This window comes from Glandiceps talaboti, chromosome 11, assembly GCF_964340395.1.
Source record: "Glandiceps talaboti chromosome 11, keGlaTala1.1, whole genome shotgun sequence".
In the NCBI taxonomy this organism is placed as follows: domain Eukaryota; kingdom Metazoa; phylum Hemichordata; class Enteropneusta; family Spengelidae; genus Glandiceps; species Glandiceps talaboti.
In genome coordinates, this window is record NC_135559.1 from 13,379,359 (window position 1) to 13,451,447 (window position 72,089).

General features: G+C 36.0%; 3 protein-coding genes and 1 non-coding gene across 9 annotated transcripts in view; 3 read left to right on the forward strand and 1 right to left on the reverse strand.

The window, feature by feature from the left end:
• The window catches only part of LOC144442190 (cilium assembly protein DZIP1L-like), a 47,218-nt gene extending 44,313 nt beyond the window's left edge, over window positions 1–2,905 (reverse strand). For all 6 annotated transcript variants that reach the window (XM_078131465.1, XM_078131464.1, XM_078131468.1 and 3 more), the window contains exon 1: window positions 2,777–2,905. The gene's annotated coding sequence lies outside the window, so the exon portion shown is untranslated. The remainder of the gene's footprint in view (window positions 1–2,776) is intronic.
• Window positions 2,906–4,298: 1,393 nt separating this feature from the next.
• Window positions 4,299–17,130, forward strand: LOC144442262 (dnaJ homolog subfamily C member 3-like). The gene is made up of 11 exons (XM_078131562.1): window positions 4,299–4,413; window positions 5,332–5,445; window positions 7,435–7,634; window positions 7,799–7,942; window positions 8,536–8,717; window positions 9,053–9,172; window positions 9,893–9,998; window positions 11,465–11,585; window positions 12,532–12,661; window positions 13,804–13,952; window positions 15,837–17,130. Exons 1-11 carry the CDS (start codon window positions 4,344–4,346, stop codon window positions 15,971–15,973), a joined length of 1,473 nt encoding a protein of 490 aa, XP_077987688.1. The 5' UTR covers window positions 4,299–4,343; the 3' UTR covers window positions 15,974–17,130.
• Window positions 17,131–44,946: 27,816 nt separating this feature from the next.
• Window positions 44,947–45,137, forward strand: LOC144442870 (U2 spliceosomal RNA). Its single transcript, XR_013481665.1, has one exon. It is a non-coding gene; the product is annotated as a U2 spliceosomal RNA (small nuclear RNA).
• Window positions 45,138–59,799: 14,662 nt separating this feature from the next.
• On the forward strand, window positions 59,800–71,999 carry LOC144442045 (cell division cycle protein 20 homolog). Its single transcript, XM_078131317.1, has 9 exons — window positions 59,800–59,979; window positions 61,748–61,841; window positions 67,516–67,641; window positions 68,222–68,424; window positions 69,068–69,165; window positions 69,864–70,104; window positions 70,488–70,637; window positions 71,067–71,241; window positions 71,851–71,999. The coding sequence occupies exons 1-9, from the start codon at window positions 59,800–59,802 to the stop codon at window positions 71,997–71,999; spliced, it is 1,416 nt and encodes a 471-aa protein (XP_077987443.1).
• Window positions 72,000–72,089: the final 90 nt, after the last annotated feature.

A 72,089-nucleotide genomic window follows, 5' to 3' on the forward strand; every position in this document is an offset into this window, starting at 1 on the left:
ATCTATTGTTTAAACTTTAAAAAAATGTCAATCCCTCTTATTTTCTCCTGCTAATGTTACGTTGTTTAACGTGACTTGTTTAAAAGCCACACAACTGCTTTTTTCTATTGGAGCGATTGCCTTTATTTGCCTACGGAACGACCGCACAATGTCACACAAGCTCAACAAACGAACATCACTCATTTCGGTCAACCCCCCTCCCCCTCCCCCTGCACGAATGTTCACAAGTGCGACATCAAACTTTTATATATGTAAACTTAGAAACTATGATGAAAACTATAGCAGTCACACCGATACGATCTATGTAATGTAAAATCATGATTGTACACACACATTAAAATACTACCAGAAACCCAGCACTGTATCTCACATTAGAAGTAACTTCTCATCAACTTATCAAAATCTCAGTAGTAAATACAAACGCTGTTATCTTTGAAGGAGTGAAAGTTTTCCGTCAAAATGTGGTTAGAAGTCCGAAAATGAAGTTCAGCACCAGACGATACGATCTATGTAATGTAAAATCATGATTGTACACACACATTAAAATACTACCAGAAACCCAGCACCGTATCCCACATTAGAAGTAACTTCTCATCAACTTATCAACATCTCAGTAGTAAATACAAAAGCTGTTATCTTTGAAGGAGTGAAAGTTTTCCGTCAAAATGTGGTTAGAAGTCCGAAAATGAAGTTCAGCACCAGACCCCCCCCCCCCCCCATGAACGAAGTTCGCTTTAATATTGACCTTGTGTGTAACATTGTGCGATTATCCCCAAGAGTGTCTGTTTAATATTGACTGAATACAAAAAATATCATATACAAAAGCATTCTATGAGTTCATTTGCACTACATAATGTTATAACAACAGGATAAATCTAACTGAATAGTACAGGGCAAAAGGGCAAAACCTGTCAAAGTTGTAACACAACATGGTCAAAGTCCTCAAGTTTCAGGGAGCTGTATAGTCTAATACTTAATATTCATACCACATAATAATCATTTAGTCATCCTAATATTAATACATGATTATCTAAATTGAAAAGGATAAAACCACTCCCTTCTCTTCATATTCTAGTTTATAGAAAGTTGTAGAGAATTGAGGGTGGTTCTTTACTTTACAAAAGATGGGTTTACACTATTAGGGTCAAGTAGGTTGCCTACCAACAGGTAAAACATGTCACCTGGACAACATATCGTACAGAAGTAGAGGAATCATTCCTCTATCGAATAAATCATGAATGTAGAGGCATGGTTGTAAAATGAATGTGTAGCCAGATCGAAAGATTTGTTGCTGTTTGCGCTCCTAACTACACAATGACATCTACCAGTCCCTACCAGTGCAGTGTGTCCTCTAATGATAGCCTGATTTTGTTGTTGTGAGTCAAAATGAGAAAAACTGGCATTTCTTGTGAGTCACCACATAGTAAGAGATAGAGGAACACCAAATTTTGGTGTCACTAGAAATTGTGCGTCAGTGGTGTGTCAAATTGGGCATATCGGCCCCTACACACACTGTAGGAATGTATGTCTGTCACTAGTGTCAGGCTAGGTGCAACAATGTATCAGCTTCTATATAAACTGTTGAAAACTGACTGTACATACATAATAAATGTCAGCTGTTTCAACACAGCCTGTCTTTAAAAACTTGCATCAAACATACAATGACTTGAAACCAAATGCAACTTTTGAAATATATATCAGTACCATATCCAATACTTAGCAGATCTCATTAAAAAAATTCTTCTTTTTTGAAATGATTGTTGAAATAGTAACATTTATTTTCATTGAAATCATCCTTCTTAGTTATATGAATATTTGCTTATCTAAGGTCTAACAGGGCAAAGTAAGGACATGCTTTATTAACCTAATTATTTCTCCTAGTAAAATTAATTGAAACTATTGAAGTCATTCTTTTCACGTTTTCATTAAAATAAACGAATTGATTGATTTCTTGTGTTGTCTGACCTTGTACTGTATTAATTATATTGGGCCTGTATTTGACACTGAAAGCTGAGACCAGACTAATATTGTGTGTGTTGCATTGATTTTTTTTGTACCTTACCACTTTAAAAGAGCCACACAGCTTTGTCCTGCTTGCAGACGGTGCACGGGTCTATATTACTGACACAACCCTCAATAAGGAGAAGGGAGCTGGACAATTGTCAGAATTGAGTCCTGAATTACTCCGTATGCAAGCAGGACTACATACAGCTATAATAATTTACAGTAAAAAAATCCTCATATTGTCAAACATCTCAAGTAACATGTAATTTGACCCACTCAAATCAAAAAGTCAAAAAGTAAGCTTTTCATAATAAAACTGACACAAGCATTCTCTTTATGAAATATATTTTCAAATACAAACATCCATTACTAGAATAATTTTACTTTGCAACAAATTTGTGATGTGTGTATTTTACTACTCAACTGCTGAATAGTCTAATAGAAGTCTACATCTATGGCATTACTAAATGAGAATAATTCAACATCAATTTTTTTTAGATATCAATGAATTAATTTTTGTACTTGGACTAAATTCAACATTCTATCTCAGCAATATAATTCTGGATTCTATGTACAATGTACATTGGTTCCCCTCCAAAATATATGTATGTGATCCAAACATTCAGCAAATGTTATATTTCCCTCCTCTCCCCCCCCCCCTGCCCACAGTGACTGTAGTAAGCTCGGACCCAGTACGTACATGTTGTAAAATACTGTTGAAAATATTGCATCCTTTGAAATTCACCACTCTACTATATATGTATATACTTACCTGTCACACTTAGTTGCCAGATTTTACATATAACTGTACTACTTTCAAGTTTCAAACCTGAACTGTTCAGATATGCTACATATTATACCACCATTCCACTCAACTAGATTGCGGACAACAGCCTTACAATGCCCTCTCTTGAGTTTTAAATAAAACTACAATGTACATGTGGCTATTTTTATTCTAAAATCTGCCTGCATATTTATTCAGACTAGGACATGTCAAAAAAAAAATTTGTTTCATGAACCAGTAATTAAGTTTTCATTTTCTTTTTTACATTTTTTTTTAATTTACAGTTACGATATGATATTGACTATGAGTCACTGTGATTCATGTACAAATTAAATATTCAATCATTAAATATTAACTTTGATATCAGCAAGAGAAAGTATTATTTACCTACTAACTAACCTACCTACTAACCCTCTATTTAGATGCAAAAATGCCATTATCAATTGCACAATTAAATACTTTTTACAGTTTCTGAAATTAATATTATCATTGAATAATTCATGTTTTGATATATTTGTATATATTACAAGTGTTATATATTGTAAGTGTTTTCTTTAGCTTTGTATGGAATTCCAACAGTCTTCTTCACTGCATATTTGTATTATAATATTGTGGTAAATTTTCAAAAAAAAATAAGTCCAGAGCAGAGAGGGTGATCGTGTGGGTCCTACATGTACTGATGTAGCTAGTGTCGTGACTTAGTTAGTGTCCAACCTTTTCTCTCGTGTTACTATGTAATCCAAACAACTCTGTCATTTCGAGACTTTATCATTTTCCACTAAAAAAATAAAAATTACCTTGAATGTAAGAAAAGGCATTCTGAACAACATACGATCTATACGTCTGCTGGCTAATCACTGAGTCATTTTCGAAACATCGCGCCCATAGTAATATTACTCACGTTATATGTCTGTACTGGTTTCTGATGTACGTTAGTCGTTACTAATGTAATTGATCCACCGAGTCTTCCCTTCAAATCCAATCGCGATTCCTCAAAACAAACTTATTTTTGGTGTGTTCTCAGCGGCTGCAAAACTGATTACAGTCAGAGTGACGATTGCGCAAAGTCGACACAAAACTATTATCCCACCATTGTCAAGAAAACAATGGTGTGTGAAAAACGTTAGATCGAGAGAGCCGTGTAAACTTTGTTTTGATCGCGAACATGTCCTTGCTTGTCAAAAAATGTCGAACCCCGCCCAGAAACATGAATAAAACTTTCTTACCTGTAGTAAAAAACGTCTAATGTCTTAATTCCTAAGATGGTATTGAAGATATAATAATTATCTTGTCGCAAAAAAATACTTTTCACGTGGAAATATTTTTAAAAGTTCAGTAGAGCGAACCGAAGTTCAAGAAGGTGAACTCAAATATGACGCCATGTTGGAATTCGTTTGCATAAATGAATCACGGGAAGTTGACACAGGAAGCAAAACTTCTATCTGTTACCCTTTCACCTTTGACATTAGTCGTTCATCCAATCACATTTCACCACGATTTATAACGGCAACCTCGATGAACCAGGAAGTGGCAGAGAGAAGTAGTAGACGCGAAAATGTTGAATTTGTACAGGTTTTTCTCGTCGGTGCCCCTTCTTTTTGTCATATTAGACATATACAATGATGGTAAGTGTCATTTAATCAACTTTAAGTATATATTGATAATTCTTGGTTCTATATTTGATTTAAATTGGGAGACGTACGTACTCGTGTAATTGCGACGACATTCCTCTGTCAGTGTCATGACAGCGTACGTAAACTTCGTAAAATGATCGCACCGCTACTCGTGGTGTACACGTTCATGTACATTCATGGAAATCAATGGATTACAAATATGAATTCAGCAAGGATTCTTATTTTACTAATCGGTTATGATCCCTGACCCATACTCCAAAAACATCTGATCATCAAGCTACAAGAAGGCGTGGTGTGGCCTATATCGTGTATTTTGTGTCCGATTGAATCTGGGCTCAATGTTATGACTTGTCGTACACCGTAATTTAAGCCCCGTTTCTACAAATTTCACAATATACTTTTATTGAGTTTGAATAAAAATGCAAAGTACCAATGTTGCTTGTAGATTGGTTTTCAGAAATACAATTAACTTAGTGTTCTATGGTATAGTTCTGCCCACATCAGCAGTCACTGGAAATGTACACGTGTACCTAAACAAATGTATCAGTATCATTGCATTGTAACACTACAAAAACAATGGCAAACACTTGTGCTTTCCATATGTTCATAGCTCACATGGGATAATGTACAACAGTACAGACACCATGTTTGAATTCGAATGCATGTTTTCGTCATATTAAAATATTTGATTTGTACATATTTTCTCAAAATATTAATATTCATAAATATTATTCATTCTTGATGTCATAGGAAGAGATTAGTGAAATGTGTTATGTTTAATAAGATGTAAAGATGTGATGATTTAATTAAAAAATTTCTTTCAGTTCAACAGGGTCCATGGGACATCATCTAAGAGCAATAAAAGATATTGTTGATTTAACAAAATATTCCTTGAATTGTTGTTAACAGGGGTCGATGGGACATCGTCTAAAAGTGACATAGAACAACATCTAGAGTTGGGTAAACAGTTACTAGCAGCAGGACAACTGGCAGATGCACTATCACATTATAATGCAGCAATAGGTGAGTATTGTCAACATTAGTTTGCCCTCCTCTATAAATGAAAGACAATATTTTGTTGTTATGCATCAAAATGATAAAGACTTCATAGATATAAACAGGTTCACATGTATGGTTGTTAGATATAAGTTAACATTTCTATTCACAAAATAAAAAAATTAAAAATTAATCCCATATTCTTGTGATTTTTCATGTGAATCCACCACCTAGTAATAAGTATATCAAATTGCCTTGACATTACAAATCCATTGCGATAGTGGTTACTATGATTCTATTTTTGTACAAGGCTGTGCTCTTTCAGTTTTTACTATTTTCTTGGAATAAACACAGGGTTGATGGACTTACTGGACATATCATAAGATTATTTCAAGTGGCAATCATCTTGAAAGAAACTTATTTGGTACATGACAAATTATATACTTCTTGGCTAAAGTTTTGAAAATTGAAATTGGAACAGTAAATATATCATTTTTGTCAATATCATTTTTATGACAGTAGTAAATAAATATAGAGTACAGTTCTAAATAGAATTATAATTCTATTTTCTATGAAGAGAAATACACACACACACACACACACACACACACACACTGAAATTTACATATAATACCACAAACACTTGACAGCAGCCGTACATGACGTTATATTTGGCACATAACCAAAAATTCTGATCCCAAACCATTCAAGAGGAAGCAATTATACAGTCAAAACCAGTCCCCTTGAAATAATTGGGTTTAGAAAGTTTGGTCTTAATTATGCATTGAAATTGAATGACAAGTTGCAAATAAAATTAATGAAGCATTCTTGATAGTTAACAACAGAACGTTACCATATGCTGTATTTTTATTTCCTTCCATATGGTTTATTCATATTTTTCTCCTTTCATACAACCCAGTAGTATGAATACCGAATAGTATTGCTATTTTTTAGACTCGAATCCAAGGCTATTAATTCACAGTATAATTAATTATGCAAATTCACTATAGTGTGGATATTTTGTAGACTCTGCATCCAAAGCTATTCATTATCACATTATGAAAGTGTAATTAGTTATGCCAGATTTACAGTTCTTAGATATTTCATATCATATTATATTTAATTCAACTAAGTTAAAAGGCTAAAATGAGTCAATGTCAACATACTGCATAACTTTCACCAACTTTAGTGATTTTAGAGAAATAATGAAACAAGGCCAATTGTTATATACTCATCACATCAACTGAAAAGCAGTTAGAGGAGAAGGACATCAACATAATCTCAGACCACCAAAGTGAGACCTAACTGCTATACCATAAAAGTGTTCAGATTAGCTGTATCTATGCATGTCAAAATAAACTAAGGTTTTCGGACAAAAATGTTTTTCCAGCTGTTTGGTTCTCCCTGTTATAACTGCATATACTACACAGAAATAACAATACACAGGAAAAATTGCAAAAAAAAATTGCTATTTTATCTTTCTAGAGCTTTAAAAAAAATCTATATTTTTATTTTTTATCCTTATAATAGGATGTACATATGGTGATCATTTTAAACAGGAAAAATTAAATTTAATGATTTAATAATTCAACCAGATCACAAATTCAGTGAAGTGAAATCTTGTCTTTATGTTTAGCAGCCATATCATTCAAAAATACATGGGACTAGTATTTCCAGACAAGGTAACTACTAAGCGTGTGCACCCTGGTGTTTACTGCTGATATTATCTCTAAATTTTAGTGGAACTTCAAAAAATGTCTGTCACAGTTGTAGTAAATGTAGAGACAAAGTTGGAAACGTGGAAACCAATAGTAATCTATCAACTATCTACAACTATGCAATGTTTATAAAGGGTGGGTGGGTGGGGTGGGGGGGGGGGACTAAATCAGCTGTAATTGCATGGCCGATTTATTCATTCTGTTTAGAAATGTTTCCAGACCACAATCAAAATTTTTGCTGTTCAACCTAACACTAATCTTGCTTATGTTTTGTTTTGTATTTTTTCATTGTTCACAGAGGGCGACAAAAAGAATTACCAGACTTACTTCAGGAGAGCCACAGTGTATTTAGCCATGGGAAAGTCTAAGTTTGCATTACCAGATTTAGATAAATGTATAGAATTGAAACCAGACTTCACATCAGCTAGGAATAACAGAGCCAGTGTTCTCTTAAAACAAGGCAAACTGAACGAAGCCAAGAAAGACTACGAAGCAATAGTAAGTCAGTTCTTGTATAGATACTTCCATACATCAGTGTTTTTGTAGTCTGTACTATCTACAATATCATCATGAGGCAGCCGGTCACAAATGAATCTTCCCTGTGTGCGCTTATGGGCTTTGCCTATATTATTTCGTAATGTATATGTATTTCTGTCATATAGCTCAAAGTCAACCCAAGTGATGCAGAGGCTAAAGCCAAGATGGAAATCTTGTCACCACTCCAACAAAGCATCCAAGCGGTTGATTATCATTTACAACATGAAGACTATGCACCTGCAATTCAACATCTTTCATATGCCATTGAGGCAAGTGCTTTTTGTTCATTTGAAATTTTCCTTTTCTGAGTGTAGGTAGATGGGTGGGTGGATGGGTGGGTAGGTGAGTAGATAGGGTGGGTGGCAGGTGTGATGGTAGGTAGGTGAGTGGATGGGTAGGTGGGTTGATAGGTGAGTGGGTTGGTAGTAGACACTAGTAGAGTTACGTTGCACACTACGATCATCTCCACCATCTAGTCAAATGGCTTTCTTTAGCACAGTATTCTGTTCTTACCACTGAACAGCAGTAGTTTAATGCTACTGGAGTGTTGATATAAATGTGATGATGTTATCATGTCCACAGTACAACATACATTCAAACTGGAGATTGAGTTTGTAGTAAACTGAATGAAGTAACCAATTACCAAGTCCCTGTCAGTGTGTGTGATGGATTACTATTGACATGCACTGTTCACCCTTTCCCCAGCAGCAGATTTAGCTAGAGTTTTGGTAAAATTTGTTCGTTCGACTAGTTGTGGAAAAAGATAGAGTGATTGCAGAAAATGAATACATGTACAGTAACTAAACTAGAATGACACCATTACTACATGTAAATCAAATCATTCCTACCATATTATCTATAGCACTGCCCGTGGAATGTTGAACTTAGAAACAAACGAGCCGATGCATACTTGAAGACTGGACAACCCAGGAAAGCCATCGATGACATCAAACCAGCTGCTAAAATGGTCCCAGATAACACAGAAGCGTATTTAAAACTCAGTACTTTACACTATGGCCTTGGTGATTTAGAAGAAGCACTAATGTAAGTAAACTTTGTGGGTGTGTGTGTGTGTGTGTGTGTTTGTGTGTGTATGTGTATGTGTATGTGTATGTGTATGTGTATGTGTATGTGTATGTGTATGTGAGTGTGTGAGTGTGTTTGTATGTGTGTATCCATGTAAACATTATCATTTAGGGCTAGATCAAAGCATTTAGAAGATATTTCAGCCAAAATATTGAAATTGGAGCAATTAGTAAATGCAATAGCAGAAACATTGAATTACTTACTGCAAATGATATTATGTATTTTAGTAACTGTCAAGATTGCATGAAATTCAGCAGTGTTTTAACACATTATATCTCTCTTTCCACATACAGAAGTGTTCGTGAATGCCTTAAACTAGACCCTGATCATAAGGAGTGTTTTCCACATTATAAAAAGGCTAAAAAACTTAACAAACAATTTGAATCAGCTCAGGAATACATGAATCAAGGAAGGTGAGAAAGTCACTATTTTCGTATCCTTACTTTTGTAACAGTTTTAAGCTTTTGTTTCCCCATTTGTCTCCTCAGTTGCTTCCTCAGTTGTCAACCCATGTTTCTTAATTAATATCCTATGTGATATCAATGTATGTGTTTCTGTCTGTCAATGTGTATCATCTAATTGGTTACCATGTCTGTCAGTGCATTTCACCCCATCTGTTATGTTACCCTGTCTGTCAGTGCATGTCACCCATCTGTTACCATATCTGTCAGTGCATGTTACCCATCTGTTATCATGTCTGTCAGTACATGTTACATGTTGTACATGTTGTCGGTGGGTGAGTGGTTAAACCACTTGCCTCTTACCACTGCGGTTGGGGTTTGAACAACAAGCAGTGTTTTGATTAAATTTGCCACACTGTAAGTAAGAAGAGTGTCGTTGAGTTTAACTCTTCTGAACAACGCAGGTTTTCCCCGAATACTCCAGTTTCCTCCTGCATTAACACTGAGCCCATGAGGGATAGCCCTAACTGGACTCCTTGGGAGACAAATGTTTATATACTTCAAGAACTATCCAGTATAACTAAAGATTATCATTATTATGTTGCCTATCTCTTTGCCCTGAACATAAAATAACCACGTACTTCAAAATTAAAAACATCATTACTACAACAGAACAGTTAGCTGTTATTTGTCATTTGCAGATTATTAATCCATCATTTTTTGCCTCCACAGCTATGATGATGCAATTGATAAACTTACAGCAACAATGAAAACAGAAGATAAAGTGCCAGAATTTATAGAAAGAGCAAAACAGAAGATTTGTACTTGTCATTCAAAAGTAAGTAAAACTGACAAAAGTTGATCGTTTCTGCACAGAATAGAACTCAAAAAATAATAAGTCATCTGTAGTTTTTGTGTTTTTTTGCAAATGTAATATTGTTGTTTTTTTGTTCTATTCAACATCCTTAGGGACGGTCGCACAATGTCATACAAGCTCAATAAATGAACTTTGTTTGCTTAGGGGGGAGGGGGTCTGGTGTCAATGCGATTGCTGAACTTCATTTTCACACTTCTAACCAAATTTCGAAAACTTTCCAGCTTCAATGATAAGAGTTTCTGTACGTAGTACTAATTTACTTCCAATGTGACATACAGTGCTGCACTCAGTCTGATAGAATTTTGATATGTTTACCATCATTTCAGTAAACAGGTTCGTAAGGTTGGAACTAATTCATGTTTACCATCATGTTTTTACATTGTAGTGGTGTGACCACTACAGTTTTCATTATGGTCGTTTACATCATATATAAACATGTGATGTCACACTTGGGAATGTTTGTTTATGGGGAGGGGGAGGGGATTTTGTCCTAATTGAACGATGTTTGTTTATTGAGATTGTGCGATATTATGCGGCCATCCCTTATGATTGTTGAGGAAAAAAATTAGAAGATAAAATGTTATTGACCTTTGATGCAGAGAATAGACAATAAATACTGAAATAGTACAGTCAAACCATGCTAACTGTACATATTTAATGATATTAGGTAGAAGTAGGAAATAAACTTATCAAGAGTCTTTCTTGGTAACTTTCAACAAAAATTTCCACTTTTTAAATTTTTGGTGTGTATTTAAAAATTTATCACTGTAGGTGAAAAGTTTCCCTTACATAAATGTTAGATTACTAAAGAGTTTTGCAGGTTGATTCTGTTTCTTTATTTATCCAACAGACATAGCTTCCTTGACAACAATATTTTTTGCTTAGAAAATAAGTTAAAATGAACTGTTTTCAATTTCTCTGCAGTACAATACAATACAATACAATACAATACAATACAATACAATACAATACAGCACAACACAATACATCACAATAAAATACAATACAATACTTACAATACAATACAATATTTACAATACAATACAATACAACACAATACAATACTTACAATACAACACAATACAATACAATACAATACAATGCAATACAATACAATACAATACAATACAATACAATACAATACAATACAATACAATACAATACAATACAATACAATACTTACAATACAGTACAGTGCAGTGCACTGCTGTGCTGGTCAGTGCAATACAATATATCTTCATTATCCCAACAGGGCAATTCTTTGTGCGATAGTATTTAGAGAATAAAACCATACATGTAAAAATATTTAAAGCAAAGGCAGACACATTAAAACATTGAAACAACAAGTTACTAATCATTTCTGACACAGTTCAGTAAAGAAATTGCTATCGGAATGAATATTTATATGATTTTATTTTTCTCTTCAGAATAAAAATGCAAAAGAAGCTATAGAAATATGCTCAGAAATTTTGGAATCAAATGAAGAGGATTTAGATGCACTTATAGACAGAGCAGAAGCATTTATAGCAAATGAACAATACGAAGAAGGTAGGATAGTTTGTTTTTTTTGTCTAATGATCCAAAAGAAACTCTTCATAGATTATTTCAAAGGAAAAAATCCAATCAGGTTTACTTCTCCCTGTATGATTACTGCTGTCAACGTAATGTAATCTCATGAGAGTGTCAAAACAAAGAGAATGTGGTATTATGATGTCATTGCTGGAGGTTTTCCCATAAACCCTTGCAGTAATGATGTCATCACCAGAGGTTTTCCCATAAAACCTTGCATGAATGATGACATCACCAGAGGTTTTCCCATAAAACCTTGTAGGAATGATGTCACCACCAGAGGTTTTCCCATAAACCCTTGTAGGAATGATGTGATCACTAGAGGTTTTCCCATAAACCCTTGCAGGAAAAACCCAAATTGGCTGAACCCATATCAAGTGTAGTAGAGCTTCTTTACAGGATTTCAATGTTGACTGAGTTACTGAGTTGCTATTTTATCACCCCAAATCATGTAGCAGTAATAAATACAATGTACTAATTCATAAATAACCCTTATTGGACCTTTCCTTTAAAGTAAGACAAGTCTGTACTGAAAAATTAACTTTCAAAACGACGCCATTTCTCAGAAATAGTTATACCATGATTTTTATACAACAGTGAGTTGGTAAATTCTGGTGGAGTTCTACAAGAATTTTACCAGAATTTCCCTCCAAAAGAAAAGCTGTAAATTTCAGGAGGTTTTTGTTAATTCTAGGTGTTGTCGACTGCAGACTATAGAAAAGTTAGGTCACAAGCATTTACAGTGTCTTTGCTAAGATTATATACCCTCAGTTGGCAAGTGAGAGGGGAACGCTGGTGAAACTTGTACATACATACCATAATTTTTGTTTTGGAAACCAAGTTTTAATTAAACCTAATTCAGCACTACATTTTAAGTCAAAGTTTTATTCATTTTATGTTTTTTTTCTTTCAATTTTCTACAAAGCTGTTAATGATTATCAAAAAGCTAAAAATATAGAAGACAACCAGAGGACGAAAGAAGGCTACGACAGGGCACAAAAACTTTTGAAGCAATCCAAAAAGAGAGATTATTACAAAATTTTAGGTGTCCCAAGGTAAGTACTTTACAAAACTCAACATTATCATGGATGCCCATGAGGTTGTGGGTTAGATAAACTTTACATACTTGGTGGTCTGTGATACTAATAGCATTGTACATAGCGTAGAGTCATGCGCCCTCAATGGTATCTTTTGGAAATGTGTGCCCACTTCAGCTCAGTAGTAATACATTGAATGCTTTACCATATGTTGGTAACCCAGCAACTCGGCTGTCTGGCGTCAATAACATAAGTAAAACTTCTCTAAGGTTTCTTATTCAGTCAAACTGGATACAGTGATTTGTTGACTCTAGAATGCTAAATATAAAGAATTAATTTCCAAGGTTTTATTGTGGTACATTTTGTAAGGCTCTCCTCTCTACAGCAGCACAGTAATTTCTAGTCTATCAGCTAGCCCTCTGATGTTCTTCCGATAAAATACGACACACAGCCGAACAACGCTATCGAGGATGGAACATCCGAGGTCTAGCGAATGTCATCAGGATATAAATAACTGCCAATCAGAGAACCGTATTAGCGACAAGCACAAACAGAGGACAATAGCTAAATTTTCATGCATATTCATCTTAAGGAGGGGCTTGTAAATATAACCACCAATGCCTTAACTAAAATGTGTAAATGACAACGTCTACACACTCATCAAACACAATTACCATAAACTGATAAGACATAGTAATGACATAAATGTGTTTGTCAACACATGCATGCAGAGATTGAATATATTAAAGTATATATATGCATATATGGCCCAACCCACACTTATCGTAATCTCAATGGAATGTCCGGCCTGAAAATGACATTCGCTAGACTGTTCGGGCAAGCCCTAACATGCGAACTTCGCTCGCTTATAGTTATAGCATCGAAAGAAAGCCCGAACGTCTAGCAGCAAGACTAAGTAATTTCCTGAAGTGACAAGAACCATACTTACAATAGCGCCCTCTTTCTTGAATGATATAAATCCTTTTGTTTTCTCTAAGCTCTGTCGTAATACTAATTTTCCCAGAGTGACGCTGTTAAAAAACGTTGACAAGAACCATACCTGCTATAGCACCCCCTTACTTGAATTATATAAATCCTTTTGTTTTCTGTATGCTCTGCTCAATACTAGTAAACTCAACTGGTGTTTGAATCTCTTTCAGAAATGCCAATAAACGACAAATAACAAAAGCATATCGTAAGTTAGCACAACAGTGGCATCCAGATGGTTATTCTGATTTAGAAGAGAAAAAGAAAGCTGAAGATATGTTTATAAATATTGCAGCAGCAAAAGAAGTTCTCACAGATCCAGGTAAGAATCTTGCAGTGTAGGCACTGATTGGATGAAAGTGTTTTTGTAATACAGTGCCCTCAAACATACTATTTAACAATTCTTTTGTTTTCATGAAACTCTCCTTCCATGCAAGCATCATAAAACACAAGTATGGTCTGTAACCATTGTATCACAGCATCAAATATGAATCAGATTGTACTTTCCTATGTTTTCTTCTGTATTGTGCTGTGCTGTACTGTAGTGTAATGTACTGCACGGCACTATAATGTTCTGTACAGTTGTAGATCATGATATAACAAATAATCCCTTTGATATTGCACTACAGTGTATCACACATTATTACCCTTTACTGTCAGTTATTGTGTTATGGGGAAATCACACTTTGTGAGTTCACTATGGTCAATAAAAACTTGAATGTTGGGCTTAAATAAGATTGATTTCATTCATGTTCACTTTATCAGAATGGAACAGGCATGGATTCAAAATTAGGTGAAAGATATCTTCAAGCCTTGCTAAGGGATGATCACACAAGCTCATCAAACAAACATTGTTCCTTTTGGTAATCCCCCCCTATATGGATGTTGACAAGGTGCGACATCAAACATTTATATATGATTTAATCTATGATGAAAACTGTAGTGGTCACACCACTGGCACTACGATAGATGTAATGTAAAAAACATGATTGTAAACAAATACTACCAGAAACCCAGCACCATATCTCACATTAGAAGTACATTTTTTTATCAACTTATCAACATCTCAGTAGTAAATACAAAAGCTGTTATCATTCTTCGAAGGGGTGAAAGTTTTCCATCAAATGTGGTTTAATAGAAGTGCAAAAATGAAGTTCAGCAATCGCATCAACACCAGACCCCCTCCCCTAAACGAATGAAGTTTGCTTCTTGACCTTGTGTGACATTGTGCAATCATACCTAACGAACTTCCATTAAACATATTGTCAACTGCTTGCATTGTTATACTGTTATTAAACATTACAATAGAAATAGTTGACAACACATTAAACATAAGTTTTCAAATCAAGATTTCTACAGTGAATTTCCCAACACCATTCAGCTTTTCTGTTTGATACAACCCCACACAGAAACCAGGAAGAAACTGCATATGCCACACTTCAATAGCAAGATCGCATTGTTTGCTACATTTAGTGTAAATGAAATAAACCATTTAAGTGTATTGCAACTCCATGCTGACATTCAAACACCAATCTTTTCCCTCATATTAAACATCCGATGAAGTTCGAATAAATGTCATTTGTGGTGTTCATCTGATGTCTGTATGGCGACACATGTAGTTCATTTCACTTTAGACAAAATGTAGCTAGAAACTGTACTCATTCAATCTTGCTATCTTAAAGTGTAGCATGTCCAGTTTCTTATTGGTTTCTGTGTGGTTGTATCAAACAGAAAAGATGTACAGTATTGTGAAATTCGCTGTAAGTCACTACTCTCTTTTAACTTCTCATTAACACCAACTCTCTTCTGATAAGTAAAAGTTAACATTTTACATCCAAGATTTCATCAAACATAGTGAACTCGCAAGGTATCCATTCCCCTTACAAGGTAGACAATATCCAAATTTTCAACAAATGCTACAGAAGCATGTCAAAATAGTATCATAGCAACCATTGTACGAAATTTGAAGATAACAGGTCATTCACTAAAACTGTATCGATATTGATATATATATATATATATATATATATATATATATATATATATATATATATATATATATATATATATATATATATATATATATATATATATATATATATATATATATATATATATATATATATATAAGAAATATAGACTATTAATTTTGTTTACTAAATTGTTGTTTACTGTATTCTGTTTACTTTTTATTTTTTGTTGACAGAATTGAGGAAACGTTTTGATGCCGGAGAGGACCCACTTGATCCAGAACAACAGAAAAACCAGGGTAATCCGTGGGGGCAGCAGCCTTTTAATCCCTTTGGTTCTGGTGGATTTAATTTTAAGTTTCATTTCAACTAAAGATCAGCATATCTTCCTTCGTTCCTTCAGAGGCCATAACACATCGCAATGTCATACAACTATACCAAAACAAGTCACATACCAAGAATTTGCCCTATTTGACAGTGATATTGCAATGTTTCATCTAAAACGTTGTCCAACTTGAACAGATGTTGGTTGAATTTTCCAGTTTTTAGAGATTTTCAACATCTAGATTCTACCACAAAGATTTGCTGTATGAAGGATACTCCCATGTGACTTATTACCATGCCCAATGGCTACACCTTGGTGTCTTGACGATGTTCCAAATGCTGGAAGTAATCCCTCCGGAATCTCTCCTCGGTACATGTTAATCCATATGGTTTCAGATTTTATAAATGGGAGATGTGTGTATGATGTGACAGCTATTGACAATGATAAATAGCATGGAGAATTGAATCAAGTATAGATTATTCATCAGTACAAAATAATTAGACCCCCTAGCTCTCTTTACTTGAACTCTAAGTTACCAGAATAATTTGAAATGATTTCCTGTTTTCCACCATGTTTTTCATCTGCTCAATATTTTAGACATTTTTTTCAAAAAGTACTAGCACTCAGTGGTTATTTGGTTTTCTTGTTCCTAGCAGCTGTACATGCTATTTGCTTTACATGATAAAATTGTAAATAAAAGTGAAACATTTAGTTTGACAAACTACAGTATGTGATCAAGTTCATTATTTATTGTCAATGAAATAAATTGTCTTAGTAGAAAAAAGCCATTGAAAACTTCACTGCATAATATTTTACCCACAACTCTCTCTGATTTCTGCTGTTCGACATTCTATTGTTGAAGTCAGATATATCTCACCTATACACAGAGTTTTGTGGAAATATTTTTGGACATTTTAGAAGTGCAGAATTACCACTCATGAGTTTCTGAATACCCATTTTCATTGGTTCAGATAGCAAAGATTCATTGTAGAAGGAGATCAAAATTTTATAAATTTGTCAACAGACTTTCTTGAAATGCATTTAGTATATTTGCAACAAAACTAAGGAAAATATATGCACCTGTTATGACTGCCAAAGATGTCGATTTTCCTGAATAAGTATAACAAAAGAAATTTACATATTAAAACTCTTTATACAAATACTACCCAAGTTGGTGATACTTTGCCATTTAAATGTATTTTATTAAGGCGTGTTTAATTTAGTTAATTATTGGTGCATTTTAATACCACATTTAGAACTTTCTTTTTGATTTTTAAACATATTTTTGGTACATATTACTTAAATATAATTATTATGCTTAAAATGTTATGAAATATGGCTTATTACGGAAATTATAAAATAAGAAACCTGCAAGCCTACCAGTCAGAGGGAATTTTGGGTTAGGTAAGGTAAGGTACAGTGAGCTCAGTGTTTGAATAAAAAATAACGCATATATTATAGCTTGTCTTCTCATTGGATTTATGACTCCACAACACTCATTCTCTTCCCACCTTGTGCTGGTAGTAATTTCAACCTTTTGCGTAGTGTTGAAAATGTCCACATAAGTTGATTGGTCGAAGTGGGAGTGGTTGTACTACATCAGACGGGTAGATTATTCTATTGAAGTCATTATGTAAATGAACACATTCTATTGAAGTCATTATGTAAATGAACACATTCTATTGAAGTCATTATGTAAATGAACACATTCTATTGAAATGGAAATTCATCTGTGTTGGTAAACCATAGTATTCAATTTGAACTTTTGCTCCTAATACAACTTGAAAATTTACCTGAAATTTTCGACTTCACACTTCAGTCTTTGTTAACAGATTGACCCGCTATTCAGTACACGTGTAGACATTTTCAACTGAGAGTGAAAGAAGCTATTTACATTCGGGTTCTTAAACCATCACTGAACAGAGACGGAGGGCGATATAAACTTCCAGGCACCTATGACCCCTTATTAGGCTCGAGTGGAACAAAAGTTCGAATTGAATACATTCTATTGAAGTCATTATGTAAATGAACACATTCTGTTGAAGTCATTATGTAAATGAACACAGAATTAGCATGAACAAGTGTGATAATTTACATGATAGTGATATTACGCAAATTCCTACATATGGGGCTTTCCAATAAGTCTTTAGGGGTGTAACTAAAGTAACAAGTCAGAGGGAAATACTGACCGTTTGTTTATTAAAGTTTTAAAATTTCAACAATAAATGATACTTTTCATTCAGATAGATGCTTGATGGGTCGCCATTGTACAATCAGTGGTGTGATTTTTCCAATCCTGCCGTAGAGGGCGTCATTTGATATAGGGTCAGTCGGGTCATGATCCATAGTCTCTGTTACCCAGACTTTCGCCGCTGCCTACGAGACCTCCCCAATCGAGGTCTCGACTGGGTGGTCTCGTAGAAGAGCCGTCATAGTGGTGAGAGTCTGGGTAACCGAGACTACATGACCCCCCCCCCAGTACACACAGTGTAGCTGTCGAGTTATACAAATATACATGTTACACAAAAAGGTGCTCGATGTTTTTACAACTCAGTTGATGTACATGTATTGTGTTTTTGGTAATGAAATAACAGAATGGAGAGAACGTATGTTATACTACACACCAATACTACGAACAATTGTCACGTTCACTAAACTTACTAACCTTTTTTTAACAAATGAAAATGGAACACAGTGAGTACAGGTCTATATACAAGGCTACATATTGACATATAACAGCAGGGCCATTGAATACACAAACCAAAAACGTGCCTGGGGATTTATCGGACAATTTCAATATGGTAAAGTATAACCACTTTATCTACAGAGACGGGCCTATGTTTGTCTTATTTGAAAGAATATTTGCCAAACAAACAAATGTAAATTAGTTGGGTTTTATCAATTATAGATTTAGTATCTAATAAAACATACTCTAATTGAATGTCAACCTATCAAAGTACTGTAACCTTTGACCTACATTTTTGATTGACAGGTGTCATGTTCATTTCATCCACTGTCAGAATGCAGTTTAGGGTCGCCGAATTTCCCGACCTTTATATTCTGTATTGTCGTATTAACATTAACATAGCATGGCCTCTACATTTTAACAAAAACACGTAAAGATTTCTCTGATAGAAATCAACCACATCATCATCATCCCAGTTTCTGGAAAATATGCGTGTGAAATGGCGAGTTGGGTCCGTACATGCATGCAGGAGGCTCCGACTAGAGTACGGAGTCAGATACATTTGGTCGGTATGACTCCGTTCTCAGTCAGAGATCCAAATGGTCTCAAACTTGCGAACAGCGCATCCGACTCGACTAAATAATGAGATAGTGGACCCTCGTTCGCTGACAAACCCCACACACTCATATGATAAACGTCTTGTACGTGTATAATAGACGGGTATTGTTCTAATTATTATATACTAATTAGTGAACGAGGACACAACATCTCATTATCATTCACAACCCGTCTTTCTAGAGCCGTGCAGTTCGCAAAATTAGAAATCATTTAGCAAGTTGCAATTGTGGGAGAGAAGTGTGATTATCTACTGACAACTAAATTTTACATCGAGAAAATCGGTGCCGAAATCAAAAGTTTCGGCATCGGTGTTTGATCGCAAGTTTGAGATCACTTGGATCTATGAGAACGGAGTCATACCAACCAAATATATAGTGTACAGTGAATTTCACAATACCGTGAAGAGCTTTTCTGTTCGATACAACCACGCAGAAAGCAACAAGAAACTGCGCATGCCACACTTCAATAGCAAGGTCGCATTTTTTGCTACATTAGTCTAAACGAAATAAACCATTTAAATGTATTGCAACTCCATGCAGACATTCGGACGCCAATGTTTTTCTTAGTATCAAACACCCGATGTATGAAGGGCTCGTAAAATGTCCTTTGCGGTGTTCATTTGATGTATGTACGGTGGCATGTGTAGTTCATTTCACTTAGACAAAATGTAGCAAGAAAATGTACTCATTCAATCTTGCTATCTTAAAGTGCAGCATGTCCAGTTTCTGTTTCTGCGTGGTTGTATCAAACATAAAATCCGCATGGTATTGTGAAATTCGCTGTACATGATAAATGACTCCTGCTGAAGTCAGAGCCTCCTCGGACTACCATGCATACTGATGTCCAAGCGATAATGTAGTCCCTTCATTCCCCAAAGGCTAGGTGTGCATGTATGATGGCATGGGCATAAATGAAAAGAAAAGATGAGGAAGATGGATAGCCACAGATCTACATTTATATATATATATATATATGATCGCACTATGCGTGAAACTCCGAGTTACAACCAAGAAAGAGTTCTAGAACTATCAATTTGAAAACTATTGCGCTCTGCCACTGCGGTATAGAGCACTGTCTTAGCAGATTGATACTCACCGAGTTATATATATATATATATATATATATATATATATATATATAATATTTATATAAAAACCTTTGGAGGCGACCTTTTGTGAGTGCTTTTTTATCAATAATCTCATTAGGTTGAACAATTATGTTTTAATTTGCCGATTTAAGCGACCGGACAAAATTATAACGAGAGGGACTGGTCTTTTCATTGGGGGGCACTATTTTTCAAGTAAGTGGTTGTGGGAAGATCGCGTGATCATATTTTTGACAACAGATATTCCAATGACATAGAGGAGAGTCAGTAATTGTTAAGCAAGGGCTTGGGGAAGGCTCGGTCTTTTTCATGTACTCAACTTCTGTAAAACACTGCTTCTCCCCTCCCCGCCCCCATAATTTGTGGCCGTCACCTAATTCCTATTACACAGTACAAGTACAACTGCCGACATCAGACCGTGAATGAACAGTGCAATCAGCATGAAGGGAAAGTAAGCAACTGAATTGGATTAATAACACTTGGCACAGCATGTTGTGTGTACAGAGACTTTCCATCATTTGATAAGAACTGTTTTATGGCCACTTTAAATGATACTTCAGGTTCACAAACAAATTTCCAGTTCCATGTATACATAAAGAGGCCATAAACTGTTCTTACTAAGTAACTGTATGTGTTTTGTATTCAGTGATCGACATCAAGCAGGTGTGTCAGTTAATCAACGATATTGATTTCTGAAGCAATGACAGTAAATTATTTGTCGAACCAGACGACGAACTGTAGCAATAACAGTAAGATAAAACGTCAGTAAGATTGGTGGCGACCAAGACAGCGATATTCAGAGATATGAGAGATTTTTGTCGAATCAGGTGATACACTTTTTAAGATGGTATGATTTAAGGGTACATACATACATACATACATACATACATACATACATACATACATACATACATACATACATCATACATACATACATACATACATACATACATACATACATACATACATACATACATACATACATACATACATACATACATACATACATACACACACACACACATACATACATACATACATACATACATACATACATACATACATGCACACATGCACACATGCACACATGCACACATACATACACACACATACACACATACACACATACATACACACATATACATACATACATACATACATACATACACACACACGCACGCACGCACGCACGCACGCACGCACACGCACACACACACACACACACACATACATACATACATACATACATACATACATACATACATACATACATACATACATACATACATACATACATACATACATACTTACATACTTACATACATACATACATATTCTTTAACAAAGGATGCAAGGCAAGGTGTAAGTAGGTCACCACCTGACATATCTATACGTACATAAACAAGGAGACATGTAAATCTTGCATTGCATCTTAACTATTTATTGGGTCAATTCTTTCCCGATAATGATAATGTTTTAAATGATAAAATGAAACGTATCCGTAAGGTCAGGTTAAGGCAGGTACCATTTCCAAGACTAGGCAGAAATTAACATATTCTGTTTTCAAATAATACTTTTTCATGTAATGTCGACATGTCTTTTTGCTTGTGGACATTTGTCCACTTTCATTCAGTGATGTATATCTCCATCATCAAGTAATTTAGCTGATAGCCAATTTGCTATGGTCGGGACCTTAGAACGGATAACCATGTTCGAAGATTATTGCCGATTCCAAGATGCATTGCGCGTCCCTCTATTCAATGCCACTGTGTACGCACTGAGGGGTTAATTTGCACGCACTACTCAAGCGAATCGTTGTCACTTGATCATACCTTGTGTTCAACCATAAAATCCCTCTCTGTCATTGCTGACGTTTAGTCCTTGTTCCATAAAATCATTCATAATCAAAGAGGTCAACATATCTTTCCATCATTTTCTGAATGTTATTTCAAACGTAAAAAGACAAAACAAGACTAAACGTAACAACATAAGCGACGTCATCTCGCGCAATGCATCTTGGAACGGGAAAATCAACTATTGACGTGTGGCTGAAGCCTCGTTCACATTGACATACGTCATATCCGGTTGAACTATGCAAACTGTAGTATAGGTGTATCGTTGTCATATTCAAAGTCAAAAACTTGAACCTTACGGGTACATAATATTAAACCAGGAGAAGAGTGTTTATAGATGACAGAAAAGATCTATCATACCATGTCATACCAGGAACCGGTACACAGTAAAGAAAAAGCTATAAAGAAGAATAGTTGCAACATTTTTGGATTAAGTTTTAAATTCCCAGCATTGAAATTTGATTATGAATAATTGCACATGCTCTATGCCCAAGAAACCCGAGTTATACATATATAAGAATATAATATAATGCAGTGCTCAAAGAGCTTTACATTTATAATGTTACGTGTTTGTAAATATTGCATTATTCTATTTGTTAGATTACGAATTATTTTGATACTCAAATTCATATAGAACAGGCAATGTTACAGATGTCATATCCGGTAAGTTACACACGTCATATCCGGTGTGGAAATTAAGGATCGACAACAGCATCACACCAACCAGATATCCAGGCAGTATTGCTATTTGCTTCTGGGTTACCAGCAGGCAGTAAATTATTAACGTCATAAATGAACGGACTACCAACACTATGTGTTCTTTCAGTACGTAACATCCGTTGCAGAATCAACTGGACAATTGTTAAGTTATCTATATCGCTCGACTCGCTTGTGTCAACTAGACAATACAAACAAAAAGAGAGGTAAACGTTATTTGCTTGAATTCTGTGAAATAAACTGTTTTGATTCCAAATTTATATAAAGAACGCTAGATTATTGTGAGTGGAATAAGGGGAGAACCATTTGATTTCTGGGGGTATGGAGGAAGTAGGTATGGGAGATATTATTTTTTGTATTTCGTTATATTTGTTGTTCCTCAATTTTCATTGTCAACTTGAGAAAGATTTATTTGTACATCTTTATAAGAGATTTATATTGAAAGAAAAATATATTGATTTTAACACTAGTTTATTGACTCCTGTCTTGTTTTTTTAAATTGTCTTAATTTACAGAAGCCAAATAGTCCCCTTCAGATATTGACTGTGTCATTGAGATATTGCAACAAAAATCCCGAAATATGTTTTCTTGGGTCAGAAAAGGAAAGGAAAACTTTGTGTGCACTTGGGTTTAAAGCAGAGCTATATAGTGCATGCTTTAATGATAAGTGCTGGAAAAAAACAGGAATTTATACTTGTATTAAAAACCATTTGCGCCGCCAAAGAATACATGAGAATAAGGTTTCCAAATTTGGTTATTTCTGGTGTATTGTGACAAATTTTTTTTTCACTTCTGTCTGTTATGACAATTTTTTTTTCTCAAGCCATTACAGGATCAATTTTTTTTTTCTGGTTCACCCGGAAATTTTTTTTCTTCTCAAAATCCTCCATACCCCCCCCCCCAGAAATCAAATGGTTCTCCCCTAAGTATCTATACGGTAATGTTAACAAGCCTCGTTTTCAAATCTTAAGGTCATGATATTTACCTTCAAGGTCAAACAAGAGAGAAAGTGGGACGCCATCACCGTCAGCTGGATTTGGTTGAGGTGTCGTTTCACCTGGTAAAGTGACATTATATGTGGTGATTAGAGGTGTAGTTCCAACTGGAAATATAGAATCTAGAAGACAGAAAAAGAAGGAAATGTTATTTACAATTATAATTTGTAATGGTTGTTCTTGAAAATCCTAAACTCTGTCTAACCAGAACTCTTTCTATTTGTATGTATGTATGTATGTATGTATGTATGTATGTATGTATGTATGTATGTACATGTATGTATGTATGTATGTATGTATGTATGTATGTATGTATGTATGTGTGTGTGTATGTATGTGTGTGTGTGTGTATGTATGTATGTATGTATGTATGTATGTATGTATGTATGTATGTGTGTATGTATGGGGGTGGATGGGTGCAGCATCATGTCCGTGCAAGCAAGCATGTGTGTGTGTGTGTGTGTGTGTGTGTGTGTGTGTGTGTGTGTGTGTGTGTGTGTGTGTGTGTGGATGTATGTATGCACGTACTAAGTATTTTAGGCAGATGTGTTTGCTTGTTTGTTTTGAATTAAGGTGGGGTTTATGCTGCTTTGCTTAATAGAGTGTGCCAAAATCATTATGCCAGGTATTCTATATAGTATTAATTAAATCACTGCATAATTACTGTGAAACAGTGAGTTATTCAACCAGCTGCTTGCTGAAAATGAGAAACTTACTTGTGTCGCTGTTTATTCTTACAGGATATAAGTAAGAAGGTTCACCATCAATAAACTTGAAATCACGCCCGTTTAATATTCCCAGACCACCACAGTCCGTGAATAAACAATTAGACCTGTAAACAAAAATTCAATACATTCATATAATGTAAACATTCCTAAGCAGTCTGCTATCGATAAAGGCTCAATGTAGTAATTTAAAAACAATTTTTGTATGTGTTATGGATCTCAGAACTAAATTAATTCAATTCAGTAATTTTCGTTATGAACTCTAAAATGATGTCAAAATGCGTTAAACTTTGTACAATACAGTGATATTCTGTTTAATGTAACAACAGAAATCTCCTTCATCTCCACATCGCGCATTTCGGAATTAGGTCTAAATTCTACTATTTTGGCAATCTTGACTAAAGGTCAAGAAATCCTACGTGCTGGTGCATGACACAGATGCTCAAGATTACGTTTATTGGGCAAACATGATGACAGATTCACGGTCATCATGGGTAACGGTTTTGTGCAAGGTACGATTGAAGCGTCATTAAGTTTAATATGACGTAATGTGTTAATTATAGAACTTCATCGTATGATTTCATTGTTCTGTGAAAGTATGAATATCATATTGCACAACTATTTTATGGTCTTTGAGATATGTACTTATATTACTAATCTAGATAAGGTGATTGGATATTGAACACCAGGTGATGTCTTTCATAAGTTAAGAATATGTCATACTCTAAGAATAGGGATTTGTGTAAACTTTAAAATGTATTTAAGTTGGGTTTTTCACCCATGGGTGGGGGGGGGGGGTGGAGAAAAAGATTGATCATGTAATAAAATCAACCAAGTCGCTAGCTTGGCGTTCGTTGAAACCAGATATGAACGTTTCCGATGGTTGTGAGTTCAGTTCTACACACAGTCCAAGACGGTACAGTACCTCATAGATTGAGAAGAAACTGGATGGCTGGCTGATCCAATAGTCTACAACGTTATAGTCTTAAATGGAACTGACTGACAATTGAAATAGCAGTGCGAGTGAGTACTTCCCCAGATATATCGATAACTGCACGGATAGCCAGTCAACAACGTTTCTTATGTTACTTTTGTATTCTTTAACATGTTTATTAATAATTTACTTGCAATAAAAAGATTGATTGATTGATCATTTATTTATTTAGTTATTTATTTATTTACATTGTATTATTTACAAGTACATGAATAATTTAGAAACAAACTGAAGGTAGCTTAAAGTGGCCGTAAGGATGACAAATTGATATTTATTTTTACTGTTTTCCTACGTGAAAAAAATGTGAAACAAAATACATACATATACATATACATACACATACACATACACATACACATACACATACATACATACATACATACATACATACATACATACATGCATACATGCATGCATGCATGCATTCATGCATGCATGCATACATACATACATACATACATACATACATACATACATACATACATACATACATACATACATACATACATACATACATACATATTATCCTAGTACACGGTTAACGTGGAACAATCTCACGAATGACATTGTCTGCTCTGCTCCATCTATTGGAATATTCAAAGAAGAAGTGTCCAAACAAATCAACGCGTACAGTCTTCATGCTTACTAGAACTGCCCACACACACATGCGCACATTCATGACTTGGTGTGATACTTATTAGTGTTACCAAGGCAACATGAACAGAAACCTACCTAACAGCAGCCTTAGATGCACCTATATCATCAAGAGCAAGAAACAACAGGTTGTGTTTAGAGTCTCCTCCATTAAACACCATATCCGATTGGTCTTTTCCATTACATTCAATGTCGGACACATCTACAATCAATCAAAACATGTTTGTACATCCCTTTCTATTCACCTACTCGTTCCCTTCTTAGGTAGGTACTAAGGAATGACTGACAGCACGGAGTTGAAATATCGACAATCTATATTTGTTTGGAATGAAATGGGCTGTGCTGGTACGTAATAAAACTTACGACTAAATAGTTCATTCCTTTCAAGAACGTTAGCATAGTAGGCATACTTTACATACATATGTACACTAATATATCTCATGGTTTGTTTCTGAAAACAAGTCTTCATAGAAGACATAGCACCCCCTCAACTACTTTACTGCTGTGACTGAATGGTGACATGATCTTAAAAGAAGGCAATGACTGAATAAGGGGTACACCATTTGATGGGGGGGGGCCCTCTGGAGGGTTTTTGAGAAAAAAACAACTGTTGCCAGTAAAGCAGGAAAAAAGATTTGCTGACCAGCTCAAGACAGAAAAAAAATTGTTTCCAGGGGGTAATGAACTTTAAAAAAATTGTTGTGCTGCAAGTGCAGAAACCAGCTACAAATGTCAAATTCCCAGGTACATGTGTTTCTGGCACCACCGCCTACGGCAGCAGCACCGAGGCTTTTTAAATTTCTTGTCAAAGGTTTATACTAAATGGTGGCAAATACTGAAACAAACTAAAACACTACCATCAAATCAAATTACTAAGACTGACCTGACTTAGTGCCTTGAATGAATCCTGTTATTTTTCATAATGATAAAATAATTTTAAATGGAATGGCATGCAACAACATACTTTGAGGATTTTTCTTGGTGTTAGTTTTCTGAATTCAAATTTCAATTGTGTTCAGGAAAGGGTATTGCTACCCCCTTGACATGTTAAAATGACACCAGATAGTACTCCTTTAGTTCTTCAATTTAATGTATGTATGCAAAATGTGGATTGACACACACTAGACTACGGTTGTTAGTAATATCCTACATGACACGAAAACAATTTACTGTCCAGTTCCTCTGGAAAAATAAATTACTGCCATGGTGGTTGAGAATAAATGCTGTTGGGTCAACACCCCCCCCCCAATCAAATGGTTTACCCCTAAACACTAACACGTGTCTGTGATATGCCACACATAAATGTTCCAGATGGTCTGCAATATGCAAGAAATGGCTTGATTCTGTGATAGGTCATCAAATGGCTAGAAATCTTGATAATTGATATAATTGAAAGTCAGAACTCTCGAATACTAGATAAAGGACACACTCCTGACCTTGTCAGAACCGATTTCAACATCTCCACGCCACAACATTATCCCAAATATCTTAATCAAGTATTCCAGTTTTACTCCTGTGATGTGAGACCCACTCCTCTCCTCACATGACAACTGACAATTGATTCACTGCATGGTTGTCAGCAGTGATGTGATTTATATGGTCTGATATTACGGTACCTAACCCTAACCCTAACCGAGGTGGCAGCAGTAAGATGTAGAACTGGTTGCAGAGATCGGATGCCAAAATCACAAAATAATGCAAAATTCGGCAATGCAATGAACCAAAGTAAAAGGTGACCCTCCCCTAATCCCGTTTTCTAAAATATGGCCTTCCCCAAGAACCCATTTATAAGTACACAAAGTGCCCCCCCCCCCTCTGCTTATTCTCCCAGCACTCCTTCCTGTAATTTACTAAATTAGTTTGATCAGACGGATGACAAGTTCGACTTCAATAGGATCAATGCTGAATCAGAAACAACCATATTACTATATGTGAACATTTCTTATCACAAAACCCAAAAAGTTACAAAAACCAAAGTATATCAAATACTTACTGTTGACCATCTTAAGGATGGTTGGAAACCAGTCGATAGCATGGATCATTCTAAAAGAATAACCAAAAAATGTAACTAGATGGTGTCATGCTAGTGGCCAACAGATATACTAGGATTTTTTGAAAACACCGAATGTACACTGAATGTGTTCATTTTTTAAATGTGTAAGTACACATATAGATAGAGTAAGTGCGGGGGGGGGGGGGACAACCCGTTTGGTGCAATTGCTGAATGTGTTCATTTTTTAAATGTGTAAGTACACATATAGATAGAGTAAGTGCGGGGGGGGGGGGGGGCAACCCGTTTGGTGCAATTGCTGAATGTGTTCATTTTTTAAATGTGTAAGTACACATATAGATAGAGTAAGTGCGGGGGGGGGACAACCCGTTTGGTGCAATTGCTCGTAGTAAACAGGAATGAGACATCTTTCATGTAAATACATTATTAAGCCTAACAAAAAGAAAATGTGTGGTTTCGATTACGCTCAATTTTAGGAATAGGTAGATTTTTTTTATACATTTTTTTTTAATTTTCATGTATGAATGTCTACTTCAGGTAGTTGTGTTTTCGTTGTTTTCCATATGGTCTCTGTGTTATTGGTTTCTTCTCATAAGATGTACAGTCACTACAGATGGAAAGAACCTTTTATATTGTCTTTTTAAGTTGATGTCAGTTTCCGCATCCACTATTTCTTGTGAGACTTCATAATTTTCGCGATTTTATTATTTTTTTCTCGTATACGTAAAAAAAATTTAGAGTCGGCAGTGGGGTTGGGTAACCGGAACCAAACAATTTTTTTCTTTATCCCTTACATGAAATCTTTCCTTAACTCACTACAAACAAACGCACTATTTTTAAATTTGTTCGCAGATTGTAACTATAAAGAAAACATACTGATATACAGGAAGTATATTGCACTGTGAATCTTTTTGGAAAAAAAAGTCATTCTATGATAGAATCAGGTATCAGATTTGACATGTCTAATAATGAGTAGATAATTAATATTTTTTATCCATTTATTTATTGACATATCTATTGATTAATTAGTTGATTAAATTACATTATAATATGTTCGTTTATTTTTATCTAGCCATTCGCCCATTGTTCATTTTATTCATCCATCCATCCATCCATCCATCCATCATATAACTCATTAATTTATTCATAAATTGTCGAAAAGATCTCGATCATTAGGAACTGTGTACTTACCCATCACTGACAGACCCTTTAACTTCAGTATTCAACATATTTCCCCAGACGAATGTTGGCACCCTCATACCGCCCTCATACACTGTACCCTTGTTACCACGGTAAGGAATGTTATTACCACCGTGGGCTACATCACCACCATTCTACGTTGAAGAAAGAAAAAAAGGTAAATGCTTCTTGGTCATTATGGTTTGACGTGAGCATCAAGCATGCCATGAATCACTTACGTGGTGACTAGTCCCCTCCCCCCCCCCCCGACATCATAACAACATCACATACACAGTGTTTTATCACACACAAACCCGGCAGAACCCTTTCAAACACTGTCTATATATATGTCATTGCTTATGTAGTGTTCATGGTCAAAATGTTCCAAATCGCCACTTAAGCCCCCCCCCCCCCCCAAAAAAAAAGTGTTGGTTCCGGTAACCCGACTCAACCTAGTATTTTACTTCGCACCATTTTTTAGGTAATTCGAAAACAATATCGGAAATTGAACAAATTTGCAAAGTCACGTGAGAAATAGTGAGATTTGAACATGTCATCGACTTGTGTGACCCATATCGAAAAGACCATATGGAAGGAATCTAGATAAACAAGGGAAAACATTACCTGGACCAGACCAAAGAAAAAGAGTTATAAAAAAATAATAAAATCCTACCTACCCACCCTATTTGGAAATTGGGCGTTATCAGAACCACACAATATTTTTTTATTTGGCCTTAAGCAAAAATAAAAAAAATTGTTTCCGATAACATGATTTCAAAAAATAGGGTGGGGGGGTGGGGTGGGTGGGGGGGTCAGAATTTTTATTTTTTTATTTTTTTTATTTATTTTTTTTTTTAGAGAAATTTATTTAACGCTAAGACCAGGTACTTGTTGGTCAGAATACTTCTGTGATAGTTTGATGATGTGGATAAGACCTAATAAAAAAAAAAAGTTATTTGGTTCCGGTTACCCGACCCCACCTAGTTTTTTCACGCCGACTATAAACCTTTTTTTACGTATTCGAGAAAAAAAAAGAAAATCGCGAAAATCATGAAGTTTCGCAAGAAATAGTGGATGCGGAAACTGAAATCAACTTAAAAAGACAATATAAAACTGTTCTTCCAATCTGTAATGGCTGTACATCTGATGAGAAGAAACTAATAACACAGAGACCATATGGAAAACAACGGAAAACATAATTACCTGAACTAGACACTCACATATGAAAAAAAAAATTAAGAAAATAAAATAAAAAATCTACCTACCCCACCTATTCTAAAATTGAATGTAATCGAAACCACACAATATTTTTTTACGCATAAGAAGTAAATGAAGACAATTGTATGTGAAGTAGACGAAAACAATATACAGGCTGAATATATATAATTGACTTACTGTCTGGAAAGACGTGGTTTCTCTAGTGATATTGAAGTGGCCATATGGATATGGATGAGGATTGGATATTTATTTTGGATTTTTTAATTTATAAACCAATTTTATCAAGGTTTCCTATTTGAGTCCTCCTTTGTAACTCAATACATTACCGTTGAAAGATCAAGAAATGTATAAAATTTTTGTTATTGTATATTAACAAACCTGTTACACATGTTTGAATTTGTTGCAGTGTAATGAGTTACAAATACAGACTTAGTCAATGTTGTTTGATATTGACTTTTCAAGCCATGATAAAATTGCACCATAAATTAAAAATCCAAAATAAATACCCAGTCCTTGGCCATTTTAAAATTTAAAGATAAACCAATTATACTTTTAAGAAGAAAAATTACACAAAAATTATCTTTTGAATGTAAAAATATAAAAAATAAATAGAAATGTGTTTTAATGTAAAAAAAAATGTTTACGTTCGGCGGTTTAAATTAGTGTCGGTCGGGTTATCGAAAACACAATTTTTTTTATTTGGCCCTATTAGTATCATGCGTATGCTTGTAAGAAGAACAAGTTAAACAATATGCAATTCTCGGTACCTGCAATAGCATTTTTTACCTCATACCAGAGTTTGTCAAATTAGAACAAGACAACCCCCTTATTTTCTTGCGCACCTATAGTATATAGGGTAGTGTATGGAGAGGAAGTTATGGGGTCAAACAAGAAATCAAATGGCCATTTTTGTAACAAACCTAGGTGGTAGAATTTTATTGCAGGCACAAAGAATTTCAACATGTCATATCGAGCATTTTCTGAAGTTCTTTATACCTCAGACCACTGTATTGTTACTATAGTGATATGGGTTGATAGACAAGAGTATGAAACGATATTCTTTTGTCAAATACTACAAAAAGCAATATCACGAACACGCTACATGCTTTTCTTATATGGAGAGTGCAACATTCCTTGATTATGTAAGTTAACATTGAAATGAAGGTATCGTAACAGATTTAACCCCACTACTACCCTACGTAATATAGCAATTGGCCAGGGTGCAATAACCTGAAGTTAAGTGTTCTGCTACGTTACCTGATAGAACTATAGTGATTCAAGTTGTATGACAGTATGTACTTACGCCACTGAGAAAAAGAATAAAGGTGTCGTCTAACATCTTTTTCTTCTTTAGTGCTTTCTTTACTTCTTTGACTGCTTCGTCCATCATGTTAGATAAGGCTTGTGGAAGGCAAAGTAGAATAGCAAAATCAATTATTGCATGGCGTTTGATAATATTACAAAACTGGATTTGTGAGATCTCATTCATTCATCAAATCGTGTATTGTCTTGTCGTTCATTTTGACTCTGGTTTGGTCGAGCACAGGTCCGGGGCACAGATATTGTTACGAAAACATTAATATAGGTCAAAGTTCATACACATGTTAATTATTCTAAGGGTAAACGTTGTACTGGTCTAACTGTAAGATGCGACACTCATGCCATGCTATCAGCCAGACTCATAGTCTGTGCTAAACTACCAGTCTGTGCCGGCTAGATCAAAAGACTTAGGCCGCGCCTTGAACTTGTCATTAGAAATTCAAACAGAGGTCATTATGTAGATGAAAAATCAAGTAGACAGAATAGTATCTGCTTCTGATGTTAAGAACGATTGTTGCTATGGTGATACTTGTTAATTGTCTGTACTTGATAAAATACCAAAATTTGGCCGGAAATTTATAAATATTCTATTGACGTAACATTAGGTGGCTGGTCTCATAAATCAACATTGAACGAAAGGCTCGCATTGTGGCCAGGTAGACACCTATTAGCATAGCGATATTTGATTGGCTGCAACCCAATCTGGTTGGCTTGTGCAGGATATTGGGTAGATTAGTACAGTCGTAGTTAAGAAGCCTGATATGGCTGATCAACACGACGTATATCTTATAGTCTAAAGTTGTACATGCCAGTTTTATAAAAGATGGGCAGTCAAAGGCTAACGATTTTGTGTCACTGAATGTAAACGTTGCAATGTTAGACAAAGCTTGTCTTGGAATGCTGCATGCTGAAACTAAGGAATTAATCATGGCAATAGTTATCCTGAGCTAGAACAATAAATATACATGCTTACCAAGGAATTTTCTTCTCTCTGGATTGGTTTCGGAGGCGAATCGATCTAAGTATTTTGTTGGCGCCTATAAATTACGAAAAAAGGAGACTATGACACATCGTCATCGGTTTCATTGATAGGCTTAGGTTGTGTCACATGGCATGGACTTGTGACCAATTGTGACCTCAATTTGCATATACGGGCACTATTCGTTTTCTTTTTTCCATGGGCACTTTTAATGTAGCACGGATCCTACCGGTGATTTGCTTTGATTAGTAAAAGCATATGAACCTGAGATGTGATGTGTTATTATAAAACACTTACTGTCTGGTTATATTCTGGCACTAGTAGACTCTATAACCCCATATGCTGCTATTCCCGGAAACAGTTAGAACATGACAGCCATTGGGATAATAGATATCAAATAATGCCTTCATATTATATTGGTAATAAGAAGGTGTTCATTATTATATTGGGCTGTTGAAATATAATACTTTATTGGTTTATTTTGGCTTCTAGATATTTATATGGCATTAACAATATTTCAGATTGAGAGTTCTGTCAGATGATCATAGTAATTAGGCGTTTCCATTTTGTAAAATTATCAAGTTCACAACAAGACCAATTATCAAGTTCACAACAAGACCCAATTATCAAGTTCACAACAAGACCCAATTATCAAGTTCACAACAAGACCCAATTATCAAGTTCACAACAAGACCCAAGCAAAACACTCATCAAAGATACAAACTGGAAAATATATTAATGCAATTAAAAATACGCTGACAACTCAGAGCGGTTGACAATTCAAAAGGTGTAACTATAACTCGCCTAACAGCCATTAATATTCTCACCTGTCCTTCCAAGTCTACAAACAGTCCTTAGAATTGCTGACAGAAATAATTGTGTATTTACTGGATTGAATATGACTCTCATACCAAACAAGTTTGATCAGGGAAACTGAACACAATTATAATTTCCTCTGTAATCCGAAGGTATTCTGGTAAGTGGCAAGATCAATAGTTCAATGTAGGATATAAAAAAATTTATTCTTTTACTTTAGGGGTGGGGTGGTTTGAGCCATTTTAGTTTTCATCCTACAAAATCGGTCTTACTTTTAATGGATGTTTTGTACCCCTAAATACAAATATTTCTTTTAAGAAATATCACATTGAGAAATGGAAGAATGTTTGATATAGTAAATGCATGGCACTAAAATAAAGTAAAGTATCAACAAAAAAGTATTATTTATGGTAGTTTTATATTCCTAGCACTACATTTGAAATTGATTGTGTGGTTTGAAGCAATTTTCAATTTTGGTCAATATAGTTAGAAAGGGGTCTGAGGCCTAAAGTATAAGAATTAGGTTTTTAACTATTGATCTCGCCCCATCAGACTGTAAATTGATTCTACGATTTAATCTCACCTGTAAAGGCGCGCCAGGTAACTGGAATGAATAATACATAAAAAGAGGATTCTCCTTGGGGTTGAAATCTTCTATAATATCAACAGCACGTTTCTTGATTTTGAGCTGCAAGATATAATTGGAGGAAAAAAATAACAGACACATGGAGACGGTTATGATAAAAAAAAAAGATTATTGAAATAATTAGATGTTATTCGTCAACATTTTCTTCGTTCAAGCAAATACGAGTGACCTAACGGGCTTTGTCATTACGAGTCGCTAGACGAGTAGTGACAAAACCTTGGGTCTCGAGTATTTCCAGCTGAGTGAAGAACAATTTTGGAGAATAACATAGTTATACCAGTGCCAGTAGTACGAATGAAAAATCGGAAAAAGTAATGACTCATATTTCGAACACAGCAGAATTAGTGACGTAGACACGCGTTGTCGTAACATAGACACGTGTTGTCGTGACATAGAACGACTCCGGTATAAATTCCATATTTGTTGTTCAGCTGGCTTGTGCATGGTATAATGTAAAGAATAGTCTTAAACAAAAATGGTGGGTACCGGTACTCATTAAGGGAAATGCCCCCCCCCCCCCCCCCCCATGATCGTTTCAGACAAGTTATCTATCGTTTACTTACTTTGTAAAACTTGACTGGCGAAAATCATGTTTATCGGTTATCTTTTTTTTTCTTAAAATTTCCGGGTTTTTTTTTAAGTTTGAGAATAACATTAAATTATTACGTGTCACTCTGTGAAATATCACGTGATCGTGGAACGGCTTGTTCCCAATAAAGCAAAGCTGAGGGTAATGTATACCTTCTCAGACTGCTAAATCAATATTATAGTCTTAGACACCGTGTAAAACGCACAAAACGAAACGAAATGAAACGAAATGAAATGAAACGACACGACACGAAACGAAACAAACAAAACAAAACAAAACGAAACGAAATGAAGAAAGTGAAACGAAACAAAACAAAACAAGCAGGGTAACTTAGACTTGTATAATTGTAAATATATACATACAGCAAGATGTTCACTATCACGTGGTGTTACCAATGCATCGTTGTCATAGAAATCATAGCCTTCATCCCCTGAAGAATAGTAAAGATGAATAATTAAAAGAGATGTATGAACAAATAAAAACAAAAGAAAACAAATAAATAAATAAATATGAGCATTATCAAACACGTCAGTCAACTTGAAATGACTATACAATGATCACCTTTGCACTTTTCTGTTATGGGATCACTCTACATTGTATCTTTTAGATGACATTGCCTTCAAGCTATCAATTTATGAGTCAAAATCATCATCAGTCAAAATCATCATCATCATCATCATCAACAACAACAACAACAACAACAACAACAATAACGACAACAACAACAACAACAACAACAACAACAACAACAAACTAACAAGATATAAAATGTCCAAATTCTGGTGGGCTTACCGGTTTGAGGATCTTCTGAAGTTTTTTCATAGTAGTCAACATTACCAGTGTAGGTACCGTAGAAGGTATCAAACCCACGATTTGTTGGGAGGTAGTCTTCGTGACAAAACCCAAGTTTCCACCTGTGGATAACGATACATATACAGTTATTAAAACTCCATTCACTATATTTCGTTATTATTTGTTGGTTTTACTCTCTGGCTTTTTTGTTTGTCCTGCACATTATTTTCCACATTTTTTTTATCACCACAGTACTATGTTTTTCCAGCAGTCTATTCTGTCATCTAAATGTATGCCGTTTCATCTTCCTGTTATACGTTCTTCAAAATGCTTTTCAAACTAGCCATCAGTTTTCATCTTTTAATGTTCTACACCATCACTTTGCCAGTTTTTTCTGGTATTCTACGTATTTTACTTGTTACCTGTCCTAGATTTTCTGTTCTTTTTAGTTTTCTGAAGAAGCTTTTCTGTGCAAAGCTGAAATAACGATTGTAACTGATATCCGTAGAAGCCATGTTTTGTTAACTATCCCTTTAAAGTCCACTAAACCTTAACAAAGACACATTACAGCTTAACCCTTGTAAATTGCTCATGACCAAAATGTAAACATGGATGAATAGGCCTTTCCAAAATGTGGCATGGTGGCGCTCTACTTCCTGTCTGTGTGTACCTTCAGGGTAAACATGGTATAGGTTACTTGGTTAATTGTAGAGCGCTACTGTTTGCCTTGATGTCTGAACAATACGAAAAAACATCCCCGATTTGCACTTCTACAGAATACCAAGGAAAAAAGCTCTTAAGAAACTGTACTATGAGATGATGATACCCCCAATTTGAGAGAGGGCGCCATATTCTCAATGGAATCGACCGAATGACGCAATGTTACCTGCCTGTGATGTGTTTCAGGCATACTATTATAAATAGTCCATAATTTCACATTTCCTCTCACTTTTTTCAAAGTTTAGCATGTTATATTGGGGTTTGATAAGACACCCTCGGGTTTTCGCTTGTAGTATATACCCACTATGCAACATTTTCTCATATTCCGTAAATAATGACCTAGAATCTCGGTTATTTATTCTGTGGAAAATATGCAAACTTCACTTTCCGGTATACGTCTACAAGCCAAATAACCAAACGTGGCTTGGGTACAATATGTATCAAATTCAACAGGTTTTGACTTTTATTTATTTGTCATTAATCTAAATGGACATATTCTGACACAGGTTTGACTTACTTGCCAAGAGCATGAGTTTTATAACCCAGTTCTTTTAGCTTTTCAGGCAACAGAGTGAAGCTAGATGGAAGTCCATATCCTTGACGAGGGAAATGTGACATGAAAAACTGGGAAATGGACAAAAAATGACACAATATTATATGGTAGTATGAAAAGTTTAATGTAAAAGCAAACGAAAGAAAATAAACGTAAATCAAACAAAACAAAACAAAACTTATAAATCAATGTAACTAAATCAAACGAAACCAAAATCGAATAACAGAAAATAGAATTAAGTCGAGTGAAATAAGCAACATAAATTGATCAATCAAGTTACTGTCAATCTCCATGAGCGATCAAATCCGAAGTTAAAATAAACTTAATCCCCACCCCCCACCCCCACCCATCCCTACCCCACCCATATCCCTACGTTCATATGAATAATTATCCTGTTTACCTGTGTACCAGTGCGATGAGGATATTTGCAAGTCAGTAGAGCACTTATAGTTCTATTATAAATCAAACAGAAAACAGAAGAATGTTTAGTAATATTTCTAAATGCTTAGGGGGCACAGAAAAGTCATTTTCATCAGCACTGCATCGAACAACCTCTCTCTAAAATGGGCATATCTGACTTAGAAGAGGCCTACTGTCAACTAGGCAAGGCATTATGGGAAATGCACAAAGTTAGGAGCTTCTCACCTCTTGAAATGATGCCCGCACAATACCAACAAGTTCTGGGGATCTTGAAAGAAATATTTTTCATCGTGTTGCACACCTAAACTTGATCAAAGGTATTAATTGTCATACTTACCCAACGTCAAGGGGTAGTGCGTATGAATTGGTAAACTGGTGACCCTCAGAAGCCAGCTGAAGTAATGTAGGTGTTACAGTATCGTCGTTGAAGTCATTCCAACCTATGTGTAGATGACACAGTCTAGTCGTTAACCCATATTTGGAAGTGCTCATTTGCATTCTATTTACATATTTTGTATTACGTTCAACATGTGACAAGTAAAAACAATAAGCGTCGGAATGTAATTGGGAAACAATTTGTTTTTGTGTCGTTAGTATTTATCATCTTCTTATTTACTTGTTTTAAGTATTAAATTCTTCACTCTTTACATTCCATAATTAATTATACTATGCAAAGTCAAGTTATTGAATAAATATGTTGATTATATACCCTAGTCGTCTACATCCCTGGGTCTGTCATGCTCGAAGTATGAGTCAAAACGTTCCAAATAGATATTATTTTTCCCATATTCTGCTTGAGGAGGTATAATTATATTATTTCCCAATATTTTTCTTCTCCTCAGGAAATACTCATGATCTAAGGGTCATTCATTCATTCATTCATTCATTCATTCATTCATTCATTCATTCATTCATAGACAGAATAAATCCCAAGTTTGACTTTGTAATTTACGGTACTTACCAAAGTCATTAGCTAAGAAGATTATAATATGAGGTTTTTCTGTCAGGGAAGAAACACAGATTACATAATGATATTATTGAATATTGAAATCACTCAAATTTACTCCCAATCTTAGCAATAGACCCATAAGGATTGGACAGGGTCGCTCTTTGGTTCAAGGCCTACTTTTCTATTGAATAGCTCTGTTAAACAGCTGTTTTCTCTATCTCTATTTCACTCTGTATATCTGACTCTGTCTGACCGTCTGTGTCTTTCTATGTCTGTATCTAATTATATGTCTTTGTATATCTGTTTTTGTCTGTCTCCATCTGTATATCTGTATCTGGCTATCTGTCTATTTATCTGCCCCTGTCTGTCGCTGTTTGTCTACCTGTATGCCACTGGCTATCTGTATCTGGCTATCTGACTCATCGGACTAATCAGACTCAATGGACTCATCAGACTCATCAGACTCAACGGACTCATCAGACTCATCAGACTCATCAGACTCATCGGATTCATCAGACTCATCAGACTCATCGGACTCATCGGACTCATCGGATTCATCGGACTCATCAGACTCATCAGACTCATCGGACTCATTAGACTCATTAGGCTCATCAGACTCATTGGACTCATCGGACTCATCAGACTCATTGGACTCATCAGACTCATCAGACTCACCAGACTCATTGGACTCATCAGACTCATCGGACTCATCAGACTCATCAGACTCATCGGACTCATCAGACTCATTGGACTCATTGAACTCATCAGACTCATCGGACTCATTGGACTCATCAGTCTCATTGGATTCATTGGACTCATCAGACTCATCAGACTCATTGGACTCATCAGACTCATTGGACTCATCAGACTCATTGACTCATTGACTCATCATTGACTCATCAGACTCATCAGACTCATCAGACTCATCAGACTCATTGACTCATTGACTCATTGGACTCATCAGACTCATCAGACTCATTGACTCATCGGACTCATCAGACTCATTGACTCATCGGACTCATCAGACTCATCAGACTCATTGACTCATTGACTTATTGACTCATTGGACTCATCAGACTCATCAGACTCATTGACTCATCAGACTCATCAGACTCATTGACTCATCGGACTCATCAGACTCATCAGACTCATCAGACTCATCAGACTCATTGACTCATTGACTCATCAGACTCATCAGACTCATTGACTCATTGACTCATTGGACTCATTGGACTCATCAGACTCATCAGACTCATCAGACTCATCAGACTCATTGGACTCATCAGACTCATCAGACTCATCAGACTCATTGGACTCATCACACTCATCACACTCAACGGACTCATCGGACTCATCGGACTCATCGGACTCATCAGACTCATTGGACTCATCAGACTCATCAGACTCAACGGACTCATCAGACTCATTGGACTCATTGGACTCATCAGACTCATCAGACTCATCAGACTCATTGGATTCATCAGACTCATCAGACTTATCAGACTCATTAGACTCATCAGACTCATTGAGTCATCAGACTCATCAGACTCACCAGACTCACCAGACTCATTGACTCATTGACTCATCAGACTCATCAGACTCATTGGACTCATCAGACTCATTGACTCATTGACTCATTGACTCATCGGACTCATCAGACTCATCAGACTCATCGGACTCATTGGACTCAACGGACTCATTGGACTCATTGGACTCACTGGACTCACTGGACTTACTGGACTCATTGGACTCACTGGACTCACTGGACTCACTGGACTTACTGGACTCATTGGACTCATCGGACTCATCGGACTCATTGGAATTAGATTCGGCACTACTACCATCACTACCGCCACCTCTCCGATGGCTGTGTGCCTAGGAAAAAGGGGGAAAAGTATATCATATGAGTTCCATATATAACCAGAGTTAAACTGAATGCCTTTCATAAGGGCATGTAAAGTCTTTTTCTAGATTTTCGTTCCTACAAACAATAATTTTTGGAACATGATATACCCCTAATTGGCAATAGTTGGGGCAGGCTTTGATAGATCTGAAGTTTGTATGATTCAGATATTGCCCAATGACCGAATATCATTAATTATATATGGAAATGAATAATCTAGATTTATCGGACACGTACAATTTGTTAAGATCAACAAGTGAGGATTTGAAGCTGGTGTTCTCAAATCATTAACTAGTGAATTATATCAATGCATGTGCCAAATTATATGAAATTTGAAGTGTGCACTCTTAATATAAAGCCTAATTATTTAAAATCATTAAGTATGCAAATTTGTCATTAAAACCAACACATATATCAACAAGCATTTTTAGAACATGTGCGCATTTTATGGTTGATGTATGTACCAAATTTATATTGAAAAGTATACATTAATTATACACATTTGTCATTAAAACTAAAAGCTACATCAACAAGCATTTTTAGAACATGTGCGTATTTTATGGTTGATGTGTGTACCAAATTATATTGGATTTGAAGAGTACATTATTAATTATGCAAATTTGTCAGTAAAACTAAAAGCTACATCAACACGCTTTTCAGAACATGTCATTAGTTATGTTTGAAGTATGTACCATTTTTTTAAAAATTTGACGTGTGCATTTAGAGGTATATCCTAATTACTGAAAGTCATTAATTATGCAAATGATTTATTAAAACTAAAATCTACGTCAACAAGCTTTCAAGGACGTGTGCGATTTGTTATGTTTGAAGTATGCAACAACTTATATTGAATTTGAAGTATACATTTTGAAGATATAGCCAAACTACTGCAAATTCATGCATTATGCAGATGCTTATGAAAACTAAAAGCTACTTCAACTAGCTTTTTAGATAATGAGCGTGTTGCTATGGTTGATATATATATATAGTAAATTATAATGAATTTGAAGTTTGCATTCTTAAGGTAGAATTCAATGATTGACAATCATTAATTATGCAAATGACTCATTAAACAAACAGTTACATCAATAAGCTACATGAAACACATGCGCCCTGGTATCATGAATATATTTACCAAATTATATAGAACGTGAAACTTGCACTCTTCATGCATAGCCTAATTACTGAAAATCATTAATTATGCAAATGATTCATTAAACAAACAGTTACATCAATAAGCTACATGAGACACATGCGGCCTGGTATCATGAATACATTTACCAAATTATATAGAACGCGAAACTTACACTATTCATACATAGCCTGATTACTGAAAATCATTAATTATGCAAATGACTCATTAATGTTCGTAGCATGTTTACCAAATCCTAATTTGTTTTGGCCATCATGTATTTCATTTTGATTGAGCCAGCCGTTGTTTAGAAAATGATGACACAGACAGACAAACATACATGCATGCATACATACATACATACATACATACATACATACAGACAGACAGACAGACATCCCCCAACCCTAAGCCTGGAGTCAGAATTTACGGCGGGGGGGGGGGGGGCTTGGGAGAAATTCGGGGGCCATGAAAAAAATTGAGGGTTCAAAGGGGGAGGCATGAAAATTCTAATGGTCTGAATGATCTCTGTCTCTCTCTCTGTCTCTGTTTCTCTCTCTCTTGTATTACTCGAGTAAAATTTTCAAGTACTCTACGGTTTTCGATATTAAATGTGTATGGTTTGAATTTTTTATGCCTTTAAATGGCATCCTACATGTCCTTATCTTTTACAAACTTTGGGGGCCATTATATTTTTTGAGAGCACGAAGGGGGGGGGCAGGTTTTTTTCACCCCCAGCCCCCCCCCCCCCCGCTGTAAATTCTGACTCCAGCCTAAAACTTAACCTTCCTTTACTGAAGGTAAACACAATGAACACGATTTCTAAAGAGAACTGTGATGAATGAAATTGTAATAAGCTAGGGGGTTAGTGCCAGCAAGCTCACCTATAGTGCATAAAGATTGCAGACCTAAAATGGTTAGTAAGCCTAAAGTGCCCACAGCATACAATATACGGTTCAGAAAAGAAAAAAGATAATAAGAAAGCTTGAAAAGGAAACATGCAGTTCATTTAACTTTCTGAAGTGTTGTGAGGTTATCAGTGATATGAATTTACAGGAGAAGGGTTTTCTTGGGCATCTTGAACTAAAATGAAAGCTTACAATGGGACTCAATACATCACAGAGGGGGAGGGGGTATTTTGATTCGCCGTGAGACAATGTCCTGTCCAAAAAAAAGAAGAAAAGAAGCTGACGGGTTCACAATACTACATATAAGGAGTATGAAAACAAATGTTCTGTTACTCATCTAAAAGTACTTTATCTGCATTTTACATTTTGACCTCGTGATCGGAGAGATGCAGCTTTACCTATGCTTTTCTAAGGGTTGGGGGTCATCTGTATATCTGATATCTGAAGAACCACTTGTTTAATCAGGATTAGTAGGGAAGCCTGTAATTAACCTAAAGTCTATCCTTGGCTTTTTATCAGAAGATATCCTTCACCCCGTCTAGAGAGAGTGGGAAGCCGCGACGAAATTTCGAATTCAAACAAAGCCACCCACAGTGCAAGTAACATCATGCTGGTGTTGAGAATTTTGCCCAATAATATGTTACGTTTGTCACTGGCTGTCAGAGTGTTACATAATGTTCATATATGGTACATTTGTCATATCAGGACGCTACTTTTTACACTCTTTCCATCATTGTAACAGTTGGGGTTTAGTCATTTCCATGAAGAATGTTTGGTTCATGACTGTTCATTCCTCTAGACATGGCCATGGTGGAGGAGATTTTCAGATTCAAAGCCACGGGTAGCTTCTAGGCTAGCACGTAATAGCAGCCACTTACCTCATAACATGTGTGTAGGAACACAAATAGAGCGAGTAGCAAGGATACGGTTATCTTCATGTTTGAATCTGAACCACTTCAACAGAGATTAGATTCTGAAAAAAAATGAACGTACTTTTAGTTCATAGTAGTACGTCATGTCCGACTAATTCTGACTGTTTTGAAGGGAACATTACATGTCACTTACATCCCTTCCAATTTCCAATAATAGTTATCTCGTACCAAATTAAAAAATTAAAAAGACCTCTATCAATCTTACAAATTACCAGCACGTATTTTTTTTTCCGTTTTTACAAAGGATGTAAAAACAAACCACATGTAATGGTGGCAAAACATTTGAAGTTGAGTTTACATTGTACTTATTTATTCATTTTGATTTTATCTCTTGCAATTTGTCTGTATGGCAATTGATTTCCATCAGCTCTAGTTAGGAAATGTGCACAATTTACGGTTAAACAAATTTTGTAGCTCCTAAGACCCGCTAAATGAAACTCCAGAATTGTTTTAGCCACTCCTTCTGTCACCTACACTATAGAGGAGTGATATAAAATTATATATGGTAGCACAGGTACAATGATGCATTAAAAATAAGTGATAATCAACTACGATAACAGTCCAAATGATATTACTTGACAAAGGATGTGCATTTCACAAGGATACTTGTAAGGAGATGTCTCATAATTAGCTCTGACCTATGAAGGGGGGTACTTAGTCAGCCACCTTCCATCTTGTTTTGGGAGAAAGACAATTATTACCGTGATTGCTACTGATTGGAAGGATACATCCTCAAAAATACAAACTTTTTTGAAAATAAGACAATATAGGAGGCCATTTAGAGGCATAAAATATCAAACAAAAAACATAATTATAAAGTCTTACAAAGCTTGAATGTGGTTGAGAGACAATTATGACATGCAGTACACTATGAAGTGTATTTTGTTGTGGCAAAGCTGAAAGATATTTTTCAGATGTGGTAAATGACTTCTCTTGAACTTTAATTTGATTCCAAAAATATCATGAATAAAGAAAGAGTAAAACATTTGAAGACTTTCAGACTATCAGACTTTTGATGGCCCAATGACTGCCCTTCCCATGGTCATAAAGTTTTGCTCATTTCGTTTAGTGAATATTGGATATGCAACAGTTTAATTTTATCTCAATTCATGCTTGTATGTATCATCCGAGCAAAGTAAACCACTGACAGTACATAATTTGGAATTGACTCAAATGTATATTGTTACATGTACTATTCAGAAAATATAAAGAAATTCCCTTAATTTGGAAACAAAGTGTGCATTTCACTGACATGCAAAGCCAGCATGAGGATATTTTGCCCATCACCAAAAAAAAAATTGAAATGCCAAAAATATGGGTAGGTAGCTTTTTTTTTCTGGCCTTACCCGGATGTGCAGCAGTATAAATTAGTATATCACTGGAGGATATTTCGAATGCATCCAAGCGAATGGGTAAAAATAAGTGTATGTGGTATCTTATTTAACTTTTACGCACAAGTAAGTTATAAAATAATTTACATCTACACACTTTTAGTCAAATAGTACTAACTAATACTACTCAATGAAGTCAATTATCGTGTTGCCGTACTGAAACCGCACACAATGTTTTGTTCTCTCAGATACCGTCGCTCCTGCCCTATATACAATATCGCTTCTCGGCCTTTTGGCTAAGATCATGTGTAGTATCTGTTCTTATCAGCTTAATATCTGATACGCTGCTCATTGAGCAGCTCGATATTAAACTGATTTTTGGAAACGGGCAATGGAATAGGGGCTTGCTCCGTCCTGGCCACGGATCGACCCGGTATTGCAGTACCTCCGGGAACGGTCCACCTCTTATTGAAATCAAACAATAGAATGAAAACTCGTCTCTTTTACCGCTCAGTCTTACATCAGTGAAGGTATGCCTTCTGTTTTCCAGGACGGTGTATTTAGCGAGACTCACTATTATTACGGTCAATGTAATGTTTTCACGGATGTTGTCATACAGGATATACACTAGTATAGTCATAAAGTGTTCTGCACTCGTCTAACCAATACATTACATTGTAATTATCGCTATATCTACAACCTGCTCCACCCTGAGTGATAATTATTCGAACAATACACTTGCTTCTACTACCATAGACTGTAAATGGAGCATAAATACTCTTCAAATAAAACCATGGATAGTGAAGTACAGTCATCGCAGTCTTCATTACTATCCAAATAGCTCAGCAACATTCAACTACAAGTTTTTATCACTATCCGGTGACGTTGAATTAAACCCCGGTCCCGTTTCTGACCTCATCGGTGATAAATTCTTCATTCCTGATGACAACCAAGATTCTCATTCGTACTCACGGATAGACACTGATCAATCGAATGCATCGACAATCCTGAACACTCAACTTCATGGTATACCATATTTCACTTGCGGTCATTTAAATATACAAAGTTTACAGAGTTCATTAGATCAGCTAAAGCTCTTCAATCCATCAAGGTTCTTTGACATTCTCCTCATCACTGAAACTTGGGCATCCGACAACACATCCAACGAAGAACTAACTATTGAAGGTTATAACCTCATTAGACATGATCGTAAATATTCATCCCATGGCGGAATTGCAATATACCATCATACGGATCTTCAGATAACCATTCTGGATAATCTGTGTTCAGATAACTTAGACCCTAACCAGATCGAACAACTTTGGATTTCAGTAAGTAAACCTGTCAACTTTGCCATCGGATGTATATATAAACCACCCCGACTGCCTACTTCAAGCCTGGACCAAATTTCATCGAACATATCTTATGCATATCAAAACTTTGGTGATCACTTTGCCCTACTCGGTGACTTTAATTGTGACCTGTTGAGCCAAAAACCAGAAGCCAAAAAGTTACGTGAAATCCTCGACCTTCATGGCATGAAACAACACATTGACAGTGCTACACGTGTAACAGATAGAACAAGAACATTAATTGATCTTGTTATCACTCCTGCTTCAGTATTTCCAGCTACTTCTTCAATATTACATACTGCCCTCAGTGACCACTACTTAATTTACTCTGTCTTACCATACAAGTCCCGTCGTAAACGCCCTACGCCGACTGTCAAGTACATTCGCCCACTCAAGAAAATTGATCCATCAAAATTTATCAGTGATTTACAGAAAATTCCTTGGCAGAATATAGAAACATGCAATGATCTGAATGCTATGATTTCTATGTGGAACTCACTTTATACCAGCGTTCTTGATAAGCATGCTCCCATCATGAAAATTAAATGTCGACCCAAATCCAACCCATGGATAACTACAGAAATTAAAAGAAAAATGCAACTTCGAGACTGGTTTAGGAAGATGCACCACCGCACTGGCCTTCATGTCTACTGGATGGAATTTGTCAAATTCCGCAATATAATCAAACATGACATCACCACTGCTAAGACACAATTCTATGAAGACGTCATTACTGAAAACCTACACAATGCTAGCAAAGTCTGGAAAAGGATTAATGATCTATTAAATCCTCGTTGCACTACTCTCCCAGCTCACGACGACCCGTTACCTCTTGCCAATAACTTCAACCAGTACTTTGCCAATGTAGGTACACGCATTCAAGAAGAAATAAACACTGTTGAACCTTTACTAGATCACATCAAAATGCCACAGACTAGTTTTCAACTTTCTAAGGTCACAGAACAACAAGTAACCTCTGCCTTATCGGCATTGCCATCCAATAAGTCTTCATCACCGAATGATATTAACTGTAAGTTAATCAAACTGTCAATTCCAGCTATTGTTCCTTCATTGACATGTATATTTAACAAGTCTATTTCTCAGGGTATTGTACCAACTGATTGGAAAAAAGCTACAATTATTCCAATTTATAAAAAGGGCAAGCGTGATAAACAAGATGTTTCCAATTACCGCCCTATTTCTCTACTCCCCACTCTCTCAAAAGTTCTTGAACGTTTAGTCTGCAATCAACTTATTAGTTACTTAGATTCAAATAATATCCTCCATCCAACTTTTTCTGGTTTCCGTCCAAAACATTCGACAGCTACATTATTACAGCGTATGTGTGATGATATACTTGATAACATGTTCAATAGGAAAATTTCATCTCTTCTTATGTTAGACCTTTCAAAGGCGTTTGATTCAGTCAATCACACTATCCTTCTCAGTAAACTTCAACGTTACAACTTTCATCCATCTGCAGTTCAGTGGTTCAGAAGTTACCTATCAGGTAGAACTCAAAGTGTAAAAGTTGGCAACATATCTTCAAATTGTATTCAGGTCAAAACTGGAGTACCTCAAGGCAGTGTCTGTGGACCTTTATTATTTGCACTATATATTAATGACCTTCCTACTTGGCTTCACTCAAACACTCCAATTTATGGTTTTGCAGATGACATCAATATTCTGAAAAACAGTACCATTGCCGATATTGATGTACTTCACAATGACTTAAAATACGAAATTAATCGTTTAACTACATGGTTCCATGCAAATACTTTGAAACCAAATATCTCTAAATATCAGTATATGTTCTTCGGTACACGTCAACAACTAAAGAAAATACCAAATCACATTAATTCTCTGTCCTTTCAAGATATTACTATCAAAGCTACTAAGTCTGCTACCTGCTTAGGCTTGAAACTGGACCCTGAACTCAGTTGGTCAAACCATGTGTCTTATCTCCGTAGGGCATGTGGTTTCCGTCTAACAAGACTGGCACGTGTTAGGCGTTGTATACCGGAAAAAGTCAGAAAGAATGTAATAGCTGCTACTGTCTTCTCCCTTTTAGACTACTGTGACACAGTCTTTTCTAATTGTAATCTCACTTTGAAAAGTAGTCTTCAAGGTATCATAAATTTTGCTGTACGAATTCAATGTGGCCTTAAAAAATCAGACCATGTAACACTTGCCAGAAATTCTCTAAATTGGCCAACTATTCAGGAAAGACACGATCAACACTTCAAAAATATTGTCAGTAAATGTATAAGCAAAAAAGTACCACTCTATTTATCTGATCTTGTCACCAAAAACTCAACAATACACCAATACAATACTCGGACCAAATACCACATTCCAAAGGCACACAGTCGTTCTTTCAAATACCGCTCATGTATTTCCGCAAATACGACTACTTAGTAAACACTTAGTTTTTAATGTCTTAAACCGTTTTTAACTTCATAATTCTAGCATCTCTCGTGTTTTACTTTTTATAACTTTTATTTTATCTTTGTACTCTGCCCTGTAAATTTTGTTACTCTCCCATATTTTTAAATTATGTGTCTTTGTATTTTAACGTATGTTTTGTATTTTTATATTCAATGCATGAAAATCCATTTATGGATGCATTGACCTAGAGTAATAAATCAAATCAAAATCAAATCAAATCAAATACATGTATCTGCATTGATCGAGGGACTCTGTACATTGTTTTTTGTGTAACTGTAAGAGGGCTAAAACACACCATCGAAAATGTCAACAACAAAACCGAAAGATCAATTGCAGAAATAGGGGTGACAATTTTAGAGTGTTGGTTGCAATTTTTCTGAAACCCAATTGTTACTAGACTCTCTTACAGTCCTCGGAGCTTCGCACAGCTAAAATTTGTGTTGTTTTGTATGTACCGATATTTACTGCATAATTGTACTCGAATATCCCTGATCACATAGGGGCTTAGTAACACGTCAACGAATGCGGTTAGCCCTATGTGATCGATGAGGGCGCACAGTACAAGGATATCGTGTACAATTCTGCAGTAGATATCGAACCATACAAAACAACCAAAGTTTTAGCGATGCGAAGCTCCGAGGACTGTAAGAGAGTCCAAATTGTTACTTGGTGAGAAAAGAGAACATTAAAATGTGCCATAAACATATATAACTCTAAAACTGTAACTTCCTTGGTTTATGTACAAAATTGGCGTGCATTTTTGACATGGGGAAGACAAGTATAGCAATATTCTGAAGTAAAGAATGAACGAACGGATGTGTATTGGTATTGTTTAGTATTGTCGGCTTATACATTTCGATCAGATCGAGCCAGATTTAGGCCAATAAATGATGACAAATAAATTCACGTGTCGAAAAACATCGCATCGGATTGCGCATAGAAGACTAGCGTTTGTGTCAATTATCGATGTACAATCGGCCACAGCCATATGGAGCTTTCTATGCAGAGGACAGAAAAAACTTGAAATCTATATAATACACCATGTGAGATAATCCCTAAGGATCTGTCCTTAGTTATATCTGATCCAGATCTAAACCTAATTAAACTGTTCCAGATCACTTTAATCTATATCGAATCTACTTTCCCTACACATTGAAAAAATTGAAAGATAAATTCGATTCGAATTACATAAAAGTAAGCTGTCCACACATGTCACCAGGCTGAGCTTCGATTCGGATTATTTATTATCACTCGCGTACGCGCCTGCCCACGCCAGGCCAAATTCATCGCGATCGCGAATTGCTTTGATCCGGAGTGAAACCACCACCCGATGTAAGCTTCGATCCGAATCAGTTAAATTCGAATTAGATACGAATTAACCACAAATATGGACAGGTAAATTGAAATGGATCCGGATCAGATATTGTAATATGGACAGATTTTCTAATTCACACTAGAACGTGTGTAGTAGAAAATCTAAGTCGACGCAGTGCGATGTGTACAGAGACTTGGTAACAGAGACTGGTACATTTTTTAAATTTTTGGTTAAAAAAACACCTTTTTTTAAATTGTGGTATAAAAACAAATCTAGGATAATTTCACTTTTATCCGAATGCCGAATTTAGGTTCTACAAGTTTTTAGACACCGTCCAATGTGTTCTGATGGATGGAGTGATAGAAAGATTGTTCAATACACAATTGTATTTGAAACAGGAAAGTAACCACCAAGAAGCATATAGCAACAGACTGAGCTGTGTCCCTTTACTACCAAACTAGAGAGAGTATGGAGTTTCATTAGGCGTTTATATCTCGCAGGACGTTTCATTGTTGCGAACCATCCAACAAAATACATGTGCTGGCAGCGCGCACACACGTGAAATGCTATATTCTATCTCACTGTGAGTACAAATAAACAGCGCTGTTTTGAAATCTTCCTTGTTTCATCCGACAGTGATGTTGAAAGTGAGATAAAATGTATCACTTTATATGATTGCAAGTTATCAGTGTCTAGATGTTGTCAAAGTAATTCGTAACAGTAATGTCACCTTGGACATAAAGAAAATCGTGCCGCCCAATTGAAACTCTATACTATCTCTAGTTTGGTAGTAATTTCGGCATTACAGTTATTCTTTCACGGACATTTACAAATAATTGAAGTTCAAAAATAGACTTTGATAACTACAAAAATGTAACTACACTGTGCGTGTATACTTACAAGATTCGATGTTAGATTACCACGGAATATGGCGTTGTCCCTGACCTGCCGCACTCAAACAGCTTTCTCGCGATCGCTGAAGTCGACACAGAGTGTGATTGAGCTGACGTCCTACTTTTATGTGTATCCTTCAACTATGTCACGTGATATCGCACCGACACTCAGTTTGTTTAACACTTTACAATATTTTGAACAAATCAATTAAGTTTCTTTGAAATTAGGTGTAGAGGCAAGCCATTCTTTGACACAAAATTACACATATCTTTGGAAACATGCATTTCATAGACGCGGCTTCCTTTTATTTTCAATTTCACTAAGAACGTTACAGAAACCGTATTTGGAGATGTTTAGAGAATCACACCTAAGGATGGATCAACGTATTTCGCTTTTTAGACCACACTAAAGGCTTTAATAACTCTCAATGCAATCTTCCATTGGTCATTTTTACTATCAAAACAGATCAATTTCCGCTTGTTATTAAAATTCAAAGAATTAGGCATAAAGGTTAAACAAAGAACTAATATTTTACAAAAAAAATTGCGAAAAAAATTCAACAGAAATGAAAACCAGCGTTCTCTTCCAGACCGTGTCCCAATTATTGATATGAATGAGAACTACGTCACCCGTTGTCAATAGCAACGAACGGTATATATGTAGTACTAAACAGTGTTTGACTAAACCGAATGGCAAATTATTTTTAAAAATTCTTCTGTCAGTTTTGTTCTCATCCGCAAAAGGGAAACACATAAAGAGATTCTAAACTTTACAATTTAATTACGGGAAAGTGGAAGTCGTTAAAGTTATTGGTAACCTAGTTTTGTGTCCGAGTTGAATAATATTGAAAGAATAGGAAGTGGGCTTAGAACAATACTACGTTCGGATATATTGTCTTGGAAGCACTGTCAGTGACTTGGTTATGGTCCAATTACACGGCGACCTTCTTAAAGGTGGCACATTTCAAACCACAGTACCAAAATTACCCTTCCCTTGTGCCAGCTGTTTTATGTTCTATCGTGAAGTCCAGTGGTAGCATTTTTAGTACATCCCATGGGCTGGCAAAAGATATGACAATATTGCACAATGTCGTCATCATGTCATTATCTGAAATTCCTTCGCGTGAACACGCGTAGTGTTGCAACAACGACGACAACAACAACAACAACAACAACAACAACAACAACAACAAAACAACCAAACATTTTGCACGCCAGGAAGTATCGAAACAAGAAATTTACTGTTTACAATGATATTACGTGTGATCACACGTTGTGCAGAATATATGTAGAGAGAGAGAGAGAGAGAGAGAGAGAGAGAGAGAGAGAGAGAGAGAGAGAGAGAGAGAGAGAGAGAGAGAGAGGGCTATTTTGCACACATTTTAGCTGTAAGTTTCCATAACAACTTATAAAACCATCCACAAACAAACAAACAAACAAACAAACAAAACAGTTTATTTGTCGTCTAATATATGCATGGTCAGCCGGTAAAGTGTGTTTTGTTGATGACAACTATGATGTGTTGCATTACACGATACTATATTCAGACCACACTATTTCCAATGTGATTTATTGACAATTTACATCTACTTTATACCGGTATATACATGTTGTCATGTTGGGAAAGAGAGAGATTCGTAACAATGTAACTTACAGCTCGAGACGCGCGTGCTTGAATCAGACGAATACTTTAATATCACACTCCCCTCTCTCTCTCTCTCTCTCTCTCTCTCTCTCTCTCTCTCTCTCTCTCTCTCTCTCTCTCTCTCTCTCTCTCTCTCTCTCTCTCTCTCTCTCTCTCTCTCTCTCTCTCTCTCTCTCTGTCCCTCACTCTCTCCCAGTGTCTGTCTTTAACTTTGTCGCTCTCTCGCTGTCTTTCGATTCTGTCTGTCTGTCTGTCTGTCTGTCTGTCTCTGTCTGTCCCTCCCTCCCTCTTTCTTCCTCCCTCCCTATTCCTTCTCCCTCCCGTCCCACTCCCCCTCTTGCCATCCCTGTCTCTCTTTCTCTCTCACTTTCTCTGTTTCTCTATATGTCTCTCTGTCTCACTCTCACTCTCACCCTCTCTCCCGCTCCCGCTCCCCCTCTCTTTCAGACTCTGAAAGCCCTCGATTGTTGTGACTTACCGTGCGTTGAGTTGGTATTCTTTTGTTTAGTTCGAATTCAATTTCCTATGAAATGATATTCGAGTGTGGACATATTGCTACATTTACCTCACTTTTGCTAATATTTAGATAGATTTCGACATCAAACACACGTGTACAACAGCCCATAATTCGCTATTAATCTTGATATGTAGCATGATTTTAAATGACTATTATCAATTACATTGGCGTAAACAATTTCCACAATTGAAAACTTTTTTACTTTCATTTTAAGCAGAATAGCTGTAGATAACATGCCAAACAGATGGTTTACCATGCGTTGATGAATGATTTGTCGTCGTCGACCAAAAGGGTGTTAAATAAAATAAAGTAAAGAAAAAACGTTTTCTTTGTGTGTGGATGCACATCTAATCAAAATATAGTAGCATGCAAACAACATGTTTTCTATAACCAGGTATACCGTTTTACATTTCTTTTAAATTCTATTGATTTTATATCTTTACCGACGAGATCTTTTTTTTAATGATTGTTGCTGTGCGAAAATATATATGCTGTCAATCAAATGTGTAATAACTGTTGTGGCGCCAGATATACTATTTTGAGTTCGTTACGAAACCGACAGTCAGTCAGTCTAACCACAGTGACGAACCAATTTGAAGACATGGACTTGAGAATCTGTAAAATTGCGGTTTGATAAAAAAAAAGCTGACAAGTCCTTTCGGCAACATTAAAACTTTATTACTGTGACTGGGGTTTCAACATCGCGTCGCATGCGCAGAAGAGGTCTTGTTTAGGGTGTTTTGAACATGCAATTGTTAGGCTTGCGGGTGAAGTCGGTTATGAAACGTTACCAAAATGTCGACAGTTGCAAAATAAATACAGAGGTTGAAAATTTATGAAGAAGATGACACTCATGTAGGATGACACGTTCCGGTCGATATTAAAAGTAAAATATTGATAAACTGATATAGTGTACGTGTCATATCCATGTTCAAGTACAAAAGGAATGAATCAAAGGTATATAGATCTAAGGAGCTGAATTTACTCTTGTATTGTTTGGATAGCCAAGATTTCACACGTAGGAACAATTCTACTATGATGATTAAATGACATTAAATCGTTTTGTAAGCTTTTGATAAACCAAGTGGTTTATTTTCCCATGGAAAGCTAACAGACGTTGAGTATAGGCTAAGTGTTTACATACACTACATACCATACCATACATACATACATACATACATACATACATACATACATACATACATACACACATACATACATACATACATACATACATACATACATACATACATACATACATACATACACACATACATACATACATACATACATACATACATACATACACACATACACACACATACATACATACATACATACACACACACACACACACACACACACACACACACACACACACACGAGTGCAACAGTAATGAGTAGAACAGTCCTGATAAATAAATTCAATCCTGACGTTTTGAATGATTATGATTTAACAAAGGATACCAAGCTACAAGTAGATCACCTGACATTATATCTATGTGTTATGATATCAGAGAATGAAACACCTAAAGTTCTAATAAACGGTAAAATATGCGAAGAAAGATCTAAATCACGCGCACAAAAAGAACCCTATAGAACACACCTGAAAGATAAAATAAGTATATGTTATTTGCCAAATACCGTTCCATATCTTGCTGCGAGAGGTAATTTTTTCTGGTATAACGGAGAGCCGGAGGCACACACACACACACACACACACACACACACACACACACACACACACACACACACACACACACACACACACACACACACATATATATATATATACATACACACACATACATACACACCACCATCATCATCATCATCATCATCATCATCATCATCATCATCATCATCATCATCATCTCCTCGTGACGATATGCATACCAGTCAATAAGATAAATCATACATAAACAAGATAGACAGTACTGTAACAGTAAAATATGTCGGCCTACTCACACGCAATTTACTTTGTGTCAATGTGTATCACGTCAATGAAATGAAAAGTGGTTGCCAGCCCTTTATGTTTCACATTCACGTTGTACAGGCGTTGATTCGTTATATACTCCGTTAACGTTTAGGCCCATCACGCTATCCCAGGTCCTAACATCTGTTTTATCTTATCAGTTGAGCTATACGGGTTGGGATAGGGTCATTCTCTTGTTCCTGGCCGACATTTTTATAGTTCTGCCAGCAAACAGTTTCTTACCCAAGTATTATAGTCCTATTCCAAACACTTGCTTTTCAAATCAGCAACATGTACCCCAACTCATTCATATTTATATGTATATTGTAGACGTGTACACCCTAAGGCAATGTCTACATAATAGGCAAATTAGTTGACCACATCCATCCCAGTCTGTCTGTCTATCTGTCTGGCTGGCTGTCTGTCTGTCTGACTGGCTGTCGGCTTCTGTTTTAGTTTGGGGGTGGGGGTTTGAACTATACTTTTAGTTCTCATCCTACAAAACCTATTTTACTTTTAATGGAATCTGTGTTGTACACCAACGTACGAATATTTCTCTTTTTGAAATAATTTACGCTATAGTAAATGCATGGCACTAAAATACATTATTTTTGTCCTCACTGCATATCGGCTTTATATTCATAGCACTACAAATTACTACAAACTGATTTGAAATTGATTGTGCTTTCTGAAACAATTGTTCAATTTTGGCCAATTAAAAAGAATGAGGCCAAACTAAAAGAATTTAGTTTTTTATCCTACATTGAACTATCTATCTCTCCTTTAGCAGTGTCTGTATAAAATTCAATATAAAAGCTTTTTTCATATGCTTTTGCATACAGCATATATATTTTTCCATGGGTTGAAACATTCTAACTTCCAATTGTACATCCCATACAACCATATGTATAATGTATATATGTAGTGAAAGCACGTAGACCAGCAGAACCGGGACATTTGTCTTCTAACACGACACGCAATCAATGTTTGGTGGGAATACAGTGTGTAGGCCATGACACTCTACACTTCTCTATTACAATTTTCCCCCCACAAAAATCTTTGCCTTATCTTCACTTGTTGACTGGTTGTTGACTTTTTTACTTCCACCTGTACCAGGGGTATACAATTTGTCAAAAGTGTTGAGTCGATATGGATTGACATATTGTAATTCATTCTTTTCTAACAATATTCATTTTCTAACAGACAGTAAGAGTATTTTCATCATGGAGAACACATCCATCCGCGACTAAGCTTGTAAGATTGGAATCACGAATCCCGTACACGTAAACTGTATGATTTACGTTTAAAGTCAGTTTTATAATCGCACTCGTTATTTTAAAAAAATATACTGAATTCTGACCGATATCATTTTATTTGGTTCAATTTTACCAATATTACTTGTCCATCAACGTTCCCCTTTGTTAATTTTACCGTGACGTGTTGATTTTTATCTTCCCTGCAGGCATGTATCTTTCAATATGTCAGATATGCAAATATTGACCACCTGTTGCTGTTCTTTCCCGCCTTTATGTTTACAGACACCTTTCACTCAAAAGGAATGGTAACTTTATCTTGTTGATTTAAGAGAAACCGTGGAAACCGAGTGAAGAGTGACGACAGAGTTGACTGTTTCCTTGCATGTCATTGCACTCTCAGATGCCCCCTCCCCTTTACAACTAGTAACTCTCAAGTTCGTCTTTGGTCACAGAACGCGGATGGCATCATAGTATTGATTCTCATCACAGATTGTGTAGTATATATGACATGTAACTAAGGGAAGATGGGTACCACTTTCTGTTAATTTGTCCAGTTTATGATCACCTTAGAAACCAACTCTTACCAATCAATATTCACTTTCTTGCTCAATGTATGTAAATATATATACAAAGCTATCGAGATGAGAACTTTCAAAGTAAATACTGTGTAATATATTTTTCTCACTTTTGCGACAGAACCGTGTTTTTCACTATTTTGAACACTTTGCATATGGGCGCCTAGTATAGTAAACACATAATTATCTAAATATAGGTCACAGCTATTAACCTCTGTGATACAAGTACAAACTACCAAATCGTTTCCAAAACCATACCATATATGGTTATGGAATTTTCCAGCTGCGAAAAATTTCAACGTTTATGTTGCAATTGACAGGTAAGATATCATTACACCATCAAAGAAAAACGAATTGATGGAGCTTACGACCCAGAGATCGTTTCTATACAGAATATAGTTTTATCACAAAGTACATTAACAATACCGCCAAGTGCACTGAATAAAGGTGTATTGACATATAGTTCTTTTAATATGATGGTGACAAGCTGGGCTATTTAATGTTTGTAAATGAAATTACAGTAAATACACAATGTGTGAATCTCTATTCACTACGAATGACCGAATCTTTGATGTACAGGTACAATGTACTATAAACTATATCCCTTCCGTTGTCTATGGATATAGTGAGATGTCAATCATTACGTCATGTTTAACTATCTGTACAAACTTTCCAAACTAATTTGTCGAATGGAAAGCTAACTGTAGTAAGGATCTGTGCTCGGAAGGTTACTGAACACAAGCCTGTGATGACAGTGTGCGGTGCTTGGACAGCGAGTTTGGTCCTGTGACTGTGTGTGGTTTCCTTTAACGTTAGCAGACTATTGAACGATGGCCTAGCAGCTAGACTAACTGTAGACTATATATACTGTAAGGTTTACGCCAGGGTCTATGTTTTACGCTTAGATTGACACGTTACTAAAACCACGGTTACTTGTTTATACTATTCTGCAGTTATGTAGCCACGACAAGTTTCATAAATCAATCTTTTCTCTTAGAGTTGAATATTTAACGATATTTATATTTTGTCATCAAAAGTGATCATTAACAAGAGAGTATCGTTTCCAATCCACTGTCAATATATTACTTATCTAAATCAATCAATCAATATACCATAATGCATCGCAAAGGGTGATTTGAGTACACAAATATACAGTAAAGAAATGTTTGGGATAAACACAATTTTATTTCTTTCCCGTCATGTTTTGCGAATATCTCTCTTTGTACAACCATGGTACAACTCATACTTGAAATTAAATCAAATCAAGCGACACTGTATCTACATGTTTAAACCGTTTATTTGATATCATGTGACCCATGTCAGCCAATGAAAGGTGTCATTCAACTAACTGAATGTAGAAAAGGGTGTCATTCCACTGTTTATACTGTAATTACTGTCATTCGGGTTGTCATTTGTTTAGGGTCACCCTGAAAGAAGTTATGTGTTGTCTTTTTTACTGGAACAATAACATCAATGTAAATTGGTGTGAAAAACAACTGCGAAAATTACACAATGTAGTCAAAATACGACATCGTTTTACTGCAGGAAAAACAAACATAAAAGACAAAAAAATACTATTTAATGAAAAAAATGTCCCGATATAAGGAAAATACTAGTAAAAAGATACACATTCATGGCATTCTCGCAAACCAGAGCTGGTATTTCTTCCGTGCCGTAAAAGGGGCTGTGGTTTACGACGATGATGCATGGTGGTGGTGGTGGTGGTGGTGGTGGTGGTGGTGGTGGTGGTGGTGGTGGTGGTGGTGGTGGTGGTGGTGGTGGTGGTGACCATAATCAGGCAATGTAACGTTACACTGAGCAAATTGTGGAGAGGTAGATATCAGATCAGAGGATAACATCCATCTAAAGTGACATAAAAGTGTAGATCAGATACACATTATTGATTTGTACAACATGTTTTACATAAAAGATCCTGGAAATTGATGACAATATGCGTCGTTTAGCGTCTTTTATGAGCAAACAAGTTCCTGCTTTAGAAATATAAGAATTGTATGAACGAAACCGCTCGCGTGATGATAGGAAACCGGAAACGGCTTTAGAAAAGTGTTTGCTTGAAATCAATATTTGCCGTCATTCCTGTGTGATATATATACTGTAACGTCCTTTCCAAGAACGGTGACAAGATGGGCGTGTAGAAATGCGTGGTCCCCGTACTATGAGTGACATGTCGGTTTTGAGAAGACAACTCTGAAGGAATGCTTCCTGAACAGGCGACTTAGTAGCCTGGAATCCATACGGATGGGGATTTTGATTTCGTTATGGTAATCAAAATTCAAAATCCCAAATCGCGGCCTGGATTCGCGGGCTATGGCAACTTTAGTGACAGTTTGGACATATACAATAAGCGTCGATTAGACAAAATTTGCTAGATTAAATTCATGGAGGATTAATATATTTTGAACAGAGTGGGAAATATGAATCCATCATTAATCAAAATGGCGGTCAATACCTCATAATTTGCCATGATTTGCTTTCCCTATCATTCCAGCTTGTTTCTGGTGTCGTTTGTTTTCATGTTGAGGTGTAGGAATAAACAAAAGATAGTTACCAACTCTGTTACAACAAAACATCAAATGAGTAAAAAAAAAAAAGTACCAAGTTCAAGACTATATTAAAGCCCAGACAAGTAAGAAATTACTTGTCTGTGATTAAAGCATAGATCTATGATTAAAGATACGCCGTGCCGTTCCGCCCTCACCGGCCTCCTCTCTCCGATGTGTGAGGGCGCCCGTCTCTTACAAAGTCTGAATCAAGCTATTGACATTGCTTCACATAATTACATACGATCACAAAAGTTGTTATATCTCAACTGTTTGGGATGATTTTCATAACAGACACACGGGGTTACGTTTGGCAGGGACAATATCTTCAATTTGAGAATGGACGACACTTGATGAAACCGTGTCCACAAACCCACAATACGCGACTATACTGTCACGTGGTTTTTGTATGTAAATTAGTGGTATGTAGCATTTCGATATCGACCAATCAAATTACGTTCTATAAACTAACAGGTGTACAAAACTCGAGTTCGTCGAGTCACATTCTGTTGTCTAACAGGATGCAATTAGTGAAGTGACGTGAACGACTTATTTGTAAAGACTCCCGTGTTTACCCCGAACAGGCGACAACATGGCAGAAACAGCTTCTCCGTACCTAAACCGAAGAACCGCTTCGTTGCGTCGAGCTAGAAGCTATAGTGGAAGTGGAGATAGGTTTATTCCAACAAGACACAACATGGATATGGACCTGGCCCATTTTCAGATGTTAAAGCTACAAGATACCGCCGCCCCCAGTTCACCGTCACCCGTGGTAAGTAAAAACTTCGAATTCTTACTTCTATACCGTGTTGCATAGTTTCCCTTTGATATCACTTTTAATTTGTACTTGGTACAATCTTTTAGTAAAGACTAGGGAATGCTTCAAATTGAAATTGGTTGTTTTTAATCTACCCGTTTTGGAGTTTAAACCGTGGTTAGGAAAAAATGCTATGACAGTAGGGTTAGGGATATTTGAGTAAAGGCTAGGTTCACGTTACAGAGTGTGTTTGTCATATTGTCACTCGGACTGAGACTGTATGTCGTGCAGCTACGTCATATTTTCATCTTGGATGTGTACAGCTTATGAAGCAACAAGTGGCCACAAGTAGACTCCACTGGAAACAAGTCTTTGACTTTATGGGTTATCCAAGTGATTCATGACTGTCATGGCTTCCTACATGAACAATCAATGTGAAACAATGTCAACCAAGTCTGTGCTTGTAACTCAATACATAGTAAAGTGCTAAAAATATGTGTAAATAGTTGTATGTACAATAACAAACACTTGAAACATTTAGTAATAATACATTGCAATTTCTTGAGTTACAAACAAGGACTTGGCATATGTTGTTTCACACTGATTTTTCAAGTAGGAAACCATGATGAAATTGTTGTATGAATTAAAAATCCAAAATAAATATCAAATCCTCATCCATATGACCACTTTAATGAGTCAGACAAATGGAACTTTATAATGACCAGTAAACCAAGAGCAACTAGTAAATTTATTCAACAAGTGTTGTAATCATTTCTATATTTCATCATAACGATTTGTAACTTTTCTTTACTTCGTAGGATTCTGCTCTTTCCATTGTCCCGTTTCTTTTAGATTAGTTATTTTAATTTTGTAGTAGCAAATAAGCCTGATTGTCTGGGTGATGTATTAACTTTCTGTTCTTTTTATTGGTAATTTGTACATTCACATGACACTGTGATAAACAACTCCTACTACTTTTGTACATCTACTCTGTCGATCTTGTTGATTTATTGAAATAAACTTATCTAATCTAATCTAATCTTATCTTGTCTAGTCTAGTCTAAGCTAAGCTAATCTAAGTTAATCTAATCTAATCTAATCTAAGTTAATCTAATCTAATCTAATCTTATCTTATCTAGTCTAATCTAATCTAAGTTAATTTAATCTAATCTAAGCTAATCTAATCTTATCTGGTCTAAGCTAAGCTAATCTAATCTAGTCTAATTAGATAAGATAAGCTAATCTAAGATAAGCTAATCTAATCTAATCTAATATAATCTAAGCTAAGCTAAACTAATCTAATCTAATCTAATAGCTGTGAATTAATAGCCTCACATTATCCATGACGACTTTCATTAATTTATTAATTAAAACCTAGATATAACTGCACATCGTTTTATCTGTAAATATACAAAGTGTTAGGTGTGTTTTTCTTTGATTTGTTTTCACTTTTTCTCCTACAAAGTCAGTCGTATGCCACATAAGTCTTTCCGTCCCATATCTTGACATGATCATGACATAAATAAAAAATGACATCTGGAATATCGTCAATAAAAAGTAATGTACTTATTTTTTTGAAAAATGAAACAATTTATTCGTATATGGAAATGCTCAGACTAACCCACAGCTGGCTACAATTATATAACTGTGTATACTCGTATCTGACAAATAATGGCCAAGTGAAATAGAATTTGCTGTGATCCATAGTGAATCATACATTGTGAATAACTTAAAAACAATTTTGTTTCCCGGAAAATAAAACATTTCATTTTGTTATTTTCAGTCCAGTCCAGTTGTTTCTCGTCGGTCTAGAGGCTCTACGTTCAGTGAAGGATCAATCCTTAACTTTCACGATGTGAAACTACAGTCAAAAGGTGGTACGTACGTTCTTAGTTTTCTTTAGGCCTAAAAATAAAACTGTGTGGTTCCGATTACGCTCAATTTTAGTTAGATTTTTTTCATGTGAGAGTGTCCAGTTCAGGTAGTTATGTTTTCCGTTGTTTTTCATAAGATCTCTGTGTTACCGGTTTCACTGGAGATTGGAAATCTTAGAACAGTTTTATATTGTCTTTTTAAGTTGGTGTCAGTTTCCACAGCCACTATTCCTCGCGAGACTTCACAATTTTCGCGATTTTTATTTTTTTTTGAATATGTAAAAGAAAGTTTAGGGTCGCCAGTGAAAAACCAGGTGGGGTCGAGTAACCTGAAACACAATTTTTTAGTCCTTATATGGAAAAAAGAGGGCGGGGCAGGGGTATTTTCGAAACTAGTTATGGTTTTTTTGGTGTTTTTTTCGTAAAGTGCAAAACTTTTTTTCAACTTTTTTTTCAACCTTTTTTTCAACTTTTTTTTCAACTTTTTTTTCAACTTTTTTTTCAACCTTTCTTTTGACCGAGTCTTCTGACAGGCGTCGGTCACGAGCACGTCATACTCGTACCTGGCGCCTGTCACGAGTACGTCATGCTCGTGACAGGCGTGACCTTTGACATCCATTACGACGTGTTTCAGCGTCAAATACACGTTCTTATAACCTTCGAAATTGATCGCCCAAACATTATATCAGTTTTCGAAACTGTTAATTTACGTGTGATAGTATCTGTTTTTTCCAACAACCGCGACTTCAGCCGCGTACACACATGTGTACACCGCCACGTTAAGGTTATGACCGCATGTATGATGTCTATTACATGATGTAGTACGTATGACACGATCCATGTGCAACGGGCCGGGTAAAGGTAGTTAACTATGGCAAGCCGTTCAGGTCGTTTATGTACTTTTATTCCATGTTCACATTATTTTAATTGAAATAAGTTTTCATTTATTTGAGAATATTGTTTTGTTTTTCGTCAAACCAGAATTTTTTTAAGGATTATGTATAATTGAAAGTCAAAATATATTTTTTGTTTTAAGTTTTTTATTTTGTGTGTGCCACTCTTGGCTTGTGCATATTTAATGGTTATACTTCCATGTTTAATGTAAACTTCAACAATATTTATATATTTCACCAATTCAAGCTTCTCGGAAAATTTAAGCCCATTGTGGTGCAAAACAGATACATAGTAGGAAACGTGGCCCATTTGAGCAGTAACAGGTTTCTTGTGGTTCTAATCACAACAGAAAACAGTCACTTGTGTGCGCTCTGATCACCGCTGTGTTGAATTATAATTCCTTGGAAATTTATTCGTCTCCATTTTATCAAACTCTATCATCTCGTTTTCCTTCATGAAATTATCTTGACTATAGTCGAGGTGTATTTTTGCATATTCAGTACAACCCATCTGGCCCAATTTGATATGTGTGCCGGGAATGTGTGTCAACTGACAACACATTGCCCAATACGACGATCCCCGCAATACGCGTGTGTACTTTTTTTTACAGATGGCTGCATCTGATTAACATGTGCATGTGAACATCCGAATTCTGTAAAGTGACTTCGAATTCTGGAATCAAGTTAATAGCTATTTCGTATAACTAAGTGCCCTCTCACTGCACATTTTACGACACACATCCTTTCGCTGGCTCCACAAGTCAAATGCCTAGAAATATGTGTGTCCGCCTCATCCCCCATCCTCTCTCCATATCAACAATGTCGTCCTTGCCCCCCCCCCCATCATTCAGCTTCATCTTCTATTCCAAACAAATATCCGCAATTGCCCTTTGTACAATGCAAATCGGAAGTGGAAATATAGCGCCCTCTATTGTTGAATACTGGAAATGAGGAATAACATACACTATGACATACCAAATACTGCATGTCCCTTGCAAGTTGTCCCTTGCAAGCTAAATCTAATGCCATAAAACACAAACGAACCGCGCCGGATATTACATTTTTAGCTCCGCTGTCAGCGAAAGCTGAAAGCGTAGCTTTAGGTATAGGTGGGTATTGAGGTATAGAGAGTAGAGTGAATCATAGGTGTCCGTCAAACTTTTATATCTTCACTATCTACTCCGAAAGTGACAGTCGGAATTCTTCGATATTTGGTGTGCATGTTCCCTGGGGGGAGGCTATTCAGATTTGTTCATGCCAAGTTGATCTGTGCCATTTTCAATTTTTTATGATTTTTTTTCCAAAAATGTCATTTTCATCAACTCCTCATAAACTTTAAGTCAGATTGCTTTGATATGTGGTGTGTTGATGCACAGAGGGTACCTTACTTAGATTTGTTAATTTCAAGTCAGCACGTCTTCTCTTCTATTTTTTATGATTTTTTTTTTGAAATTTGAAAAAAAAATGAATATGTTAATGAGTATAATGACCGACGCCATATTGGAAATCACTCCGCGAGACTTTAGGTAAAGTGCAACTTTTCAAAAGACACTATTGACGTCAAACAAGCAATGTAATATGTGCTATAGTCTTAATTCTACGCATTGTGCGCCCAAATGACAAATATTTGTTCGAAAAAGGGTTGTAAACTTCAAATCCAATTCTCCATCCACCCCTCCTACAGAATGGTTCATTCCAGTATATGCACCTCCCTCATGATCAAGTTTGAATGCCTGTGAACTGAAGTGTATGGGACGATTTTTGACAGTCAGTCGGCAATAAAAACGATAATACTCTTTCTAAAATTACCACATTTTGAAAGGGAAAGTACTTTGTGGTTCATTTATGGAGTTTTGTTTTTGTACGATCAATATTGGTGGCAAAATTACAGCGTCAAAATTGCCGATATGGTAGTTCCGTACGGCGACAATCTCAAGTACCCGGATGTACGAGGGACTAACCCGAAAGCAAGTCGTTGCCAGCCGTACGTTACAGTGTTAACATCGTCCGAGAAATCGCTGCGTTCAGAATGTCATTATTCACAGAATTGTTTCTTTCGAGTGAAAACCCGTCTTGAATTGTATAACTCTAACAAATGAAGACATGTCAAGTTATATTTTGAAAGTTGTATCGCTAGTTTGAGACGATTTGCTCACGTACTATCGAGGCTTGGACCTTACTCCAGTTCAGCGGGAAGTTTAGCCAGTCCGATAATTCTTTCTGGTTTAGTTTACAACACTTTTGTTCACACAGATTTTGTTTTTGTGATGAAAAGAAATTTAAAAAAAGATCACTTCAACCATTTCGTTGTGTTTTCTTTATGAAAGGTAATCGAACATGAACGAGTGTTACCACTGTAACCAGGAGGGTCTATGCTGTAACGTATAGCAAGGGTTCGACATACACGTACACGCTGGTCCGCTATCCCGGGCCCGCGAGTCGAGTAACTTTCTGTGATAGGGAGCTCAGAATTCAAACCACCGGCTATATGATGAATTCATAGTAAAATTCATTTGATTTTTAATTTGCTATTTTGACCAACTCCGGTTGTCTATTCGCGATACGATTAGTTTGGAAACGGGGTAGATTTTCTATGATTCCGTGTCATAAAAGCATGTGTTGTGTAGTTTTCGAAAAGCACACCCGGTGGGAAAGTCGCCCAACAGGCGATCTCGCGCCATTGCTGTACTACGTGGCACTTTATTCTGGCGGGGTGTCTATTGAAAACGGGAATAGCGAAGGATGAGCCAATCAAGTGCGACCTTTCAATAGCCAATAAAATTAGTTGTACGATGATTTGTGTATAATAAGGGTAAGGCTGGCCTCTACATGTATACACTGTACTGGCCACGTTCAACGGAAGTAAGTGAAGCTCAATCATACCATGGATGTATTAGTAATACATCCATGATCATACCAATGGTGGCTGTCAAAATCGAAGACGCGATTTGACCGTGTTGTTATTTCAGTGAGTTTATTCAGCAAGAAAACAACGTGTTCTATGTTTTTGTACTTCCTACATGATGTGATGATCGTTTTTTTACCGGTACAACTTACAGCCTACAATGAAACTGCTAACTTAGTTAGTAACACCATGGGGTTCTACTTCCATGGTAACACTGACACGGTACGATTCCGTGTTCCGTGTTCCGTGTTCATGTTTTGGGGCACATTTCTAAATACGCGAAACCAGTTATTGAATGTGTAGTGGATATTGATATTCAGTTTGAAAAATTAAAATCCTGAACTTTATTTTGCGAACGGTTTTGTCATTTCTTAGTAATTATAGGGCCGACTGTATCACGTTTAACGTTTATGTCAACCCGGAAGTACATAGACACGAAAATAGACGAAGTGACTTGTACATGTAATTAGTAACAAAATTTTGCTGTAACTGCTGGTAACCTTCAAATTTATTTATTTTTATGTTGTAAATACATTCTAATATGCACTAAGGACAACACTATAAAGACTTGCTCCATGGGAAGGTAATTTTTTGTCTTTTAAAAATGCAATAGTTAGATCAATGTGTACCAGAAATGTTATGAGCTAGAAATAAGACCACATAACATCTTATTACTCCCCCCCCACCCAATTAAGACAAACTACTCACAGAAAGCAACAAAAAAGAGAAGAAGCTCCAAAACATAAAAAAGAGAATAAAATTACAGTAATGAGTTGATGATGCACAAACAACTACAAAGAAATAGACAGTTCAATTACAACACACAGTTTGAAATAAATATGGGGTTTGGAAAAGTGAATTAGAAGTTGAGCAAAAACTAAGAGAGATGAAGAGCCTAAGTGAACAAGCGAAAGCACTTAAAGATAGGACCACCAGATTTTTTGCAGGACTACTACATTATCAATTTTACTAGTCCTGTGGGATAGTGACTTTTTTACTCCAGTGTCGAACCCTGTCAATGGCTGAGAATGACTCTCTTTCGGGTACTTGGGGATTGTCGCCGTACGGAAACTAAGATGGCGATTAATACATTTCTTCCCTATATATATATCTACTACAACTAGTACAAGTTGAATGTTGTTGACTTGGTAAATTTGTTTTGAAATTCAAATTGCCTCAAAATTATTTTAGATCCCTAGTTTATTTCATTCATCATTAAAATTTTCCAGGGTTAAAGCTGTAAGACACTGGAATTATTTATAGCCAACCTCAAAATCCTCTTTTTTTTCTTTTTCTTGTGTGCATTTCCCAGTCATTTTTTTCTGAGATTTTGTGCAATTTTTCATAACTGTAGATTTTTGTTATAAAATGGTGACTATGGTATAAAAGTACAATACATTACCAACTTCTGTGTAAAATGTGTTTTATAGTGAGACATCATATGAAACCACTAACCACTTTATTGCATCGCTAAAACAAAACTGCATAGTAAAGAGCTGAAGAACTGAACCACTTCTACATGTCACCAAAATAAAAAAAAAAATAAAAAAAAAAAACAGCGGAGCTATTCTGACCGATAGGTCGCTTGTTATTTAATTCAACCCAAAAGTCTAAACAACGCAAAATGCTGCTCGCTTTGTCGACTACTTTCCCTTCTACACATAACCTCTCAGCTCACATACAATTTTTCTTGCTGAAATACGGACTTTGTGCCTTTAACTGACCAATATGTAGAAAAAACTCTCTTCGCCTAAAATATCGTGTGCGAACAACGTTTTGCACGGACAGCATGATTGGCTGCACCTGAATTATGTTTGCCATGGTCATTTAATGTATAATACTTGTACTGATTTGTCTTTCTTTCATTCCCATACTACAGGAGACAAAACTGTGTTTTCACAAGACAGTCCAATGAAGGGACGTGAGCTGTTTCTGAAGTCCAAACGTTCGTTCACTGAACGACCTGACATAGTGATGAATTTATCTGGTTTCCAACACTGCAATGGTTAGGTTGGGTTTACTCCTTGGTGTCGATTACATACATACATACATACATACATACATACATACATACATACATACATACATACATACATACATACATACATACATACATACATACATACATACATACATACATGCATACATACATGCATACATCCATGCATGCATGCATGCATGCATGCATGCATACATACATACATACATACATACATACATACATACATACATACATACATACATACACACATGCACACACGCACACACACATATACATACATACATACATACATACATACATACATACATACATACATACATACATACATACATACATACATACATACATACATACATACATACATACATACATACAAACATACATGTACATACATACATACACACACATACATACACATACATACATACATACATACATACATACATACATACATAATTGTGCATATCGAAAGATGGATAGATATTGAATGACGGACAGACAGACAGACAGACAGACAGACAGACACATGTATTGTCTTTTGAATTCATTTTAACCATGTCCTAGCTTTAATTGATATTTACAGGTTTTCATGAAGTCAAAAACAATGTAGACATCAACTGTCATGACTTCTATGCAGTGGGACATCATGATAGTATTATATTAGAATCAATCTACGATACTTCACTACCAACCTATGAAATGGAAATTCAGGACTGTTGCCGATCGTTGTCATGGAATCAGGATGGAGACGGTCTAGGCTATGGAACCTCGCTCGGTAAAATCAAAGTAAGCATCTCTTTCGCAAATGCCATTTTTGTTTTTTTAATCCTCCTTTGGCTGAAGGTTAGGTGTCTTATACTCCTAGCTTGTACTTAGTTACATTGGGTCCCTGAAGGCTTACACACTATTAAATGTGAGTAGGCATTATTCCGATGCTCAGGCTGGAGTATGTCACGTTAAAGGGAACACCATCCTATAGGAAATAAAGACAATCATTTATCATGAACGTTGGGTTTTGGAGAGTCGTGTGCCCTCCCTCCTACAGCATTCAGCATATTAACATGACATGTGTTGTTGCATCCCCACGTGATTTAGTTTATACGGACTAAACCAGCTCGGTACAAAGAAGTCACGACAGCTTCATTTGAGAGAGTCTGATAAATATTTCTTTATTATTATTTTAGTTCTTAAACAAACGCTACACTACATTTCAGAGAGTGTACAACAAACTAACAACTAAAAATGAAAAAAATAATACAACAGCTACAAAAACACAGAAAAAGAACCAGCAATAAAATGTCTCAGAAGAAAAGCATGACGTGAATACGCATGCAGTCCTACAAACATCATCCATAATGTGAGCATATCCTGGTATCCATACATTGTCATTGTCACTGTGTATTCCTCTTTCTGTTTTTATTTTCGGTAGGTTTTGGATACCAAATGTTGTGAGGTCAATTTGTCGACCAATGTAACTCCAAAAGACTTTGTCACTACCATGTCATTCGGTCGACATACAATCTGTGGGTGAGTAGATCCATTGTATATCTCCTTCAATCTTTAGATCAATCCTATATGCTAATTAATACTATAATGGCGTGAGATCAAACAGATAACTGATCTAGGTTATTCATTCTTCCGGATTTATTTCCCTTCAAAGTTTGGCACTATGACGTGTGACAGTGCTTCATATCAAGGCTCATTGCCATTGTTTCCTGAACAACTCAGATCGACAGCAAACAAGTGTAAAATGCTACCAGACTATAATCGGATGAGTATCTATATTCAAAATCATTCATTCATTCATTCATTTATTCAGCCACCCACCCACCCTCTCAATCACTCGCTCGCTCGCTCACCTGCTCACTCACTCATCACTCACTCACTCACTCACTCACTCACTCACTTGCTCACTCACTCACTTTTCAACTCCATATAATGACTGAAATTGTTAAATGCCAAAAATTAGATCTATAAGTTGTATAGTAATAAGTTGAAACCGTGATCCATTGCGATGCCGATTTTTGGGTGCGGACCCAAAGACTACTTTGATTGGATATATTGCATCATACTACTGTATATACTTCTAGTAAACAGAAATAGTTTAACAAACAAACAAATAAACAAATAAATAAATAAATAAATAAATAAATAAATAAAAGAATCAAAGCAAACGTTTCAGTTCCAGCTAATGCATCTTGAATTCTCTATGGGTTGTGTTACAGGGGTACTAAGCATGGTCATGTCAACGTATATGATATCCGTCACCCTGGTGTTGAAGCACAATCACTGTGTGGTCATACAGCGTTGGGGAAGAAGCAAGCTGCGATTAACCTTGTGAAATATTCACCGGATTACGTCCACATTGCCTGTGGTGACACTAGTGGTATGGTTACTGTGTGGGACTGCCGAAACATAAAACACCCAGTTATGAAGAAAAAAGTGAATAGAGACTTCTCATCAGAGGTGAGACACACATGCACATGTCAAGATACATTTTCTCGCTTCAAAATTAAGTTATCGACAAGTTTTTGTTTGCTTTTGTCAATAATTACCTTGCATCTGTATTGGCTAAAAAATCTTGTGACAATGGTCATTTCGATGGCGTGGATTTTGATCCCACCACTGCCACCAGTGTAACAAGTCACGTTTCTACGCTGTCTTCGATTTGTCACGGTCCCCTGACGAGCCAAGTGCATGCCAGTTCCTGCATGGCCCACTTCAGTTTTTAAAACAAGTGTTATTGTACAGCGTAACACTCTGTACTATGCTTAGTCATTGATGGTCATTTTTTCGTCTGAATTTTTTTAATTTAAATATTTAAATAAGGGTTGTTTCTTTTTTTCCAGCACGGTGTTCGAGCCCTTGCTTGGTCTCCCTGTCAACCGAATTTACTTGCTACTGGTATTGGGTCGGAAAAATCCCAATGTCGAGGTTTGATTGTCACATGGAAAATCGCTATGGCACTTCAGAACGAAAGAATCATCACAGACTCTCTGGTAAGGCCAAATAAAAAGATAGTGTGTTTTCAATAAACTGGCCGACCCTAGATTAAGCTGCAGACCCTAAAAAATGTTTACATGCAAAAAGGTAAAATTGTAACAATTTACTTCTATCTCCCTGTAGAAAAAAGACAGCAGTCAATCGCACGGTCATAGAGGGCGCTATTCAATCTGCTATTCAATCTGTATTCGTAAATACCTATTAAATAATGCGAATATTTTGAACAACGACCATCCTTGAATAAAAACTTAGCACACAGGTGACTGTGGTCTAAATTTACTTTTGAAATAAGTTCACGCCATGAGTTGATATAGGATCTTCATTATTTCCAAGTTACAAGGCTCTATTCTTTGTGTCCACTAACTTTTATTTACCTATATTAAAATAAAACGGCACTTTTTCCTTGTTCTGTTTTTTTCCATCAGATCGAAACTCTTGACTGGAGTAAAGTAAACAACGAACTTATATCAGGACACGGAGAACCAGAAAAGAATATTCAAATCTGGAGATGTCCCGATATGGAAAAGATAGCCGAAATCAAAGGTCATCCGGAAGGACTTACAAAGGTCACAGTCAGCCCTGATGGCGAGGATTATATATGTGAGTAATAACCCAGATCAGACATTTTAGACAGTGTGATACGCACAGTCACTTGTCGGCCAAGATATATTTATATATAATTTATTTATTTATCATTCATTCATTCTTGAAAAAATCCTGGTTAGACGAGGAAAAACTTCGTAAATCACAAAAAATCTCAATAAAAGTCAAAACCTGTAAATATACACAAAAACTAGAGCCAGAAAAAGATCAATATTTTTGGCCTGTAGTGCTTGGCATATACATCATACTATGCGAATGTTTTGAGTTTGTTATTCTCTTTTAATTTGTTTTCAAGGAAAAACGTTGTCTTATTTTTTTCATTTTCCCCCAGTTATCATTAATCTAGTTAGTATCTCGCTCGTGGGTTATGCCCTCAATTGCGAGAGTCTGGGTAACCGAGACTGTACTATACGTGAGACTGGATGGTCTCGTAGTAGTCTCCTTCACCCAGCCTCTTGCCGTTGAGGGCATACCCCCCCCCCCTCCATAACCCCTTGTCTCGTAGTAGAGCCAGCGGTTGGAGTCTGGGTAAACAGAGTGTGGGTAAACCAAGACTAATTAGTAACTGTTTCGAAATAAATTCCCTTTTAAAATTCTTTTCTGTAGATGCTTTTACACGAGACGAGTATTTACGGGCATGGAAATATCCTCCAGCGTTAAGGAAACCAAGATCAGGTTCTCATACTGGGGCCCGGGGCTGTCTTACACCCGCAAAGTTACGTTCCAGTCTCAGTCTGGACGGCAGTGTGCGTTAACATGTTCGAAAACTGACAAACTTTTTGATGTAATTAATTATTACACTAATGATATAGCTATATTTATAGTATATACATGGAAACAAGGAT

Coding starts and splice junctions, on each gene's coding strand:
- LOC144442262 (XM_078131562.1), top strand. CDS start 4,344: ATGTTGAATTTGTACAGGTTTTTCTCGTCGGTGCCCCTTCTTTTTGTC. Junction 5,446..7,434: donor ACATTATAATGCAGCAATAG/GTGAGTATTGTC, acceptor CATTGTTCACAG/AGGGCGACAAAAAGAATTAC. Junction 8,718..9,052: donor GATTTAGAAGAAGCACTAAT/GTAAGTAAACTT, acceptor TTCCACATACAG/AAGTGTTCGTGAATGCCTTA.
- LOC144442045 (XM_078131317.1), top strand. CDS start 59,800: ATGGCAGAAACAGCTTCTCCGTACCTAAACCGAAGAACCGCTTCGTTG. Junction 69,166..69,863: donor GGTCGACATACAATCTGTGG/GTGAGTAGATCC, acceptor GTTGTGTTACAG/GGGTACTAAGCATGGTCATG. Junction 70,105..70,487: donor ATAGAGACTTCTCATCAGAG/GTGAGACACACA, acceptor CTTTTTTTCCAG/CACGGTGTTCGAGCCCTTGC.